General features: G+C 40.7%; 2 protein-coding genes across 2 annotated transcripts; one reads left to right on the top strand and one right to left on the bottom strand.

The window, feature by feature from the left end:
• Window positions 1-38,255: 38,255 nt before the first annotated feature.
• LOI1 (Pentatricopeptide repeat (PPR) superfamily protein) lies at window positions 38,256-44,422 on the bottom strand. The gene is made up of 2 exons (XM_077391156.1): window positions 42,798-44,422; window positions 38,256-38,756 (listed from the first exon to the last, which is right to left on the bottom strand). The coding sequence occupies exons 1-2, from the start codon at window positions 44,387-44,389 to the stop codon at window positions 38,291-38,293; spliced, it is 2,058 nt and encodes a 685-aa protein (XP_077247271.1). The 5' UTR covers window positions 44,390-44,422; the 3' UTR covers window positions 38,256-38,290.
• Window positions 44,423-45,384: 962 nt separating this feature from the next.
• LOC143887577 (uncharacterized) lies at window positions 45,385-67,174 on the top strand. The gene is made up of 3 exons (XM_077391659.1): window positions 45,385-45,757; window positions 55,404-55,479; window positions 66,919-67,174. The coding sequence occupies exons 1-3, from the start codon at window positions 45,443-45,445 to the stop codon at window positions 66,960-66,962; spliced, it is 435 nt and encodes a 144-aa protein (XP_077247774.1). The 5' UTR covers window positions 45,385-45,442; the 3' UTR covers window positions 66,963-67,174.
• Window positions 67,175-72,089: the final 4,915 nt, after the last annotated feature.

Raw genomic sequence — 72,089 nt, 5'->3', positions numbered from 1 at the left:
TAGGTGTAATATTGTTTATAAAATTTCTTTCAGCATGGGGCAATAGAAAAGGTTTTGTATTGGGTTTGAATGCTTTGCTTATTGCGAGTGTGTAAAATTTAGAAATGATACGCCTGTTAGGGGAAACTATGAGAAAATGAAAAACATTTTAATTCTACTGATGCATTGAAAGAGAAAGGAGTAAACTTTATATTCATTTGAATTGTTTTGTAATGTTGGAAAATATGATGAGACTATTAAAATAAGTTGGTTTTCATGTCAGTGTCCTTGTTCAGGCTTTGGGGTATAAGAATTTTCAGGCTTTAAATAGATGCAATTGTTCCCTTTTTTTATGAGCAATGTTTGTGGTGATATTATTCAAAAAGTGGATGGGAGGGCTGCTATAAGACTTGACATTTATGATGCTAATATCATTGATATCAGCTATAGAATTCGTTGGGCCTTGAGGTGTAAAACTAACTTGTTTGTCTTGGACAATGAAAAGTTATTAACAGTGCAAAATTAGCTTTGTAGAAAGGGACAGTGTAGATGGTTATACTTCAAAATTTTGGAATCATTTTTTTTTAGCTTGACTCAAATACTGATAGCAGTTAAGTTCTCTTTGATTTTTTTATGACTTTATTTCCATTTGGAAAAGGTTGAGGTGATTCAATGTCCAGTTTTGGAAAACTAAGAAGTGTTGATATGGATCCTATGGATAGTACATCATTGTTATATTAAGTTCCTTTCTCTTGAAGACTTAACAAGAAGAATTTTTTTAGTCAATTAGCTTAAAAGGAATCCTTTTTTCAATGTCATATCATCATAATTAGAAAAGGAAGAAGGAGAAGCACGGTATCACCCTAGGGAAATTGCAGTCTATTCTTCACAATATCCCGTTGGAGGAGATTCATATGCTCTTAATCCCATTATGTCAAGACTTCCATTGGGTTCTCCTAGCGGTGGACATGGTGAAGAAATCATTCGTATAATGCGACTCATCCAAGGGAGACGAGTTTAAGGAAAGGGCATTACCCACTGTAAGTAGATTACCAACTTCAACGACATTAGAATCATCAACTTCAAAGACTTTAGATAACCCTATTTGTAATTGCCAGGTAGCATGCATCAAAGAGTATTTCAAAGGATGGGGTGCCAACATTGATGATTACCCAAATGAACAGATGGATGACTACCCGCAGCAGAACAATTGGTGGGTACAACCTATGATGTTTGAAACTAGTTTTATATGTTAGTTCATTAATAGTTTAAACTCATTCAAATCACTGCATTTTATTTAACAGCTTTGATTGCGGCACATTTATCATAATGGGTATTGAGCATTTATACAGTGGATCTCCATTGAATTTCGGCGGCCCAACAGACATTCCCAAATTTAGGCTTGAACTTTTTGGGAGATGTGATCTTGAATAGGGTTGTACAATGATTGGGTTGTGAAATGAATTTTAGTAACAGGTTCATATTTGACAAAACTTTATGTTTATTTTTTAATGCTGTGGAGAATTTAACAGGTTTATGTTACAGGTTAAGTAATTGGATGTAAGAGGTTGATGTAATTGGCTGGTTGGGGATGCTTATTGGATGCTTTATTAACAGGTTCGTGGTTGGAAAATTGGTTTATGGTTTGAGTAACAGGTTTATGTAACTTGATGCTTATGTAACCCAATTTGTTGGATCCTAAGGGACGATTATTGGATGCTTTATTAACAGGTCATGGTTTGAGTAACATGTTTATGTAACTGGATGCTTATGTAACCCAATTTGTTGGATGTTTTATTAATAAGTTATGGTTTGAGTAACATGTTATGTAACTGGATGCTTATGGGGATGGTTTGAGTAACCATGTTACTGGATGCTTTATTAATAGGTCATGTTTATGTTATAGGTCATGGTTTGAGTAACCATGTTACTGGATGAGTAACATGGTTTGAGTAACATGTGTATGGTTTGGATGTACCAGGTTTATGGTAGGCCCCCCAAATTTTAGAAAAGGACGATGACAAATTCACGTCCCCTGTAGGATAATTTGCACCTCTTTAACATGAAAAAAAAAACATTCAAGTCTGCCACATAATTCATGTCAAAGTGGTGCGAAGTATCCACTTTACTACATGGTAACATATTGTCCCCTCATTTGTGTTCATAGACTTCTGAACACCATTTCATGTCAAACCAAGATTTTGTTTGTTGTTTGTAGAGGCCTCAATGCAACTAGATTGTAGTTATGTAATCTACTGAATTCAGCTTTGCGGTGGATAGACGGCTTTCCTGCATTAAAAGAGAACCAGGTTTCAGCAATTTGAACTAGTTTTGAAGTGAAGGATGACTGCCTTGTGTGGCTATTTGCAGGGTGCAGAAGTTCAGTAGTTTGCTGAATTAGTTGGTGGTGTTTTTCTAGTTTTGCAGTTTGCTGAATTAGTTTGCTGAATCAGTCGGCTTCTCATCGATGTCATCCACACTCTCTTGTAATGGTAGTGTTTTTATAGTTTTGTGCAAGTAGAAGAGATTTGCTGCTGCCCTCCATAACACTCAAATATCTCCATTTCCAGAAGTGACTCTTCTTCATCAACATGTTCAAGAGGAGGAGGAGCTTTTGGGGTTGGTCTGTAGCTCAATAGTTGAGGCTTGTATCTCAACCTTCCAGGTCTGTAGCTCATGGAGAAACTGAATCCAGAGCATATGGATATAGGATGCTGTGAAAGATAATGAGATACTACCCATAAAAAAAAGAAAGATAATGAGATATATCAATCTGGTGTAAGGGGTTTGTACTTATGCCTACCTGATCCATTTGTTGTATCACCATTTGAAATTTCTCTTCAATACAGTCAACCAGTGTTCGGGAGTATCCTTCCTGAGAGACGTCAGGTTAATGATTTTCACAAGAAAACTTGCTATGATATCAATCTGTGTAAGGAGTTGGTAGTTATGCTACATACATAAGCTCATAATTAATCCCGTGATTAATTAAGTTAATTTGCTAGAAATTTTAGACTTTAATTTATGTCAGATCAAGATTTGTCCCTAAAAGTCTATAAATATCAGTTTCGGTAATTTAAGATTTCCAATAGATTCTGATTCAACAATTTCAGTACGCAATCTATTGATATAGGTGTAGAATGAAGAGTTTCCTCTAAAAACATAGTCTACAAAAATAAATCACAGATCTTTGATATTTTAGAACAGGCAAAACTATTATCGAAAAGGCAGAGGCTAAAGGGATGAAAACTGGGTAAAGAGGGAGTTCTAAGGGAAAGAAAATTTTCCAGGTGTGATAACCCTAGTTTCATCTCTTGGTACCCCATTTTCATATGTGATACCCCCATTTTCCTTGACCTGGTAACCCCTTCCAGGCCCAACAGACATGAACGAAAATTTTTCAGGTGTCATAACCCCACTTCATCTCTTGGTCACCCCATTTTCATATGTGATACTCACATTTTCCTTGACCTGGTAACCCCTTCCAGGCCTAACAGACATGAACCAAAATTTTCCAGGTGTGATAACCCCATTTCATATCTTGGTCACCCCATTTTCATATGTGATACCCCCCCCATTTTTCTTGAGCTGGTAACCCCTTCCAGGCCCAACAAATAAGAACCGAAATTTTCTTAGGTGTGATAACCCCAGTTTCATATGTGAGAACCCCATTTTCATATGTGATACCTCCGTTTTCCTTGACCTGGTAACCCCTTCCAGGCCCAACAGATGAAATGTGCTTGGAAGGGATTACCAGGTCAAGGAAAATGGGGGTATCACATATGAAAATTGAGTGACCAAGAGATGAAATGGGGTTATCACACCTAGAAAATTTTTGGTTCATGTCTGTTGGGTCTGGAAGGGGTTACCAGGTTAAGGAAAATGGGGGTATCACATATGAAAATGGGGTTCTCACATATGAAACTGGGGTTATCACACCTGAAAAAATTTCGGTTCTTATCTGTTGGGCTTGGAAGGGGTTACCAGCTCAAGGAAAATGAGGGTATCACATATGAAAATTGGGTGACCATGAGATGAAATGGGGTTATCACACCTGGAAATTTTTTGGTTCATGTCTGTTGGGCCTGGAAGGGATTACCAGTCAAGGAAAATGGGGGTATCACATATGAAAATAGGGTTCTCACATATGAAACTGGGGTTATCACAGCTAGAAAATTTTCACTTCTTATCTGTTGGGCCTGGAAGGGTTTACCAGCTCAAGGAAAATGGGGGTATCACATATGAAAATTGGGTGACCAAGAGATGAAACGGGGTTATCACACCTGAAAATTTTTCGGTTCATGTCTGTTGGGCCTGGAAGGGGTTACCAGGTCAAGGAAAATGGGGGTATCACATATGAAAATGGGGTTATCACACCTGAAAAAATTTCGGTTCTTATCTGTTGGGCCTTGAAGGGTTACCAGCTCAAGGAAAATGGGGGTATCACATATGAAAATTGGGTGACCAAGAGATGAAATGGGGTTATCACACCTGGAAAATTTTCTATGGGATTATCAAAGCAAAAAAATAAGGAATTATTTTTTGGATAATCCCTTAGACAAGCCTAATCACAGTAGTTATGAAATACCTAGCAAGGGTTCAACTCAATGGTAGGACCATCAAACATCAATAACACTTATGAAGCCTTATAAACCCTTAAACAACCCTAATCACGGCAGTTATGAAATACATAGCAAGGGTTCAACTCAATGGTAGGGCCATCAAACATTAATAACACTTATGAACCCTTATGAACACTTATGTACCCTTAATACACCCTTATACACCATCATAAAAAGACAGAATTATCAAACACATTAAATGAGATATTAGGCGTTACAAGTACAAACGGCTCCGTTTGGTTGCCGAAATTTTTTTGATTCTTGGGACTTTTGTGGGATTTCCTTAGGAAACCCACGTTTGGTTGGTGGGCCCAAAATAATCCCAGGAACCAAAATAACCCCGCACGAAACCCTAAGAAGGAGAAAAAATACTCCCAGGAACCAAAAATAAGCTTCAGAAGAATTTTTTTTTCTTCCTAACAGTTCAAGCAACCAAACAAAGCATTTTTGCCACCATAGTCCGGGCAACCAAACATGGGATTTTTATTTTACCGGGATACTTCTAGGACTCTTTTTTTCCACCAATCTCCTTGGATTTTTTTCTCCCACATAAATGGAACAAAGCAAAGCAAAACTCACCTTTTTCTCCTTTTTTTTTTGTTCCGGGCATTAATGGGATTGGGAAAGGTGAAGGGTTGGTAGAAAAAGAATGGAACACTTTTTTATCCCTTTTTTATGGCTTAATGTGTTTTTTGAGGGTGAAGGGTATTTTAGTCAAAACCTTGTCCGGAAAAGCAAAATGGAACCCTTTGACAAGTTTGAAATTCAAGGAATCCATCTCACTATTTCGAATATTTTGAGGTACCGTTTGACCAAATTTCCAAAAAAAAATCCCATAGAAAAATTGCAGTACAAATTTTTCATGGAAAAAATTTTCCAAATTTTTTTTATGAAAAGAAAATGAATGACAAAGGAAAGAAACACATTTAATATAGGGAAATGATACCAACGCTCGGATGTTTTGATATGAGGCTCTACTAGATTTTATACGGTGTAAGCCCTTATGGTCCCTTATTTTTTTAAAAGTGCTGTACGGACCACACTATAGACTGATCCAAACCGTCCATTTAATGGGCCATAAAGTAAACAGGTTGTACCCAAAAAAATCATTTCCATAGGATGATCCTAGCCTTCCGATCTAAAGAGGTTTCCATAATATGAAGTTCATCTAAAGATCGGAGGGCTAGGATCATCCTATGGAAATGATTTTTTGGGCACAACATGTTTGAGTTATGGCTCATCAAATGGACGGTTTGGATCATCCTCTAGTGTCGTCCTTACATCACTTTTTGAAAAATAAGGGACCATAAGGGCTTACACCGTGTAAAATCTCATCTTTTACTACTTAAAAGGCTGTCAAACAGGTTATTACAGTTCCCAAAAAACTCTCACAAGCCCATTAAATACTAAAAGACAAGCAAGGAGAGTGTGGATATCAAAACATTCAAGTGCTCATATCATTTCTCTTAGTAGTGCTCATATCATTTCTCTTAGTATATTTATATACTAGTAGAAAACCCCGTGTGAACGGGAACCCCTATTTAAGTGTACATAAAAATGGATGTGAGAAGATCAAGGTTAATTAAAAAAAGTGGAAAGTGCAAACGTACCCATGATTTGGAACCATAAAACTGCCTAGATTGCATAAAATGAGTTATAACATACTCAAGAAATCATCAAAAGGTCCAAGGCCTTAAAAATAGGCATGATAACTATTTTAATTACATGTTCCCATCCCCCTTGTGCTAAAAAATTCATTACCCTTTTGCATTTTCATATTCTTCTAGGTATGTTGAATGAGCAAGCACAAAATTTTCACAGAAGAATGGAATCCTCATGATAGCATACTTGGGAGCTTCAACGAAGGAGTATAGAAGGTGACGCTGTCTACGGTGGTGATTGGTGGTTCGACGGAAGCATTTGCGGTGTTTATCAACATGCTCTGAAATCCAAGGAAGAAATGACAGAAGTAAAATACTCGAGTAGAACACAGGTAAAAGAATTACATGTTCATGATATCGAGTGGCAAGTAACACGAAAAGAAAGCAAACAGTACCCGATGCACTGGATGCAAAAGAATTATGATATAAAAAAATGCATTCATATAAAGATGGAAATTGAAAATGTAGCTTCTGCCTGAATACATGGAAAAGAAGACAGTTCAACAGAGTTGTAGTGTGTAACAACACTACCTATACCCTGAATATAAGAATTTTAATATGGAAATCATTTCAAAACCAAATCATCCTAATTCAATCCTAATCAAATTTTACTTATGATAATATCCCTTTAAATTAACCAAAAGCACACTATTCCTCTATATAAATCATGGGAAGAAGTAATTCCATAGAGGAAACCTTTGACCTTTAGATAGTATACAATTCAAATTAACCAACACACTGCAAAATTCACCTAACATGTCTAAACTCTAAAGACAAAATATCTAATTTGGATTTGTTCATTAAATATTGAGGTTGTACTACTTTGTGTGATATTAGCTTGCAAGACTATAATTTTGAGGAATCTTGTAAGATCACTACAGTTCTCAACCCATCACTACCCAATCTGATAAGCTCAAACATAGAACAAGAGTAAAAGCATGGCGCAGAGTACATCAGTACCTTGATCAGACCCTAGCATTTCTTATATCTTAAAAAATATGTATTCCCATCTGGATAATTTATTATCATAGAAACAGATCCCTGTTATGATTTTCTAATAAACAAAGCATCCCTTTTATCACATGATGAGTTAAGAATAAGTAGCGATAAGTCATGAGTTATGAGGGATATTTTTCCTGTAATTATTATACATTTATTGGCAATGGACTTAGATAAAGTGTTAGAGTCTATCCTTCTAGACTTTCCTAGTCAAAATAAAGGTACATCATAAATAGTATGAAGGCCATCATTACGCACACCACTTCAATAGCCAATAAAAATATGTGATGTGAATAAATGAGTCAATTAAAGTTTTATCTTCTCTTGAACTGATGACATTAATTAAAAATCCTTTTCAAATAAAGTATTTGCATATAACAACTCAATAGTAAGTCTAAAATCAGTTCTAAAGAGGGAGCTTTATGAGCACTTATCAGACCATCATTTTCTAGATAAGATGAAACTGAGAATCTGGATCAGAATTTTCAAGAATATAACACGAAAAACATATCTCTAGAAAACTCGCTGAATTCAACCATAAACATTTTGCTTAATGCTTTAGATGCCTATAAAATATAAATAACAGAGTTGATGCAATTACCCTTCATCAAGATGCTCTCTGACATCCCGTCAAATGTGCGGCGGAGTTGTAAAAATGGTATCTCTAGAAAACCCGCTGAATTCAACCATAAACATTTTGCTTAATGCTTGAGATGCCTATAAAATATAAATAATAGAGTTGATTCAATTACCCTTCATCAAGATGCTCTCTGACTATCCCGCCAAATGTGCGGCGGAGTTGTAAAAATGGTATGCATTTTAGCTCAGGATGAAGATAAGCAGCATTAGTTATAAAAATCCAATCCAAATGCTCCCTCATTTCCCGAATAATTGAATTTGAGAAATATGAAACCCAAAGATGTTCCAACCAATAAGATTTTCCTTCAAAGAACCTTCAAAAAATATGCCAGAAAAAAAGGGAAAGTAATTAGATAGGAAAATAAAATAACCTCAAACAGGGCAAAGAGAAAGTTTCAATGAATGAAATTGCTAGGTGATTCAAGATAGTAGATGATACAGTGATTTTTTTTATAAAAAAAAGTAGATGATAGTGATTATATTGAATTGAAGAAGCCGAAGATAGCATGCCCGTCTGCTTGGAAGCAAAGCCCGAAGAACAAGCTGTAAACGACATAATTGGTGTAGGAAATACATTTATGATGGAGAAAACCAAAGTTTCTTGCACAAAAGGGGGCCAAACTCTTTGGTCTGACAGTGTCTGGAGATGTAATTGTCTTGGCAAAAAATGACATTGGAAATCAGATGACTACGGCAATCATCATCTTTAACTGGAAGCATCCAAATAAACACCCTTTCAACAATCTCCCAACCCATGAATGAAAAATAAAAAAGATGAAGCCAGCGAATGTGTAGGGCACCTTTTAATGGGGCAATACAATTATACAGGCATCTTTGCAGAACAGGTTTTAGAAAATATTGTTATAAGACTTGGGGAGGTATATAGTTTGTGCATTTAATTTGAGTCCAATATGGTTGGTGTTTGATCTTAAAAGACAATCAAATAATAGTACCACTGATGTAAATGGAGTATCTCTATCATCGTGTAGAAGGCTTTTTGGGTGTTAATGCGAAAAAAATTGATTGGAGCCTGGTATGGAAGTGGAATGAATAGAGAAGGAACTGAAAGAAACCATCAAGAAACTGGAATGAGCGACAAAATGGTTTTGTTAGAACAACGGTGAGTAGAGGTCATTAATTTCCTGAAAAGGGGAAATTTATAATGCAAAGCTACGTTGAAATTGAGTAAAAGAAGTTGATACCGGTACTCATCGAACAACCAAAAAATGCATTTAATCAAAGAAGTAAAAAAAAAGGGAAATGATTTTGTCAGTTAACATGACTGCATTACTGCAAATAAGAACTATTCAATTGCCTAATATATGAAATATATACTGCCAATGTGGCCAAATACCCAAAATGTACCCACATTAGAGAAAAAGCGAGGATACTGATTATGGAAATATAATAAAAGCATTACAATATTAGAGAGAGAGAGAGGACAAAGAAGAAGCGGCTAGGAACATGGATTTACAAAGAAATTCATTAAAATTACATGCAAGATGGACACATGCTATTCTTTTAAAAAAACCCGTGCAATGCACAGGGCAATGAAGGTGCCGCTCTATCGTGCAACACCCGGTCCTTTTGTGATGTTCCTTAGCAAATCCCATTTAAAATGGATAGTCCCAAAAAGTTATGTAGGAAGAATCGGAATTAAGTAGAAGAGAAGGCGTACATAACAGATGTGATGATCATTTTCTATTATATTAAATTATTTTTCCAAGCATAAGAATTTTTATTTTTTGATAGGTTGTGTGCATAAGATTTATGAGTAAGTTTCTCAAAAGATCTCGTCAATCATCAAGGAAATGAATTAGAAAATTGCAAAAATCCGCATCGCTCCAACTTTGCTCAGTTGAGAATTTTTGTACCTGATGGCCCATTATTTGCCCATCATTTCTTGGCTATAGTATTTGACAAATATCTTTATAGGTTCCTCCTTAGCAGGGCATTCGGATACTGGCAACAAACTTGCTATAGTGCTAGAATGCATTTTAGTAATTTGAATCCACTAAGCCACTCACCTACAATAAATTCAGTGGTGAATTATATGAGTAATTTTCTGGAGCCCGGCTATCATGAATTTGATGTTAAAAAAAAGAACAGCAAGCTATGACTGTTGAAAATGCTAAGCATTGGCACATTCATTCTGTAATGTTTGGAAGAAGTTGCATGCAAAGCTAAATTCAAAGATGCCCGCGTCAATTCTTTGAAGGAGAACGTAAAATGGTTCTTCAATCTTTCCTAGTACAGGTGAACATAGTGAGTGAAATATAAGTCATGGATAACCCATATCCAAAGAGCAATGCAGACCCCAACTAATGAATAGAAAATCATGACACAACCACTTTCTATATGAAATTAATGGAAGTACACAAAGAAAATAGAAAGATTTGATTTTCCTTACAAATTCAGGAAATGCTTAGCTTGTCTAACGTTGAGACCAAATGAAGAATCCAAAATTCAAAAACAAAAGAAGAGGACAACAAAACTAAGAAGATGCTCATAAAAAATGAGTATACAACAACAACAATTGTGAGGAGTTAATCGTGATGAAATAAAAGCAGAAATGTCCGGACTCTTCTTTTCTTTCCCAGTTCTCTTATTTATGAGCCTCGTGCCCGCCCTGCATTCCAATCAAACTTCCTCAGGGATTATTTACTTTCATCTCTAACTTTCTAGCAATCTGTACTGGTTTGGCTGAACATGCTTGTTGCTACAATCACACTGTTCCACCAGATATCCAACGCGTCCCAAGTTTCAATAGATTTAGTCAAAATCTTCTCTGAAAAGAAAAAAATAGTAGGAGAACAAACATTTTCCGTAAAACCCCTCTGTACCAATCTTTTAGACGTGCAAAATAATGGAAACCCCTTATCCCAAACACGAAAATAAGATCATTCTTAAATTTTAAATCAATGTACCTAAAAGAAAAAAAGAAATTATTACCTTCCTAAGGATTTTGTCCTCATGAAACCTGTTGGGGTTTTTACACTTCGAAAGAAATTTAATGGCAGAACCTTGATGCCTGAAAATTATTAATTCTGAAAATGAAAAATAAACATTTTCTTCAGTGTAATGTGTAATATGTTCAAAAAGTTCATGTGATGGAAAAGAGGCTGATAGAATCGACAATGAACTGCATTTAATATTCATTGTAATATGTTAAAAATGTTGATCAAAAAGTTCATGTGATGGAAAAGAGGCTGATAGAATCGACAATGAACTGCATTTAATATTCATTGTAATATGTTAAAAATGTTGATGGGAAGGGAAAGTGGTTCATAGAAATGACAAATTTGAAGTATGACTTGCATTAAATCTTATCTTCATGGGCAATGACAGAACCATCCGGGAAAAAGAAGAAGAAGAAGAAAACATGATGGCTTGCCAAAAAAAAAGAAAAGAAAGAAAAGTCCAAAGATGCCCAAATTTGCGACGCATTAAAAATAGTCTGTAACGGATTATTGGACTCAAGATTAAACTTAAATTTCAGTCCAATTGCCAGTCTCGGATTTACAATCAGTTCTCAAAATTCTAAAAAACATTGTAAATGTAATTTTGAGTCTAAAAGTAATGAGTTTCCGATCGGCTGACAAAATTGAAAAAACAACAGGGTAAATGAAATTTTGAATCCCATAATCAGTTTGGAAGTGACAATCTGTTCTGAATTAAAACACAATAGGGCCTTAGTAGGAGTAACCCCTCTTACCCATGTTTGGAAAACGGAAAACCCATATCAACTACAAAATTTCAACATAGGGCTTTCAAGTTTCACAACCATTCCAATATCCAAAAATCTAAATAACAAAAGGAAAGAAAGACTGAATGCAGAAAAATGAAAGATAAATCATATACATTTATCAAAACAAAACTGACAGAGAGAACCACGACCACAAAGATAAATAGAGAGCATTGCAGCTAGTGTAAAATGAAGTTTTGATGATTTGAAGCAACCATATCTAGGAAATAAAGGTTCTTTTCGTGGAGAATTAAAAGGTAATTCATGGGTAATGGCAGAACCATCTGAAAAAAGAGAAAGAAGAAAACGATGGGTTGCGAAAACAAGAAAGAAAAGAAGAATCAGACATCCAAAAACCCTTGGCTCATAAGTGCATTTCGCTTTGATTCCTCCTTCACAGGTGCTTTAGCGGGCGGGCTTTGATTTAAGAATCATATCAAAGAGTCCATCCTCAGTCAAAAAGAATGTACTATAAGAAAGACAACGAAGATGCTAAGTAAAACCAGAAAACAATCTAAGCAGGAAAAAAAATAAATCATAGGTAATGATGGGGTGTAAAAACACTAGCCTCTAGCAGGCCGCCACCTGTCCCGCCACTTGTCCTGGGAGTAGGTGAGCTCCAGCCTCTAGCAGGCCGCCACCTGTCCCGCCACCTGTCCTGGGAGTAGGTGAGCTCCAGCCTCTAGCAGGCCGCCACCTGTCCCGCCACCTGTCCTGGGAGTAGGTGAGCTCCAGCCTCTAGTAGGCCACCACCTGTCCTCGCGCAGGTCATCCCATGTCACCACGTTTCCCTCTATAAAAGGGAGTCCAAAGCTCAAACCAAGGGTAATGAAAAACCTTTTCTCCACCCAAAACTCTTAAAACTAGCTCTGCACTCTTGCTCATATACTGACTTGAGTGTCGAAGGGCCTGTCCGGAGTAACACCCGGATTGGTCTTCTGACCTCGTTTGCTACTATGCAGAACACAGTTCCATCACTTCACTCTAGCTGAACTCAGCTCCCTCACTTCGATTCCTCAGGACTTCGCTCCTCGGGTCATCCAACTCAGCTCTTACGTCACTGTCGTACCTGTTACCGATTTTCGGTCTAATAGATTAGCGCCATCCGTGGGACCCCGGAACTAAAAGCTGTTCAAATCTCTTACAAAAATGGCAAGGCGCAAGAGTGCGCGAGTACCAATTGCACGGACGACTCAAGGCGCGCTACCTCGCAGGACCCGGAGTGAGCGAATTGCCTCGCTGGTGGTGGTAGCCTCTGCTACAGCTGAACAGAGCCCGGCTCGTTCGGAACATCTCAATCCTATGCCTACTCCGGATCAAATTCAAGCTCTTTTCCAGTAGATGACGGCTCTGGTTGGTCAATATCAGCAACTGCTTCAGGCGCCTCCCCAACCTCCTCCGGAAGCTCCACGACCTGTACGGGAAAGGTCGAATGTCCACGGGGGAGAGTCAGCACGCCAAGGAGAAGACCGGACTCACGACTCAAGGCAAGTCCATCCCCCCAGAGCTAGGCATGCTCATACAGAGCCTCTCCGCCGCCAGAGGCCGCGGTCCCGCTCTGCACAAAGGCACCGAGCTCGTGAAAATCGCACACAGCAAGAGAAGTCCCGGCCCGGTCGAAGGAGTCCGGAAAGTCAATCCGGCTTTGCGGCGAGCCCACTAGTGGAGAGAAACAGGCCACTGGACCAACCGGACCGCGCAGGTGATCCAATGCTTCAAAGGATGGATGAAATGGATCACCGCATAGAAGAGCTGGCCAGAGATCAGAGCCGTCCTCCTGTGCGGGCGTTCTCGAGCAGAACGCCATTTACCGACGATGTCATGGGTGCCCCAGCACCCAGAGGATTTAAAATGCCTACCGTCCCGCAATATGATGGAACCACTGATCCTGTGGATCACTTGGAGACGTTCAGGACAATGATGCTCCTCCACGGAGCATCCGATGGCTTCCTCTGCAGAGCATTCCCGACAACACTGATCGGTGCAGCCCGGGACTGGTACTCCAGGATTAAACCGAACTCCGTCGGCAACTTTGAAGATTTCGGGGACGATCTGGTCCGCCATTTCATGAGTAGCAACAGGCCAAGGAAAACAACAGCATCCTTGATGGCCTTGCGCCAGGAGGACAATGAGCCTCTGAAAATGTTCGTCCGCCGCTTCAACAGGGAGGCACTCCAAGTGCCAAACCTAGATCCCTCAGCTGCCATGAATGTGCTCCTCGCGGGTGCCAGATCTAACGACTTCCGCCGGTCAATAGCACGCCAACATCCACACTCATTGGCAGATCTGATGACCGGTGCTGAGGAATACATAACGGTGGAAGAGACACTGGCGGCCCTCGACTCAAATCGGAGGAGAACCTCTGAAGACAAGAACCCTACCAAGCAGCGTAGGGATGATAAGGTCCCCGCCCCCAGAAGAGAGAAGAGAACTTCACGCCTCTCAACACCTCCCGGAAGCACATACTGGCTGCGATCAGCGATGAAGAATTCGTGAGGTGGCCAGCTAGAATGATCTCCAAGGGAAATAAAAGAGACCAATCAAAATACTGTCGGTTCCACAGGGAGCACGGTCACGACACAGATGAATGTTGACAGCTCAAGGAAGAAATCGAGCAGCTGATAGGCCGGGGTTACTTGAAAAAATATGTCCGGAATGACGGCCGCCGACCAGATAGAAGAGAGAAGAGTCCTCCGGGCCGCAGCCCTCGACGGTCGCAGCCGCCCCCTGCCCAAAACAAGTCTCCTCTGCCATCCAGTTCACAGCCAGAGGCGCAGCGATCTCAGCCAAGGGGAGTCATTGGCACAATTATGGGCGGACCGGCCGCAGGGGGCACATCAACTGCTGCTCGTAAAGCATATGCCCACCGGGTAAACGCCGTGCACACATGCAGCAAGAAGACGAAGACGGAGAACGAAATCTCCTTTTCAGACGCAGACTTGGACAACCTGATACTGCTTCACGATAATGCCCTGGTTTTGACCATGCTCGTCGCGAACTGGGAGGTAAAGAAAATTCCTGTAGATAATGGGAGTTTGGCGGATATCCTGTACTATCATGCCTTCCAAAAAATGATGATAGGCGACGACCGTTTGAAGTCGGCGAACTCGGATCTGTTCGGCTTCTCAAGAGAGGTCGTGAAAGTAGAGGGGCAGATTGAACTCCTAGTCCTCGTCGGAGAACCGCCCTGTCAAGCGTTCACCATGGTCAATTTTCTGGTAGTGAGGGCCACTTCGGTCTATAACGCTATCCTAGGATGACCTGGTCAGAACCTGATTCGTACGGTGGCTTCAGCATATCACCAGAAGATGAAATTCATAACACCAAACGGCGTGGGTGAAGTTCGGGAGACCAACCCCAGTCCAGGGAGTGCTATGCAATGGCACTCAAAGGCAAAAATGCAGTGGAATCGCTGCCCATTGAGCTACTCGACTTGAGGGACGAACTCCGGGGGACTCAACCCGCCGAAGACCTCATCTCCATCCCGCTGTGCCCAGACGATGATGAAAAAGTCGCTCTGATCGGCCCCTCTCTAAGCAGCAGCATCCCGTGCCACCTTACCGAGTTTCTTCAAGACAATGCTGATGTCTTTGGTGGGCTCCCACTGACATGGCTGGCATTGACCCAGAGATCAGCACACACAGACTTGGTGTTGACTCAACCTGCAAGCCAGTGAAACAGAAAAGAAGGCATTTCGCCTTCGAAAGACGGCTGACGATAAAAGAAGAAGTGGAGAGGCTTTTAAAGGCTGACTTCATTCGGGAGATTCAATATCCGGACTGGTTGGCAAACGTAGTCCTGGTCAAGAAGACAAATGGAAAATGGAGGACCTGCGTTGATTTCACTGATCTGAATAAGGCCTGTCCTAAGGACAGCTACCCGCTCCAAAAAATTGATCAGCTCATCGACGCCACCGCAGGTCATGAATTGCTGAGCTTCATGGATGCTTTCTCCGGATACAACCAGATCAGGATGTATGAATCATATATACCAAAGACCTCCTTCGTGACAATTCAAGGGACCTACTGCTACCGTGTCATGCCCTTCGGCCTCAAGAACGCAGGGGCCACTTATCAGAGGCTCGTGAATAGACTGTTCCAGAACCAGATCGGCCGTAACATGGAAGTCTACGTTGACGATATGCTGGTCAAAAGCCGAAGTGCACAGGATCACGTATCAGATTTGAGAGAAACATTTCAGGTCCTGAAAAAACACGGCATGAAGCTGAACCCCACAAAATGCACCTTCGGCGTCAGCTCAGGAAAGTTCTTGGGGTTTATGGTAAGCTAACGAGGGATAGAGGCCAATCCAGAGAAGATCAAGGTTGTGGTGGAGCTCACTCCACCCAAAACTATCAGAGAAGTACAGTGGCTCACAGGAATGATAGCCGCACTGGGGCGCTTCATCTCGAAATCCGCAGAGAGGTGCCTACCCTTCTTCAACGCGGTCAAAGGACTCAAGACTGCGCCCCGGACAGAGGAATGCCAGACCGCGTTCGAAGAGTTGAAGCAATACTTGTCCTCCCCGTCACTATTGACAAAGCCGGAACCAGGTGAGGAGCTACTCCTGTACCTCTCCGTGAGCCCCACGGCTCTGGCAGCTGTCCTAGTTCGAGAAGAGCAACGCCAATAAAAACCTATCTACTATGTCAGCAAAGTCCTCCATGATGCTGAAATCAGATACCAGCGGGTCGAGAAATTGGCTTACGCGCTGGTAATGGCAGCCAGGAAGTTAAGGCCATATTTTCAAGCCCATACTATAAAAGTCCTGACCGATCAGCCGCTCAGGCAAGTTCTCCATCGACCAGACATCTCGGGGCGACTCGTTAAATGGGCAGTGGAGCTGAGCGAATTCGACATCCGGTACGTGCCCAGGCCAGCGATCAAAGCTCAAGTGCTGGCAGACTTTGTAGCTGAGTGCACCATCCCCCAGCAGATCAATGAACCTGAAATGGTTCAAACCCAGTTGTGGAGAAGGCACTTGCAACGGAGGAGCAATCGGGAGATGGGACTGAAGCGGCAATCATCCCCGCATCCACAGAACAGAATCCATCAATCGCCGAACCAAGCTGGGAAGTGTACGTTGACGGATCTTCGAACAAGGACGGCTGTGGAGCCGGTCTCATTCTCACCGGGCCTGATAACTTCACTGCAGATTACGCCCTGAGGTTTGGATTCTGCGCGTCTAACAATGAGGCAGAATATGAAGCCCTCCTCGCCGGGATGAACCTCGCAATTCAGACCAGCGCCCAGAGGCTCAAAGCCTACTGCGACTCCCAGCTGGTTGCAAACCAGATTCAAGGAGTCTATGAGGCCCGCAACGAGCGTATGATCAAATACCTCTCTAAGGTCCGCCAGCTAGCCAACAAGTTCAAAAGTTTTGAGGTCATAAGAATCCCCAGAACAGAGAATGCCAATGCAGACGTACTATCCAAGCTGGCCGCCTCCGGATACACAACTCTTGGGAGTATATGTATGGAGTTCTGTAAGAACTCCAGTATCGAAAGTAAGGCCGCTGAAGTAATGCAGGTGGAGGACGAGCAGTGCTGGATGGACAAAATTATTGATTATCTGCGCAGTGGTAAACTCCCCAAAGCCAAGAAGGAGGCCCGCAAAGTGTTACAGAGAGCCGCCCGGTTTTCCCTCAGTGGTGAGAGTTTGTACAAAAGATCCTACACCCTCCCATACCTGAAGTGTCTCCGGCCAGGCGACGCCGCTTACACCCTGCAAGAGACACACGAAGGGATCTGCGGAGAACATCTGGGGGGCAAGGCCCTGGCGATCAAAGTGCTACTCAGAGGTCTGTATTGGCCCACCTTAAGACAAGACGCACTGAGTCTGGTTAGAAGATGTGAGAAATGCCAGAAATTCTCTCCCACCATCCACCAGCCCGCTGTGGCGATGGCCCCGATCATTAGCCCACTCCCCTTCGCAGTATGGGGGATGGACATCTTGGGCCCATTTCCGCCGGCCTCCGGAAGACGCACGTTCGTTGTAGTGGCAATTGACTATTTCACCAAATGGGTGGAGACTGAACCCCTAGCCCAGATCACAGAGCAAAACGTGCAGAATTTCTTCTGGAAATCGGTAGTTTGCAGATTTGGGATTCCCCGTGTTTTGATAACAGACAACGGTAAACAGTTCGACTGCCGGAACTTCCGGAAGTTCTGCTCCGCATTAAAAATCGAACAGAGGTTTACTTCAGTAGCTCATCCACAGACCAATGGGTAGACGGAAGTGACGAACCGAATCCTACTGCAGGGGATAAAAAAGAGGCTGGATGACAAGGCTGGCCGATGGGCCGATGAGCTTTATCATGTCCTGTGGGCGTATCGTACCACTCCGCGCACACCAACGGGTGAGTCACCATTCAACTTGTCCTTCGGAACAGAGGCGGTGATACCGGTCGATGTAGGCACCCCGTCTCCCAGAGTCACTAACTTCAATGAACAGATCAATGGTGACGGGCTCCGCGCAAATCTTGACCTATTGGAGGAGGCGAGGGAAGAATTCCGAATCAGAGTCGCCGCCTACATGCAGAAAGTATCTAACTATCATAATTCGAAGATACGCCCCCGAGAATTCCGGATAGGAGATTTAGTCCTGAGGAAAGCTGCCGTCTCCCAACCAACGAAAGTCGGAAAACTCTCCCCGACATGGGAGGGGCCGTATCGAGTGAAAGAAGTTATTCGCCCAGGAAGCTATAAGTTAGAGACACTGGATGAGCACCTATTATCCCATGCATGGAACTCCAAGAATCTCAGAAAATACTATCAGTAGCTAAAACGACAGGCGTGAAAGGTAATTTTGTAAATGTAAATACTTGTTAAATATGAATCATGTGGAAACTCTTTTGCAGATCTCTACGCCTCTTGGAAACCTAGTTCACTAAAACTTGGGTACTCATATCTGGAAACCCAGTTCTCAAAAACTCGGGTACTTGTTATTCGGAAACCCAGTTCACTAAAACTTGGGTACTTATTATTCGGAAACCCAGTTCACTAAAATTTGGGTACTTATTATTTGGAAACCCAGTTCACTAAAACTAGGGTACTCGCTGCTTGGTTCGCCACGGCTCGTCTCCGCAAAGGCCGGGAGCTCACTCCTGGTCCGGAACCAGCTCGGAGAGCAGAAACCAAAGCCGCTTAGAAACCCAGTTCACTAAAACTTGGGTACTTATATCTGAAAACCCAGTTCGCAAAAATTGGGTACTTATTATCTATTTGGAACTTAGCTCTCTAAACCTGGGTATCTGACGCTTGGAGACCTAGTTTACCAAAACTTGGAAACTCGCAAGTTACTTTAATTCAAATGTCTGCCCACAACAAGAAATGAAACAATGTTACTATTCAGAGGCAGACGAATGGAGAGCGAGTAAACATCAAAGTATGATTTCTATTCATAAAAGAGTATGGCCTCAAAGAGCCATTACAAAAGATGAGAGCCTCAAAAAGCTGCTACAAAAGTTGGGTCTCTAAGGACCATTACAAAAAGAATCAAATGAGATGGTTCAGAAAGAAAAAAGAAGAGAGCTCAAGAGACCCCGTGGCTACCGCTCCAAGGTAAGTCCTCCTCCGGGACCACTGCGGCGGCAGTAGCTGACGGCTCCTCGTCAACAAGCGACGGTGCTTCAGGAAGATTCAGGCCGGCCAAGGTCGCGGTTGGGTTGGACGCTTTGACCAGCTCGAGACAGTCGAAGTATCCAATCTTGTAGGCCTCACTGGATAAATTGAAAAGTTCGTCCTCCCGCTTTTGTACGGCCTCCTTAACGGCCGCTATCTGTCTCTCCTTGGCCCTCTCCCTCTGAGCGTTAAGGGCTTCGACTGCTTTTTGCTTCTGAAGGGTCAGCTCCTCCCTAAGCAGCTTCTTCTCCGCCTCCACCCGTCTGATACTTGTTTGAAGCTCCTTAGCCTCTATCGCCAGCTTCCCATTTTCTGTTTCTGACTTCGTGATTGCATCGGAGAACTTCTTACTCTTCTCCTGAAGATCATTGAAGTACACTCCAATCTACAGATAAAAATAATCAAGTGTGAATACAGGAAAGTGAAGTAAAAGGCGGATAGAAAGATGAGCGTACTCGTTGACCATCTTACCTGATAAAGTGAAGAAAATACGGCCTCTTCGGCCGTAGCTGGTGGCTCGTGGAGAACCTGCTGCTTGTCTTTGCTGAGAATACATTTGCTCTGAATCTCAACAGCTACTCGGCTTTCGCCTAGGCCAGTATCATTTTTCTGAAGGCCCAGTTGGGCCGAAAAACGTTGTCCCCTACCCTCGCCGGGGGGGGGGGGGGGGGGGGGGACGGACTCCGGCTCCAGCAGACGTCCCCCCCAACTTCGAGGATCCCGCTCCTTTGCCAAAAGCACCAACCAGTTTCACCGTGGTTTTGCCTTTGGGAGGCGGTAGAGGCGCACTGTCTTGGGTATAAGCCGGACTCGCCATCTCGACTGCATTCCTTTTTTGGCTCTGCTGGGCCACTTGCTGAGCCCCCAGCTGAGCCCTGGGAAGAGCCCCTTGTCGTATTCTCTCAACTGTTGATTGTTGCTTCATCTCTGCAAGTGAACATAAACAGAGCAGTCAGAAGCAAAAAGCAAAAAAACAAATGGAGTTCAGAACAAGGCTAGCCACATACGTGCAGAAGTCGCAGTACTAAGACCAAGCCCGACCAGAACTTCTTCCCCTGAAAAGTCCGCGCAGTGAATAAGGCCTCCCCGTTCCACCTCCTCTCGTATTAGGGTGAACGTTCTCAAATCTTTGCCCTCGAGAAACGGTTTGCGACTCAGTGCAATTGTATCAGGGACATTCCAGATTAGAGGAACCGGCCAGGGCTCGCTGGATTCCCTATCTTCGACATAGAAGAACCTATTCTTCCACGTGTGTATTGAAGAGGGAATGCCAGTGATTATTTTCAACTCGGAGCGCTGGCTAATATAAATCCAGCCCCCCCTCCTTATGCCTCTTCAGGTGAGCATAAGCACGGAATAGCGGCACAGACACGCTTCTTTCCAGCCGACCATGAACAAGGTACACAAACCCAGTCAGTAACCTCAATGAGTTCGGGGCAACCTGGGCTGCCAGTCCGTAATATCGAAGCACCGCGGTGAAGAACGGGTGCAAAGGGAACCTGAGTCCGGCCCTCAACGACTCATCATAGATACAGACATCCGAACTTTCATTACAAGCTCTATCTCCCTCTATCGCCGCCCTCAGCCTAAACCTGGGGGGCACACAGTACTTGTCTCTAATATCCTTCATCAGACACATCAAGGTAGTTCTCCTCGACAAGAGCCCGCATATTGTACTTAGGGTTGGCTTCCATCCGGGCCCTATCTACGACTTCAACGGCCCGGCCAGGAAGAAATGTTGTGGACGCCTCAGCGACGTCACTACTTCCACTCCCCTCTGCTCGGAGACTACCCGTTGGGAGTGGAGTGACGTTCAGATCCAATATCACCTCGTCCTGATTCTTTCTGTCGTCGCTATCTACAATCTCTACTCTAACATTTGGACTTTCCATTACTAGACTCCGAATCGGACTAGACTCTGAGCTACTGGAGGAAGACTCCGAGCCGGTCTCGGAACTAGAACTACTATGAGACGTGAAGTAGAAAAGAGAAAAGGCTGAGAAGAATACCGGGTCGAGTAGAAAGCTCCTAGTCCGTGCAAGACTCCAACCACGCACCTCGCAAACCGAACTGGCAGAGCAGAGAAGGAGGAGAAGTAAAAAGAGAAAAGTGAAAAATAAGAAGGTAAAAACCTCTTTTTATAGCCTTTTACCCAAGGCGGTGTGCATTTAATGAAGGGCACATACTTCGAGGGTGCTTGAATGATGCCACGTGTATGACGGACACACACTTTGAGGCGAAGGTATGGGTTAATACGCGCGTATCTCCAAAAAGCTAAGGGCCTTTGGACAGAAGATGATGGTCGCGTCCATCACAAAAGTCAGGCCGGCCCAAGCAGGACTGGATATGACGCGTTCCGCAAAACGACAAAAGTCAGTCCGGCCCAAGGCGGACTGGATATGATGCGTTTCACAAAACGACAAAAGTCAGTCTGGCCAAAGTCGGACTGGATATGACGCGTTCCGCAAAACGACAAAAGTCAGTTCGGCCCAAGCCGGACTGGATATGACGCGTTTCACAAAACGACAAAAGTCAGTCCGGCCCAAGCCGGACTGGATATGACGCATTCTACAAAACGACAAAAGTCAGTCCGGCCCAAGCTGGACTGTATATGACGCGTTCCGCAAAACGACAAAAGTCAGTCCGGCCCAATCAGATTGGATATGACGCGTTCCGCTAAACGACAAAAGTCAGTCCGGCCCAAGCCGGACTGGATATGACGCGTTCTAGAAAACGACAAAAGTCAGTCTGGCCCAAGCCGGACTTGATATGACACGTTCTGCTAAACGACAAAAGTCAGTCCGGCCCAAGCCGGACTGGATATGACGCGTTCTACTAAACGACAAAAGTCAGTCCGGCCCAAGCCGGACTAGATATGACGCGTTCCGCTAAACGACAAAAGTCAGTCCGGCCCAAGCCGGACTGGATATGACGCTTCGTTAAACGCCAGTCCGGCCCAAGCCGGACTCATTTCCAGTCGGACTGACGAAATTCCGGACTGAACTTCCGGAATCATTTCCAGCAAATCTCCAGACTCATTTCCAGACTCATTTCCAGCCGGACTGACGAAATTCCGGACTGAATTTCCGGACTCATTTCCAGCCGGACTGACGAAAATCCGGACTGAATTTCCGGACTCATTTCCATCCGGACTGACGAAATTCCGGACTGAATTTACGAACTCATTTCCAGAACAGATTTCGCCCATTCAGGAATGTAACTCACCACACTTCCCCAAGTCACCACGATAACTTGGAGAACTGGGGGGCAACTGATGGGGTGTAAAAACACCAGCCTCTAGCAGGCCGCCACCTGTCCTAGGAGTAGGTGAGCTCCAGCCTCTAGCAGGCCGCCACCTGTCCTGGGAGTAGGTGAGCTCCAGCCTCTAGTAGGCCACCACCTGTCCTCGCGCAGGTCATCCCACGTCACCACGTTTCCCTCTATAAAAGGGAGTCCAAAGCTCAAACCAAGGGTAATGAAAAATCTTCTCTCCACCCAAAACTCTTAAAACTAACTCTGCACTCATGCTCATATACTGACTTGAGTGTCGAAGGGCCTGTCTGGAGTAACACCCGGGTTGGTCTTCCGACCTCATTTGCTACTATGCAGAACACAGTTCCATCACTTCACTCTAGCTGAACTCAGCTCCCTCACTTCGATTCCTCAGGACTCCGCTCCTCGGGTCATCCAGCTCAGCTCTTACGTCACTGTCGTACCTGTTACCGATTTTCGGTCTAACATGTAACAAACCTTAGCTCTTTGGCCTTTTCAGATTTCCGTCCTCCAATATCTTCATCAGCCAGAAGAAAATTCTGCAATCAGATTATTACAATCACCAACGGATACTGATTTATTTTTGTTGTCTAAAAATATCTCTTACCTTCGTGAGAGAGAGAGAGAGAGGGAAAAGGAAGACACCTATTAGAAAGATTGATAAAATGACGATTTTACCCTTATATATAGACCAACATAGATAGAGCAGTTGAGGGCTAAATGGTCCCAAAAAAAATCAACAGAGATGCGTGTCAACAGATTTTCCAAAAAATATCTAAATGTCCATCACGTGGAAATCTAGTAGAAAAAATTAAAAACAAACATATAACTTTCTCATCTGCTATGAAAGTTCATTACAAACCTTATGAATATAAATTTTTCAGGGGCTTAAGGGTAAAATCCTATGAGAGAGAATGCAGGAGATAAATCGAGAGATAAAAAATAAATTCCCTTTTCGGGTTCCTATATTGTAGTAGATATCTACTACTATCGGTAGAGAAAAAAGGAATTTCTTTTCTTTTTCTATGAGATTTACACATTAGCATTACTCTTTTACCATTAACCCCTTTGCTGATATCTAACATCTATCTCTATGAGAAATTATTTAAGGGTAAAATCATAATCTACGTACAAAAAGTACCGACCCAGGGTAGCTGTCTATGACAATTACGAAAAAAAACTATCAAGAAGAGCTAAAGACATATGATAATGACGAAAGAACTACTTTATATTACTCATGCATGACACTTGCAAAATATTGACGGATTCCGAGCACCTGAAGAGGAACAACAATTATGGAAACCTCTATCGATTGGAGGGCTAGGATCAACCTATATTGATTAGAGGACTAGGATCAACCTATGGAAATGATTTTGCGGGCACAACCGATTGATGTTGTATTCCATCACATGGACGATTTGGATCAACCTATAACTCGTTATAGATCGGAGGGTTCGGACCAACCTATGAAAATTACTTTTGGGGCACAACCTATGCAGGCAGTGGCCCATCTAATGGATGGTTTGGATCTATGGTACGGGCCATACCGTACATTTTAATAAAGTGAGGAGTACGATCATCAAAATACGGTGAGTAGTGCCATTATAAAATATGGTAGTGAGGACATTAGCACTATATATAATTTGAAACCACCGTTGTTACTTGGATGTTCCTACGCGGGTTGAGTTCAACCTGAGTTTGGGTTGGGTTGGGTTAGGTTAAGCTTTTTCGCAAATCGGGTTGGGTTGGGAAAAATCAACCCGAATTGGAAATCGGATCGGGTTGGGTTGGTCTGTCGGGCAACCCAACCCGACCCGAAACCCGAATTTGAGTTCCATCTGAAGAAGTTCTGTATATGTGTTTTTATTTTTCAACATTGAAATAGTCTGTCTCCATAGTCCACAATGGACGGTTTGGATAATCCTATGGTGCGGGCCATACGGTACTTTAATAAAGTGAGGAGTGTGATCATCAAAATATAGTAGTGCGGATAAAATTTCCCTTTGTTAATTGTTAGTCCCTGTTTGGTTTGGATTTTGAGAACCGATTGTGAGTTAAAAACTGATTATTGGTGACTCACTATTGGTTCTCAAAATCCAAAACAACCCAGCTTGAGTTGAGGTGGTCAACAATTGGTACCATATCAAATCTGGTCAACCCGACCCAACCCAACCCGAATTGGAAATCAGGTTGGGTCGGGTTGAGGAAATTGCAAATCGGGTTGGGTCGGGTTGGAAATCGGGAACTACTTTTCCTTTTTCACTATGTGCGGGTCAAATTACGGAAAGTTTGATATTACGAATGCAGGACACTTGTAAAAATATTGACGAATTCTGGGCTCCTTAAGAGGAATAACAATTATCGAAACCTCTATAGATTGGAGGCCTAGGATCAGCCTATGGAAATTATTTTAGGATACAACCTATTTATGTTGTGTTCCATCACATGGACGTTTTAGATCAACCTATGATGTGGTCTGTACAATTCTTTGTCCATCGCACGAGTTTTTTGCTAGTATGTTATTATAGAGAGGAGATTTGCTAGGCAATTTTGTGGTGGCTGACTTTTGCACGAGAGGAGCCACATAGAGGAATTAATAAATGAATAAGACCAAAATCTGCCTGACAAGTGAGCATGTGTGGCTGTTCTCTCACGCAAAAGGCAGCTGTGAAATGCCTTTTCCAAGTAATTCCCTAGAAAATCCCTTTTGTAAAATTGTCAATTAGATCATTTTCTTTGGGAGATGATATTTTCACCCCGCTGCAGTATGCATACTTAGGAAATTGATTTTATTAGGATTTGAGAGGGTCATTGTTCTATAACAACATTTCCACTATGTTTATAGTCTATAGATGCTTTAACCAAAGGTACATGAGCACTATCAACACTAATCAAATAAAAAAGATGTGTAACCATGTGTATTACCAAAATAAAATCCACAAGAAGAGGATCAACCAATGTATATATACCCAAAAAGAATAAAGAAAGAATCTACCAAATCATCAAGAAAATTAATAAAAGAATAAACATGTCTGTAATCTTAGGGAAGGGGAATATTCTTGAGAGTCCCCTCCATCATAGGCTATCAGTGCAGCAAGAGAATAGGTCTGTGGAGGTGCAGATGGAGTAGCAGCAACCGGTGGATCATCAACAGAGGATGGTTGCACACTCTCTAGAGGGACTGCATCAGATGATGAAGAAATCTAGGTGTGACCATCGAAGGGTGGAGTCATCTAGACCGTCAAGGACAGCAAAAGCTTGGTTTGCAGCCAAGAAGTTGTCTAGAGTCATGGGGCCCTCAATAATCATCGGAGCAATACCATTTGTAGAGGAGACAATGGTCGGAGCCGGCTCCTCAGTGGTAGAAGTAGGCATGATCTCGCTTGGAAGCTCGACCTCTGTAGTGCCCAAAGTCTCGCTGACTCTCAATCCCTAGGAAGGGTCGATCCCTAGATCCTCAACAGTCAGAATCTTCCTCTTCTTCCTTGGAGGAATGCCAACAATCTTGTACCCACTGATATCAAGATTTGTATCCTCGTCTGTCGGCACTGGAGTAATAGCATGATTGCCACTCCGATCATCATCAGACCGTGCCATCTCGTCAGTCATTATCTGCTCATCAGCCAGGACCTGATCATCATCGTGCACTTGCTCATCAGTAGGAACCTGATCCTCGGCCCGAATCTGATCACCAATCGGGACATGGTCATCAACATGTGTCTGCTCATTAGCTTGGAACTGGTCATTATCGTGGAGCTGCTCATCTGCGTCAGCTGGGACGTCTCTGTGAGATTGGGTGTCACCATAACCAAGATCAGGAACCTCTAGCTCAAGCCTGTCATGTCTTGCTGATATTGTGGCCTCACTATCGGACTCCTCTCCGCCCACATTGTAGTCTTCATCGCGAAGCTGCAGTCGCTGAAAAGGAGAGGAATCAAATAAAACAAAGGACAATATCTACAAAGAAGAATGCACGAAAGTAGAGAAAGCGTACCAGCTCTCGAATGCGAAGCTCTTGAAGTGTGATCGTCTCATCCCTCTCGGACACTGCCTCCCTCAGGTCGCGATCCTCATTCTCTACCGCCTTGGCTCTCACCTCGACCTCTACAAGACGAGCCACTGCTATGTCTCTATCTGCCTTAGCTCTCTCTCCCTGTAGAAGAAAGGAGTTATGAACATGAAGCAAGCAATTTGTATGCATAGAAGAAGAAATGCAAACATTATATCATACCTCCAAAAGGAGCTCGCATATCTTGGCCTTCAGGCCTTCAACCATCAAGAGAAGCTCATTCCCCTGCATAAGGGGGAGCTGCATGTGCAAGAGGATGATATCATAACGATAAATTCCTATATCTAATGCAAAAGAAACGGCTCGAGAGTGAAGAAGCTTACCCCTGGTGAAGACTTTGAGATCGGATATCCCAGAGCTGAGTCTGGAAGGAGGACCGGCACCTCCATCAAATCTCCCTCTCGGACAAGAGAAACATGGCGGTCTGGCATGGGATGGTGTGGTGGAATGGAAGAAGAAGAGCAGCATTCGGTACCCGAAGAAGGTCGGCGAGTATCATCAGTAGGAGGTCGTTGGCTGTCGCTCGTGGAAGGCATATGGATCGAGCTAGCCCGGTGTGTGGGAGCTATAGTCAGAGGCCTGGTGGAAGATAGAGGAACAGAAGTCCTACGTGGAGCATCCGTGTCGTAGATCCTGAATAGACCCTCATGAAGAGGAGGGAAGCTCTCCATTAGTGCTGGCTCGATGAATGGCCTCTTCCGTCTCTCTCTCGAGGTGGATCTACGTTGCCCTATCCCAGTAGGCGATGCAGATCTCCCTCTCCTGACTCCCTCAGCTCGAGGTTGTTGATGGCCATCATCTGGAACCGGCTCCTCAGCTAGTGGTGCATCTCTATTAACATCGGCAGCTGGAGCCTGTCAAGAAGGAATTATAATTAAAAGGGCAGAAGCAATCAAGTGGAACTGAATGGACAAAGAAAAAGGTTAGAACATACCTGCCGAAGGGTGAGTCCGGGCATCAGCTCCCGCCGTGCCCATGCAGTGTGGTCTCCCTCGGCAAGGAACCTCTCTGCCAGGAAGGCCCTGTTATTTTTTTGAATTTTGAGCCCCAAACTGATTAGTGGACTCAATAAGATTCTTAAGATGAGAAAGCTATGTTAATCATAAATTTTATTAAATATGAAAATTATAAAAAAAAATTGTCAAAAATCATCATCTAGAAGCAAATAATACTTATGTCCATGAGCTCCAAATTTCCAAACATTGTAAATCCAATGGTGAAGGAAAGGGGAGAGCTAGTAATGTTTGCCTGCTAGACAATTGGGGCACACGTTTTCTTTAGAGGAAAAACTACTAACAAATATTTTTATTTGTGGCCACCTATTGGAGAGAATGGTGTTAGCCCAATGTCTCCATTGGATAACAAAGGAAACACAATTCAACCCTTCAAGGGTCCAGCCGGAATTTGCAACTATAACGAGAAGGCGGCCAAATGTCTATTGTGTGGACTAAAATGGTTCATTCCATCTAGATCCCAACCTTTAATCATTAATCATTTTCGGAGACTCTAGAAATGCATTGACATGGGCTGTGTAGACCATGGACCTTAGAGATTCAAGATTTACGTCGGGATTGACCCCTGTTGTGTTTCTTAGCAGCGAGGGTATACATTTCGTGGAAAGTCTTGCCCAACCCAACCCCCTCTCCACCCCCCCCCCCCCCCCCCCCCCCCCCCCAAGTGTATCCATTTATACTTGCTTTAATAAAATCAGTCACTTGAATGCAATGTGTTTGCTTGGAAAGTATCTAAAGATAGGAGATTTTATATGGTGAATGCGCTTGAAGATTGGTGTAGGCAGTACCACCATTGATATTTGATCCAACTGCATCGCACTTTTCAAGGTGCGCATTGACCATATAATTTCTCGTAAAGATATATCCAAACAGGGGGTACCTATACATGGAAAGAGTTGGGTGTCAATCCAAACTCTGAAAATGAAAGTGTGACCTAACTCTAACTTGGAAACCACAATTACCTTCTAACAGGAGAAATAAAAGGCAACTTTTGGGTCCCATCCCAAACGAACATCCTATGGTGCACAATAGACATTTGGCCGCCTTCTCGGTTGTGCCCCATTAGATGGCCAGTTCAAATAATAATAAAAATAATAAACCCAACAGTGCACCATAGAGAAGAAAAGTTTGAAATTATTCTGTTTTATGGGAAATTCATATGCAATCCAAGGCTTTCAGTTCCCATTCTACCTTGTATATGGAACGTACCTTAGAGAGTTGGTTTGCTGGGATTTTTTCATAACAATGGCATGAAGGATGCCATCAACATAGAAGTCTACTTTGAAAAGCGTAGGATCTACTGGTCCCGGTAGGTTGAAAGAAACTTTGAATGGGCCAGACTCGCAGAGATGCTGTGTTTTCATCTCAAACACTTGGGTCTCTCCAGAAACATCTCTACGAAGGATCCTTTCACCCGTTGGTGTCCACCCCCGAAGTTTGACCTTCCCATCACTTCGGACCTCACAACTAAACTGGCCTGCTTAGATGAAGAGTGATGCAATTTATTGGTTAGGGGGGCAGATGAAAATCAACAGAAATTTGGAATATTAGAAAGAAGGGACTGCTAAGCAATTTTGCAAAAAGCCCACTTCACGGCTTACTTTTTCAGGAGAGAACAGACACCTAGTGGCAAATTTTGTCTTATTTAATTAATCAAAGGAGGCCGTTCGCCAGAAAAAGTGAGCCACAAAATGGCTTTCTGCGAAACTTCCTAGCAAGTCCATAGAATTAATAGCAAATCTCAACTATGCGGGTATGTTTTCCAAACATATATTTTCTTAAAGTAAGGCGGATTAAATGTATTGAATTGAAAATATAATGTACATATAAACTTACATGCATATTAGCACAAACAAAGATGAGCATAAAAAGAAATGAAAACCAACTTACTGTGATCTTTGGTGACGCCAGGTAAAGCAACCTGAAAAATATAGGCATTTTTACTGATTCCTATGTTCACCAATCCGACTGGGGGTCCAGGTCTCCCCATTTTTGCTGCCCCAGTTAATACGATGGGGGGCATAGGGTCCCAATGCTCCAATTGGACGGTAGAAGAAAGCACTGTGGCGGGTCCAAGTGGGGGTGGCATTGCTGCAAGTGGCATTACCGCAAGTAGGGATGGCACTGGCGTCTCTTCGAGGCGCTTTCTTTTAGAGGAATTTCTGCACCGAGTGGATGTAGGAGCATTTCGACTACGAACATAGTTGGTTGATGGTTCAATGTATGAATAGAATCTATCGACAAGTCGAACCTAAGTATACGTTAGAGACTTGCAAAAAATGCAACAACTGAAATCCAAAATGGATCAAGAGGAGAGGCAATTGCTAGCATTTCAATGTATGAATAGAATCTATCGATAGGTCGAACCTAAGTATATGTTAGAGAATACCATCAATGGTGTATGGCAATAATCATTAAAACAAATCAACTGTAATCCGACTCGAACCGACGCAATCATAACCAAAAGGATGCTTTCTTTCTAAAATTAGAAAACTCACAACTTCTCTTTAATACATGAAAGGTTATTAAAACAGAAAAAAAGACAATGAAGACTACAACTCAACGGGAATAAACAATTCTACTACTCAGCGGGAATAAATAATTTCTCATCTGTCTATCAAATATCCCTTCTATGAATAAACTAGCAAGACCTTCAAAACATAATACTATAATAAGCCCTTCAGACACGAACAAGAATCCAAACAAAAAAGAACACATGTCAATCACCTTTATAAAAAACATCACTTCAGACCATTATCCCATCCATGCACAACTCATGCAACTTTTCTCAAGACACTCCGTTTTATCAAATAATGAACATCACTTAAGACCATTATCTACAAGAACACATGTCAATCACCTTTATAAGCTAAGCCTATTTCTATGAATTCCTATTTTTTATCGTTAAGGTATGAAGAATAATGAGATTTTCCGAAACGACTATGATCCACTTCGGAAGATTCTCATTATCTCATTTTTGTCCACTTCATAAAAGAATCTCAAAAATATTTATGGACCATACCCTTAGAATTCAGAGAATAATATCCTGACAATATGAAAAACTAAGGAAAAACAATAAGACCGACACATTTATAAGTTTCGGTGGGGGAAGGTGCATTATGGGGATCTAGGTCTATTTTCAATAAATCAACTTAAGGATATACTTGTAGTTGGCACAAGGCAGATAATAGTGGATCGGAATTATTATAATATCATGCAAACGAGAGAGCAAACGGGCTCAAACTTGAGGAACAATTAGCTGTATGATTGGAATTCATAGACAAGTCGAGCCTAAATACGTTAGAGAATACCATCAATGGTTTATAGACATAATCATTAGAACAAATCAACTCTAACCTCAATAGAACCGCCACAATCACACTCGAAAGGATGCTTTCTTTCTAAAATTAGAAAACTCTCAGCTTAATGAATGAAAGATTATTAAAATGGAAATAAAGACAAAATGGATATTACATAAAAAAGTCCTCATATGTCTATCAAATACATCATCTATGATTGACATAAACCAGCAAGAACGTAAAAACATAGTGCTATAGTAAGTCATGCAGACACGAACAAGAATACAAACACGAACAAAAAAAAAATTTGGAAAAAAAAAAAAAAACACACACACACAAGACATTTATTCAGAGGAAAGAAAGAAAAACATCAGATCATTCTTTCAAACCCAATCACTTGTCAAAAAAAGTAATCAAATAGAGTAAGAGATAGTATTTGAGTACAATTCTTGACAAGTGATTTGGTTAGAAAGAATGATTGAGGCTTTGTGTCTCAACCTTGAGGTCATAGGTTCCATCCCGACTTACCAAAAAAAGAATAGTACTCAAATAACCGATGCAATCACATACTCAAATAAACCATTCAATCACAAACAACCATCCAAAGTCCAAACAAAATAAAGAAATGATAAATAAAATAATAAAAAATGAAGATTTTGAAATGATTGATCCTTATTTCTAACCCATTCAAACACGCTATGCAAACTCAAACCAACATAAAAAAAACAACAATTACCAAAAAAAAATAAAAAATCCTACTAAACATGCGAAGGCTAAAAACCCTAGATTTTGAAATCAAACTAATCAAAACTTCAAAAAACAATATGATATGATAGTAAGAAACTGATCTCGAGATTTTCTCCCTGCAAACTCGAACCAACATAAACAAAACAAAGAAAACAAATACTATTAAACATGCAACATGTACAAACCTTATATTTTTAAACAAAACTAATCAAGACTTCCAAAAAACATGACATAGTAATAAGAAACTGGTCTAGCGATTTTCTCCATAAAAACGAAACAAAGATTTTTCAGCTCTCATAACATAAAACTCAAAGCATCATTCTCATCGCAAGAATATTCGAAACCAAAACCTAATAGAGAGAGAGAGAGAGCATAAAACTACATAAAAATGAGACATGCGGAACAGCAAAAAGAGCTAAAAAGACAAAAAACGGCAAGTATACCTGCCAGAAAATTACCGATTTCCTGCCGGAATCTGATGACCGGAGGGGAACTATGAAATTTCAGAGGAAAAAGGTCAAATACTCTCTAAAAGAAATAGGAACAAGTATCTCACTCTCCCTCTCTCTCTCGAACAAAGCTCTCTTTGAAGGTTTTCTGTGTCTAAATATGTTTTTTGGTTCGCTATTTATAGGCCCAAAGAGTCGCGTTTTTCTCTTTTGCAAATCTTTTCGGATTTGCTGTATTGTGAAAAAGTACCAAAATGCACCTGACGTATGTTAAGCTGGCACATTCTGATTACCAAAATGCCCTTCCTATGTTATTTATCGGGAAGTACTACTATTCTTGACCTTTTTTTCTCAATATCTAGGAAGGAAAATGATATCCACAATCCCTTACTTTGATAATGGCATTTCTAAAATTTTCAGTTGGCTTGTCATACCTTGGCTTACGATAGTTTTTTTGGGAATTATATCAACCTTTAATCATTATTTAACCATCACAAAATCCGTCGCTAGATTAATTTAGCAACGCCAACTATTGTGATAGTTGTTATGTCGCTAAAAAAATATAGCCACAAATTTTGTGACTTTGGGAACAAATTTTGTCCGTCACCAATGAGTGTATTTCTTGTAGTGATTCAAATATTAGAAAAGGCATGCAACAATGCGAGAGAGAGAGAGAGAGAGAGAGAGAGAGAGAGAGAGAGAGAGAGAGAGAGAGAGAGGTTTTAGTATTTTGTTAGGTTAAAATATTTTGAAATAAATTAAATAAGACTTAGACATACTTGTTGGTTGACAAGGGAAAGAGAAAGGAGATATGAGAGTTGGGATGTAGGGAAATTATAGATGTGGAAAAACTTCTTCGTATCAAAAGTTATTTCAACCAACTACAAGGTAAAAATTATTCCACTTTTTAGCTAGGGTTAAGTCCTAATTGAGTGCCCTACGTTTTGTAGTGGCAAAAATGTAGTAAACAAGACCGGGAGCTCCAATTTTGGAGCAGGAAAGTATGGCAATTCGTCTCATTTAGGTATGGTGTCAGACGACTTTGCCCCTAAACATATACATTGCATTATATGCATCATGTGTGCCAACCATTAAATTGGGTCAGATTTCATTTCAGATTTGAAATCTACATTTACTATTTTGGAAAGAACTATGGCTGGCATAGGATAGACCCGAATCCTTAGCCCAGTATTGACGTGTATATCAAAAGGGAAATGGTATTGGCACCTCTTCTTTTAATTTGGCATTTTCATTAGAGAAATGTTATCAGCACAACCTTATTTTGAATTGGCACAATTTCCAAAAGGGAAAAGAAAAACAACAGAAAGTCACTTTTACAATCAATGGTAAAAGGCAATTTGTGGATTCCATAGGCAGGCATAGTAGGATATATGTGTACAAGCAAGATTGTTGATCTTGTAGAACATCATGAGGCAACACAAATGATCTTGGTTGCATTCCGACTGGACATCCTATGCATCAGCTATAGAACTACAAAAATAAATTGTTAATGTTCGCTTGGCAAAACCCTAAATGAGGCTTTTTTTAATCAAGGGTGTACGATCATTTGATCAAGGCATTCTCAGTAGTATCATGTGAGACTTATGATTGCCTTTGGATAAATGTATCCAATAAGGTGGGTTTAGTCGTGCAGGGTTATAAATCTCTAATGAACTTTACCGGATTGTCCATGACACTTTCGGGACTTGGACTTTTAATGTGCAGATATTTGGGATTCTCGGTACTAAGAAGGACTTAAGCAACTATATGACTTTGAATTCCTATAGGTTTAACATTCGATTTTTGATATTACTATGTGGGTTATTTGGCCTTACTAATGGATCTAAGTAATAGTGTGCATTTGTGAGCCCTACAAATGCCTCCAAATAAAGGAGGATTTTAGGCCTAAAAAGACAGATTTCACTTTAAAAGTTATTTTTGCTTTAAAAGAATATACACTTCAAAAATGTTATATGGCTTAAGAATGTATACATACTAAATCTCATAACTATTAACTCCAAAATACATCAAGGACATAGACAAATGTAGTTCAATCCCCTATAGACCAACCACACGCATAGCCCACAATGACGCTTGGGCTGCCTCAGAAGGATCCTCAAACCGAGCCCACTAGGCCCACCATCCTAGGCCCCAAACTTAAAAGGTCCAAAAACAGAGTTGCAGTCCAAAATTTTGGGGTATCTTGCGTGTCAAAACTGAATTTACTCAAAGTTTTAAAAATAGCGAACCATACATGGTTGGAAATTTCTATGAGTCTACTTTCCAACACTGCAAACAGTTCGCAAATCAGAGTTCTATGGAGGGAGTTATGGCCATTTTTCTAAGAAGTGTTAAAGGTGCCTACACCATACGAATTTCAACATATTTGGGTTTCTTTTTGCTTATTGTCCAGGCCATTCCACTAAACATTTTTTTTGCTATGATTTATGTTAATTTTGAATTTATATGTATGCCCTATCCAGTCCCAAAGACTTCCATTAAGTTTAGTTAAATAGCCTTAAAAGCTAGTCAAAGTAATGTTAGTTTTCCTCTCCGTTTTCTCTTGGAACTTGTGTTGTCAAGCTAGAAAATATTGTTCAAACCTTTGGAAATGGATTCCTTTAGGTGGCAAGCTATTTCTGTCAGAGTATATGCCCTGAAAAGCCAGTAGAATGACATTTATTAATCAATAAAGATTTATTCCATGACATGAATGGGTAATTATATTAATGAATGTGAGTGATTGGCTTGTTTATTTACACATGTTCGTCCTTAGGCAGCATAGTAGAAATGCCATGGTCAAAGGATTCGCAGATCCAAAGGAGCAAGGAGATATGTCATCTCGGTTCTATGCAAGCCTTAATAGTTCCTAGTTGGGAAAAAGACTGGACATCTCTTTTTGTATACAACTAGCACCAATCTTGCCTACATGTACGTGTCGTGAGGTGACTTATCTCAGTTATCTGGGTAGTGGACCTAAGCAAGAAGAGTGGGTGCGACGATTGGATCGCGGAACCGAACCAGATCAAATAAAGAACAACTTGTGGACAAACAAGAGAGTATAAAGTTGTTCTTCTAGATATGACCCATCACATGTCCTTAGACCTGAGGGATCCTATCGTTCTGTCAGCTCGTTCTAGGGTCTTAGTCTATCTCAAAGTGATTCTAGTTTAGAGTCACATTCGGATAGAGCTATATCCTAGACAAACACTTGAGACCAATAGTAATACTCAACAAGGGATTCTTCACCCTAAAATTTAGGGATTAACATCTACAATTTTGTCAGAGCGGTTGGCCTATTAAATAACATGGCCAGGCGGATTTGATAAAAGGTTTATCAGAATGTTTTATGAAACATTGAAAATGTTTTCAAAGGATTTTACAAATGCATTTGGAGGCTGAACACTGCTTGACTAAAATGTTATACCAAGAGTGGGCCAAGGGGGTAAAAGATGTCCACCCCACGTATGACTTAACTCAATATATGTAGTCAAGAAGAAAAGACTTGCACATACAAGAAGGGTAAGATGATTTGACGGTCATCTTCAGAGTTACGTCTCGATGGAGGCCATTGACCTAATGCGAGTGTAGGTTGATTTCAGCAAAGCGCATTTATGATGGTGCGGTTTTGCCATGAATGCGATTTGCTGAAACCAACCAATAGGAGCATCTTGTAGCTGATTTTGCAAGGGCACCCTTCATTCTATCACTCCTCAAAGAAAACAAGTAGTTATCACAAACGGGAAGTATTTTAGTTTTGTTATTTTCAATTTATCAGAATTGTACTGAAATTTATATTATCATTAAAATAACAATCTTTCTCTTAGGCCTGTTTCGATTGCAAACAAAATAATTCTAATGGAAATTTTTCTTTCCACAATTTAGAGGGAAATATTGTAATCCTGGTTAATTTAGAGGGATGCCATCATAAATTGAAGGTCCCTCTCAGTAAAAATTGAATAGGATTTGTTCAACTTATCTTTATTGGTGTAAAGAAAGTAAGAAAGTAAGAAATTTTAGGATTTTCTCCCTTTCAAAACTATTACAAAAAATTCCAGCAATCCAAACAGGGCCTTAGTATGAAATTTTGGTTTATATACTAGGATCATTGAAGTAATGGCGGGACTAGCTAAAATGAACTAGACTTGCAGCTGCCCACCAATTCAAGAGATTCAATTTTGCAAATGTTACGTGCATGGGTTCTATAGCCACCTTTCTTTCTTTCTTCTCTTCTTTTTAATTTTTTGGATTTGTAAATAACCAAAATCCTTGGATTTGGGTCATAGCAAGGTACTTTGTTCTTCATTTGTCTTTTTTTTTTTTTTTTAATGTAACTGTTTTTTTTTTTCTTTTGAAGAGATATTGTTGTCATATCTAAAATTGTTAAATATGCTTAAACCACAAAATAGGATTATCTAAGCAATTTCACAAAAGCAATTTTGCAGCCCCTTTTTTTCAAGAGAGAAGTGCCACCACGTATGAATGAAATGAGTAAGATTGAACTATGAGGTGGCTCTTCCTCATTGAAAAAGAGGGGCCGCGAAGTGACTTCTGAGAGATTGCCTAGACATTACCCGCTATAATATATCATATGAGGAGAGTCTTAAGCACCTTTGCACTTTCCATCTTGCATGTGGAAAGTTAAAGGTAAGGATGTTCATTATTCAGTTATAACAGAAATAACCGACTGAATTCGATTCGGTTGGTTATTTCTGCTCGGTTATGCAGTGTATCAGTTCGGTTTCGGTTATGCAATTTACATTTTTCGGTTTTTCGGTTTCGGTTTCTGTAAAAAAAATTCAGTTTAACCAAACAACCGAAGTAAAGATGTGGGTGCGAATTATCCTATACACGGATTGCGAATGATCATCAGGTTCTAATGCACTATTAGCATATTAAGTTTGGTTATAGATGCATGAACAGTAGAGAAGACTAGAGAGAGCTGGTTTCTATGGAACAATAGACAATCTAGCTAGTCACCCGGGTTTTTTTTGTTCCTGCGAGTTATGTGGGAGAGTAAGTTAAATTTTGGTCCCATCCCATGTTTGGTTGCCTTTTAGCACTAGGTTTTTTTTAATCCCACTCTTGTAATGATTACTTGTGGGGTGAATTTTTTAATCCCACTTTTGTAATGATTGCCTTTTCATCCCATCCCAAGATAACCCCAGGAACAAAAATAAACTTAGGAACCAAAAATAAGCTTGAGAAGAATTTTTTTCTACCCAACAGTTCAAGCAACCAAACAAAAGTTTTTGTTTTTCCCACCATATCTCCCAGGGTATTTTTTTCTCCCACATAACCAAACATGGGATTTTTATTTTACCAGGATACTTCTAGGACTTTTTTTTCCCACCTATCTCCCAGGGTATTTTTTTCTCCCACATAACTCCCAGGAACAAAAAAAACCCGGCAACCATACAGAGCATAAAGGGTCTGTTCACTGTGAGGATAGAAAGCTGGGCTTCATTTTATCCTTGGATAGATATCTTTCAGGTAAGTTTAGGTAGTACCTTAGCTTTTCTCTCTCTAATTCCTAGCGGAGATGTTTGTATTGATAAACCTGAAAATTTATATTGTGAGGAGAGGTTGGATTACTAAAATACCCATATTTGTAGAAGAATCACAACTGGGGGTGTTCACTATTCGGTTTTAACCGGACAACCGAAAGGTTCATTCGGTTTCGGTTCATTCAGGTTTTAGAAAAATTGATTTCAGTTTCGGTTTCTTAATCTAGGTAACCGAAATTGGATCAGTTATTGGGGTTCGGTTTGATTATAACCGAATGAACTTAAACATGCCAAACTAATGGCAAAGAAACAATTCCTTAGAATACATTGCTTACTTCAGATATAATGGAAGAAAAAAATTGTAATTTCATTCCACATGCTTTTCACCGAAACCAAATTGCTGCACCAAGTAATTAAGGAAAAGATGCATTTGATGTACACACACATTCAAGTCGTATACTTTCCATCATAATCCTTTTCCTTACATCTGTAACTTGCAATCTAATTCTACATTTATATTCTCAACTCAACTCAACTAAGCCTTTGTCTCAAACTAGTTGGGGTCGGCTAATGAATCCTTCAGAAAATTTTCATCATAATCCTATTTATAATCTAAGTGACCAAAATCCAAATGGGTTAATTTGATGGAGGATTAAAATTCAAATAATCACCAATAATCTCTACAAGAACATTGATTATCCCTGAAATGGTGAAACCTATTATTATCTCTCACAATAATTTCCCTACCAACAATACCTGAGATGAACTTGATTGCACTATGGCAATCTCCACAGACCCTAAGGTTCTTTGTGATCCTTATAGGAATCCCTGGAGGAATACAAATGAGCCCCAAGGCAAGTGCCAACTTCTCGCTATGGAACAATACCTCGGTCTCTTTCTCTTCCTCCTCGAGATCGTATAATGCAAAATTTGTGTTAGGGACATATCCGGCCGCCTTCATCTCTCTCCTTAGTTTCGCTAGCATTGCCTGTATCTCGATGTTCATCTCGTGTGAAGTATCCTTTGCCTGGAAAACATGGACCGCGTTCTTCACAGTGATCCAACTGCATCCTGGACCTTTTTTGATTCCCACATCCTTCATCTCCTTCCTTACCTCTGTGGCTTCTTCCCACCTGGATTGATTTTTCAAAATGATATTGAATTAAGTAAAGTGGGAAAGGGTAGCGATCATACCAGCACAAATTCATTCTTCAAAAAACAAAAACAAAAATAAATAAAGTGGGAATGAAAACTGGAAGATGAACCTATATGAGATGATCAGAAATGCACCATATTTTGCTAGTGTGCAATAAAAGGTAAAACATATTATTGTGAATCCATCCAAGTGAAAACGCTGTGTCGAATAGCCTGACTGTATTATTGCCATACCCTTGGCCTCATAATCACCCTTATCAAACAATTCTAATCATAAGATTGAAGGACCAAAATATGAGCTGTTTGGCTTCTTGGGTTCGCATCATGTGAGATACCCATGAATGGTTCATGTAAGAAACCCATGAATGGTAAGAAACCTCAATCATATCTTTCTTGAATGGTAACAGTTACCATTTTCCAAAATTTTATAGTAAACTAAAGAAAAAGTAAGTAATTACAGCAGAAATCAGAACTAGACGACAAGCAGTCCCAAATTTGGTCTCTAATACCTAATAAACCCTCACATATCCCAACTTGTAGCACTTCAGTCCATCAAATTCCATGCCACAGACACCAAAACATTTGGTGGGACCCTTCTATAATGGTAATAAATCACAGTTGAGTAACCCTTCCCTCTGTGCACCTTCCTTTGCTAGTTTGTTCACCATCTCATTAGCTGATCTAAGTTTATGCTGTAATAGGGAGTCTATCTTGATGCAACGATCAAGAATTTCTGCAATGGTATCTCTCTACCCTGTTCGATTTTCTACTCGACCATGCGATCACACTTGCTGAACCTTCTTCAATGAAAAGGTGACAACTTATAAGTTGAGACAGAGATCTTTAGTCCACAAAGTAGTGTCCTTCCATCCACTTCGTTTGAATGACAAACTCCGACTGACACTGAATACACCATTAGTACATTTTCATCTGAATAACAGAAAATTCCCACACCGGCGTGGCCTGGTTTTTTATTTTTCATCTCCTTCCAAATTTGCCAAACCATGATGAATGGAATATCCCCAAAAGAGATTCCGGACACTTCCAAAAAAACTCCCACACCGACTGAGGATAATCTCCTTAATTGAAAATAGAAATACCGATGAATCTCCAAAGCTATGTAGAATGGCGAACCAAAGGATACCATGAGAATGAGTAATGTACCATTAGATGATATACTGATTATTCTGCTTTTGCTTCTTTACAAAGAATGCAACAACTGGCAAGTCGGAATTGCCTTCTTCTGAGTTTTTCACAAATGTTGATCGTTTTTGCTGCAACTGTCCATGAGAAAGCTACCACTCACGGTCTCACAAGTGGAGATTTTCACCCTTTGATTCCAACAAGTTACTGTAAAAGATAGACCAAAAAAAAATCCTTGTGTGTCCAACATCCACATCCTTGAATCAGATTCATGGCTAGAAATGTGATGCTTGCTAGGCAACCCTAAAGAGAAGAAATTATTAATTTTGCTATCATCAAGTCCTTCCCAAGTCTAATATCCCAAGTCATTTTCCCCACCCCCTTTCTCTCTATATAGTTACAAACTCTCACCCCTCAATCCATCTCTAAAAGATATAGGACATTCCCAAGTCTAATATCCCAAGTCATTTTCCGAAAAATCGCAGCCATATCGTTCGGGCACCTGTGTTTAGAGGTGACATTCCAAGGAGACATGAATTCTAGTTTTCTCCTAGAGCACAACCTCCCATTATACAATTCTTCATAGGTTCGTCCTCAAATTGACTCAAAATGAAATTTCACGCTTAATTAGTTTTCAGGGTTTTGCTATCAAGGGAATCTTCCATTTCCACGCAACCCCTCTCTGAAGCTCTTCTACATTCCTAAAAGCATCCCTAACCCTCCCAATTAGGCATGGGTTTTAGGATTTCTGTCCTATCTTCAACATCAGAAGCCGACACAACCTTTGACTGGCATCATCCCCCCATCCAGTATATAAACATTTCCCTATTTTGGCCATGACATGTTTTGACCGTCCTTTTTCTCCAGCTAACAAATTTGTCCCTTTGATCTATCATCATCTTCTTTATGCACCGTCGACATTCCATTCTCCTTTTGAAATTGTGGGAATCACAGGACATGCATCTCCGATCTCCAGTAAGAATAGAATCTATTGGGAGGTGGATGGATTTTCCTTCTTTTCCTGGACCTTATTCACTTTCCATTCCTACTTATCCATCTCTCAGAAGACGAAATATCTGAGTAGACAATCACTCTTTGGATTCGATCCCAATGATCAACATTGGATCCGCATGGGGACATATGAGTATAATCGAGACCATTGATCTTATTGACCATCATGAGTCGACCCATCCATTAGATCAAGGCTACAAAAAATCAAGACTTTAAGCTTAAAAAATACAGGGTTAGAATCATCTAATCAAGGTCAGGCCTACAACCAGATCTGTGTTCCCTAGCAGAATTAACACACTCGTTCACATTTAGGTGGCATACATAGGTCTCAAGGGTGTTTGTTAGAAAAAATGCTAAACACGATTGCCTTTCTAGATGGAAGTGACCTTCAAGAACTAAAGGGGCATTCTGGTCCAATATCCCATTGCTAATTTCAAACCATTATAGATCTTAAGGAAAGAGATTGACTAGCAAGACAATCTTGTCTTGATGAACGAAAAAAACCATCACTCAGTTAACACATGATGTATGCTTGGTGATTGGGAGCATTGACCTGATGGACAATCATTAGGCGAGCAGTGGGCTCAGGTTTCAAACAAAGATCTCAATAGCAAGATTGAGGTGTGTAAAAAACAATGGTTTAAAAAGATCATAAAGAACATCTTCATCAAGCTTGATTAGCAGTCTAGAAGCATTTGATGAGTGTGGGACCAAAGGCAATATGCTCGACTTGTGATGGGCCTGATTTTTTTTTTGAGAAATGGTAACAATATTTTATTCGTAAGAACTGATACAGTGAGGAATGGAGCAAGATGTCCCCCTTCCAGTGCAGACAATTTCCCTTTCTACCATTGTCAAACCATAAGACGCATCTATTTGAGAGCCATATCCACTCATCTACTCTCCCCCCTGGCAAACATCATATACTGCTTCCGGCGTTGCACCAATTGTCATTTACCCTCTCAAGGTATAAGCATCTGGTGGATTTTTTTCCGCTCCTTTGCTAGGCGAACTGCCTCTTCATTTGCGGATCGGCGCATGTGACATAAATCCGGGTTTAATTTCCGGCATAGGTCCTTGATTTCTGAGATTGTGCTCACTAATTTCCAAGGCCCCTGTGCCTTGTTGGTAGCCCATGCCAAGAAATTAGTCGAATATCCTTCAGTGATTAATGGTAAGCCTTGCTCTTTCACATACCACTGTAATCCCTTTAGAAGGGCCTTCGGCCTTCGCCTCTTCCTCATTGGAGTTGCATATCCCTACTGGATAAAGAAAGAGAATAGAGTAACTCCATGCTCATCACAAAAGATTCCTCCTATGCCTGCGCTCCCTGGGTTTCCTTGTGATGGGCCTGATGGCCAACAATATTTATCGATCCAATCACTATACATGTTGCAATGGGCTCATGTCGTATGGTGATTGTTTTCGCTAATGAAAAAAAAATGATCTTTCAAAATTTTCTCCTACAAAAAAATTTCTAAATAAACATGATCATGCACTGCACTGACCCATTAACACATATATAATAATTGGGTCCATAAATCCTGTCAGCCATCACAAGCCTGATCCATTTCTTAGGTCCCACAATTCTCAGATGATCCTGGCCCCTTGATCAAGAGTGATGAAAAAAAGACATCCTATAAAGGTTTTTCCAAGCCATTGAATTTTTATATGCCTTGATTTTGTGAATGGGATCTCTACTCGGCATGGCACCAAAACTATGAGGTCGTCTAACGACATGCAATGTTGCATCATGACGATTACCATTAATTTTTTTTTTTTTTTTTTTGAAAGAAAGTTTACCATTAATCAAGACCCCAACATTTTGCTACTTGATCTAGATGTAATTTGGCTTATATCTTTACCTGCCGGCAGCGGATAACATGTTTGACAGCAGGACATGGTTGCCGGAGTCATGCCGGTCGAGCTCGAACAAATTAGCAGCTGCAATCTGCCCTAACTGGGGCTTCCCATGCACCCTACAAGCACCCAAAAGTGCCCCCCACACTGACACAGTGGGCCGTATAGGCATTTCCTTGATAAACTCATAGGCACGCTCAACCATCCCAGCTCGCCCTAGCAAGTCCACCATACACGCATAATGCTCGGCCCCTGGCTCAATCCCATACTGCACTTTCATCCCTCCAAACACTCTCATCCCCTCCTCCACCGCCCCAGCTCGACTACACGCCGACAGCACACAAACCAATGTCACATAACTCGGCAATACTGCACAGTTACCCCCGCAAGTCATCTCTTGGAACGAAGCCAGCGCCAAGTCAGCATGCCCGTGGTGAGCATACCCACCTATCATCGCATTCCAAGTAATCAAATTTCTCTCGGGCATTTCATCAAACACTTGCTCCGAGTCTCTAATGCTTCCACATTTGCCATACATATCCACAAGTGCACTCCCCACATAGATGTTCTCCTCAACACATGACTTCACAGCGAGCCCGTGCACACCCCTGCCAAGCTCGAGCCCCGCAATCCCCGCACAAGCACTTAGAACACTAGAAACTATGAAATCAGTCGGCTCAAGCCCTTCCTTCCTGGCATTCAAGAAAGTCACCAATGCCTTCTCTTCCTCATCATTCTGCACATAAGCCGCAATCATCGAACACCAAGATACACTATTGGGTTTGACAATCCCATCAAACACCATCGCTGCCGAGTCAACTCGGTGGCACTTACCATAAAAATCAATCAACCCATTACCCACCGAGACATCCGGTTCAGACCCAGACCGGATTATAAACCCATGAAGCTGACACCCAAGCCGGAGATCCGTCGAGTCAGCACAAGCATTGAGAAAAGCGCAAAACGTGATCGAATTCGGCTCCCCACCAGCGCGCCGGAAGCTTATAAAAGCACGAACAGCATCAAAACTCCGGCCAGCAAGGACAGAATTGGAAATTAAAGCATTCCAAGTAGCAATATTTCGTTGAGGCATTTCATCAAACATTTTGAGTGCATCTTCTCGGAGGCCAGTTTTAGAGTACATGTCAAAGGCGGAACACGCAACAAACACATCAGAGGAGAATGAGAGCTTGACAGCGAGGGCGTGGAGTTGTTTTCCGGTGACCGGAATCCTGAGAGCGGCGGAGGCTTTGAAGAGACAAGGGAAGGTGAAATCGTTGGGTTGAACTGAGTTGACTCGTCGCATGGTGGAGAAATGGAGAAAGGCAGAGGGGAAATGACCGTTTTGGACTGAGCCAGCTATTAGGGCGGTGAAGGTAACAACGTTAGGGTTAGGGTTTTGGGAGAGGAGGGTTAGGGCAGGAGTAGGGAGGTCGAGTTTGGAGTACATGTTGATTAGGTGGTTTGAGAGGAATGGGGGGAGGGAGAGGAGGGTTTTGATGATTTGAGCGTGGGTGGCTCGGCCGAGTCGAGGGGAGTGAGTTGACACGGCTGATTCGACTAGGGTTGCGAGCGCGTTGGGTTGGAGGAAGGGCATTGTGGTTGGGGATGGTCATGGCTGGGGATTGTGTTGGGGCATGGAGAGAAGAAATGAAAGAAGCTGAGACTGTTTAGGGAAGTAAGAAGACCGAGGTGAAGGGTATTTTCGTCATACAGCATCGAGGACAAGATTCAAGGGATGATATCCTCACTCTACTTTGTTGATATCAACACTCCTCTTTTTTATTTGGGAAAATTACAATTACACCCCTCAACTTTTTGACACATTCAACGATAACCCTATAGGCTATAGTTTCAAACTCATCAACTACACCCCTGAATTTTCAATGTGCATAAGGTAGACCCCCTCCGTTGACAGTTGTCAGTTGAACCTGACGGAATGACTGAAAGTATAAGGTAGACCCCCTCTAATTCTGAATTGATTCATATGCAACTGGGTTGAACTAGAGATCTTAATTAGCATTGATAGTGTTTCGGCTGAGGGGTCTACCTTATACATGAAAAGCCAGATGGTGAACTTGATGAGTTTGTAACTATAGGGTTATCGTTGAATGTGTTAGAAAGTTGAGGGGTGTAACTGTAATTTTCTCCTTTTTATTTTGTCCAGTTTTTATTCTATGGCTGTGTAGTTGTAACCCAAAAACCATTTCTACAAGTTATCCTAACCCTCCGATCTATAAGGTTTCTATAATAGGCAATTTTTTATTTATTTTATAGATTGGAAGGCTAGGATCAACCTATGGGAATGACCCTCTGGCATTAAATGGACGGTTTTGAAAAATGTTAGACCATGCGGACTTACACAGTATAAAATCCCTTATTTTGCCTTTGATCCAAACCGTTAATTTATTAAGCCACAACATAAAATTGGCTATACCGCGTAGATTATTCATAGAGAGAGGTTAGGATCATCTTATGGAGTTGATCTACTGTGTTTGTGGCCCTATAAATAAGCGGTTTGGATCATTCTTTGAAGTGGGCCAAACCATGTATGCATCCCGTGTCGTGTATATATCTCCACTCAACAAAAACATATAAATCACCAAATCCACGGTAGTAATCATATAGAGAGAGGGAGAGAGAGAGAGCAATGGGGGGAGCAAAAGCAGTTCTTCTACATCACATAGCGAGGGAAACCTCGGATGTGAAGCGATTGGCCAATTTCTACGAGGAGATTTTAGGGTTCGAGAGGATCGAAGCCCCTAAATTTGGAGAATTTGAGGTGATCTGGCTCACCTTACCTTCTGTAATTTCCCTACATCTGATCGAGAGAAACCCTCATTCAAAGCTTCCAGAAGGCCCTTGGAGCTCTGCTTCTCCGATCGCAGATCCGAAGAATCTCCCAAGAGGTCATCATCTCTCTTTCGCAGTCTCAAACTACGATTCCTTCGTTCAAACCCTAAAGGCAAGAACATTTCTTTTCATTTCCCTCCTGTTCTCTTTCCATAGGCTTGATTTTCGTTATGGATTTAGCTAACATGAACCTCGAGTTGAGGATAATAACCGGAATCTACTCGATCGAGTTGAGTCAATTCGGCCGAGTTGAGTCAATTCGGCCGAGTCACCCAGAATATATGTTTTTTTTTTTTTAATTTATTAAGGCCATGTTTGGATTGCAGGAAAAATACTTCTGACGGAATTGATTTTCTCAAGAAAATTTTTCTTTTCACAATTTAGAGGAAAATAAAGGCCTGTTTGGGTACCAGATGCATTTACATCACTCATCTTCATGATCATGTTTTAAGAGAGAGAGAAAGAGAGAGAGAGGGAGGGAGGGAGGGGTTGTCTCGCTGCTGCCGGAGCAACGTCGAGGAGCAGCGACGGTGAAGGAAGTTGCCACAAATATTGATTTCCAAATAATGTCTCGCAGAACAGATTTGAAAATCGGAATTTTTTTGCACTGTTGTTGCTGATTTGGAAATCTAAGGATATGATCGAGTTCAAAATATCAACTAAATCCAAATCTAAATCTTATGGGTATCCAAATGTGGCCTAATAGTATTTGGTTAATTTGGAAAGATATCATCATAGGATGAAGATCCCACTAAAGAGACTTGGTTCAACTTATCCTTTTTCAGTGTAAATAGAGAATGAAATTTTGGAAATATTTTTCCATCCCAAACTTTTCCAGAAAATTCTTGCAATCCAAACAGGGCCTAATAATGTGTATTAAAACTTTCGTCTTCAACTACTATTTCTTGTATGTGTTACATTAAAATAGCACACACTATGCACAAACACGATTTATGCAAAAAATATGTTTTTTATGACTACATTTTTATGAGTTAAAAATTGTTATGTATTAGTTTAATTTGCACCTGGAGTTTCATGTTAATAATCTACGCACAATGAGGAATATTTATTTTGATTTTGAATGGTTTATTATGTTGAATGCTAGCCGCCAAAAAATTGATCTTTTGATCACATCTTAAAAACCCACTCTGCTCGACAGGCGATTGAGTTGAGCCAATTCCACCATAATGTATGTTTTTATTAATAATGTGTCGGCTACCTTGCGCCTTCAGCTAGCGTTTCTCGTACATGTATACAAGAAAATAGCAAGCTTTCATGTAAACATTAGGTGCTTTTATGACTAAATTTTTATGAGCTAAAAATATAGTCATTTCTGAGAATGTTATGACCATTATCTGCTACTAATCATATATAACTTCAGAATCAAGTAGCAAAGATCTTTAATATTAGAAGCCTCTTCCTTTAAAAACCCTAGAGAAGAAAACACCAAAGATGTACGCTAAGAAAACTCCCAAAAACTATCTTCCTCATTCATGTCAAAAAATTTCCCCAGCGTGGTTTACATTGGTATTTATATTCCCTTTACATTGTTGCGCGCTTTAAAACCTAATAATAATTCAAATAAACACTTTAAACTCTAAGAAAAACCCTTGGAATAGTGATATAAATAGTTCCTGAACAGTGAAATGGGCCCACATTTATCCAAGAGTCACTTGAACTCTCTCCTTATGACTCATAACGTAAAGAAAAAAAAAGACATGACATGGGCCCTATCACCTTAACTTATAACTAAATGAAAGACATACATGAAAGTGGCTTTCTTTCACTTAACTAACTCAACTCAACTCAACTCAACTAAACCTTTGTCCCAAACTAGTTGGGGTCGGCTAATGAATCATTTAGAAAATTTTTATGAAGACAAACTCAACTCAACTCAACTAAGCCTTTGTCTCAAACTAGTTGGGGTCAGCTAATGAATCCTTTAGAAATTTTTTATGAAGAAGGTGAAAGAATCTACCCGGCTCAAAGTGACCAAGTCTAATCCTGTCACTAGTTGGGTTTGTCTACATGGATCATTTTCTTCCACTCTCTCCTATCCAAGGTCATGTTCTCTGTTATGTTCCTAGACATCAAGTCTTTCCTCACTGTTTCTACCCAAGTTGTTTTCGGTCTGCCCCTACCTCTTCTTACTCTATCACCTTTCACTTAACTAGCGACTTAAATAAACTACGAACCCATTTTTTATGATTTGACTGCGATTATGTCAAAGAGTAATATGACATATTCGATGATCCAAATGCACATGCACTTTTTTTTAGAATATGATGGAACCCACTTCATTTGATGATCCAAACCATTCGTTTATTGTGTCCCAACCCTCTGATTGTGAGAGGTTTCTATGATAGGCTGTCCCTCTACAGATCAGAGGGTTAGGAATTATGATCATTCTATGAAGACGTTTTCGGGGCACACCTATTTACATTGGGCCTAAAAAATGAATGGTGCAATACTTAGGATCATTCTTGAGTACCAAAGGATGTGGTTTTGCTTTTCCTGTGACATGATGAGGAAGCTACTCAAAGGTAGTCTACAGGGGTTATTCTTCAAGGCTTGGTTTTAAGCAAGAAAGAGCGACTCAAGCTGGCCTGAAGAGAGCTCGATTTGTTTATATAGAGATATAAAGGTAAAATTAGGTGGCGAATCTTAGAAAATCGGCATGGGAATCTTAGAAAATCGGCAACCATCTCTTCATCTTCCTCATCTCTCTCTATAAAACCGTTTTCTCACTATCAATACTACTAAACTTACGGGATATATCTGTCAGAAAATCAGCATGGGAATCTTAGAAAATCGGCAACCATCTCTTTATATTTTTCATCTCTCCCTATCAAACCGTTTTTGTACTATTAATACTACTAAACTTATTGATAAAGGCTTTTAGATAGAAGTCTATCCTTCCAGATTGTTGTAACTACACGATAGTGCTTATCTCTTTCCTCTCTCCCTTTCTACCAATCTCCAAAGTGCTCCCGTGAGTCTCGAGTAGCTTCAAGCAGAAAGAGATAGGCACTATCGATAATTAGAAAGGAACATGGTCTTAGAGGTATCCCATATATCGGAATGCACTAACTCAAAAGGAGTGGAGGCTCGACTAAGAACTCGATATGGAAAAGACACATGACGGTGCTTCCCAAGTTCACATGACTCAGACTGGAAAGAAAAAACAGGACTAGGAATAAAGGATAATTGACGGAACTTTTGGAATGAGGGATGACCGAGACGGTAGTGCTACTAATAAGGATCTACTGATGCACAATAGCCCACTACCCATCATCTCCGACGACCTTTACCTTGGATCACCACCGTGCTCCAGCGAATCCCATTGAATCTGGCAATGTATCTGTTCCATAGGTCCGGCAACCTCCGGTATCCTCAGTCCCCACGACCTCCCCATCGATTCTGATACTAAAAAAGGCAGCCCGCTACCACCCATGGCCTCCCCGTCCAATAATTTTGGCAACCCTCGGCATCCTCGATCTCCACAAACTACCCCATCGATCCATTGATAAATCCGGCAACCCACTGCCTCCCACGGCCTCCACGGCCTATATTCCATCAACCCCAGACTTCATGGCCTGTTTACCATCAACCTCGGCCTTCTTGGCCGCCATTTCCTTCCTTGGATCCAAGTCCGACACATAGTTACCAGATTCACCATCCGCCCTCCGATCCGCGATCCGGGGTCGCACGATCCGAAACGTGGTTCACTAAAGACCCGGATCGCTAAAAATGACAAACCGCGGCGACCCGCGGGAGAGAAAGAGAGAGAGATGCATATAGACTAGAAGAGAGATGGAGAGAGCTACAAATTTTATATATTTTGGGTTGAATTGGAGCTAGAGCTTTATTTTGAAAAAAAAATATGTAGGGCATATATGAGGTTTTTTTATTTTTTTATTAAATGGATGTAGTATAGACTATGGAAGGATATTCATATATTCCAACGAGAACTTTCTTTTTGAAAAAATATGTATGAAATACACGAGGTTTTTATATTTTGTGTATTAAATGTGTGTAGTGTGTACTATGGAATGACATTCTTGTAAAAATATATGAAATTATATATAGGGGAAATGATATATCCGCCCCTTTTGATCACTAGGAACACCCCCTGTCAGTGCATTAGTGACTAAAGAGGGGCTGTTGTACTTATGTCGGAAGAATTCAATGCCCCTGATTGCCACAAACACTGACAGGGGGTGTTCCTAGTGATCAAAAGGGGCGGATATATCACTTCCCTATATATATATATATATATATATATATATATATATATATATATATACATATGAGGAAACTGTTGGTGAGCTTAAGTTCACCAAACTTATGGTGAGCTAGCTTGCCCAATCACATGGGGGCCCACTTTGTTAGGATGATCCAAACCATTCATTTGAAAGTCCCTTACATAGATGGGGGGTGTACCAAAAATCAGCTCCATAGGATCATCCTAACCCCTCCATTTGTGGAGGACAAAAATGAACAGACACAAATCTGCCCCATTTTTGGCCTCCACAAATGGAGGGGTTAGGATGATCCTATGGAGCTGATTTTTGGTACAACCCCTATCTATGATAAGGCCTTGCAAATGAATGGTTTGGATCACTCCCCAAAATGTGGGACCCATGTGATTGGGCAAGCTAGCTCACCATAAGTTTGGTGAGCTTAAGCTCACCAACAGTTTCCTCTCTCTCTCTCTCTCTCTCTATATATATATATATATATATATATATATATATATATATATATATATATACCCTCATCGTACTGCGTACCAGACTACCATCGTACCCCGTACCCGTTCCACGGATCATCCTCAATCATCACAGCCAGCCTCCACCACCTCAAATACGGCCGCTGTGGAAACCATCCAGTGCCAGAGAGAGAGAGAGACCTCTATCATCCTCTTTTTCCATCACCATTACTTCCACATCCAACATCCTCCTTTTTCCCCAAATTTGACCACTCTTTTTTCATACTCTGCCATGTCCACCACTTCCAACGACTCAGCAGCCCAGTCTCTACCCTACCTATTTCCGACCCTTATCCCAATAGATCCGGCCATTTCGCACTTTCAGCCACCCTGACTGCATCTCCTGCGAACACTACCCATCTCCAGGCATCATCCTGCCACCGGCACCTCCCTTGCCCATCAAGAGAGAGAGAGGGGGAAAGATCAGAAATTAGGAAAGATGGAACAAAGGAGAAGAGAGACCGAATAGAGAGAAAGAGGGGGAGCAGAAAAAGTAGAAAGAGAGAGATCAAGGAGAGATCAGAATAATGTAAGAAAATGAGATGGGAGAAGAGAGAGAGAGAGAGATCAGGAAAAGAGAGGGAGAGAAATCGATTAGAGAAAGAGAGAAAAAGAGGCTAGTAAGAAAAAAGGGGGAAAAATAAAAACAAAGAAAAAGAAGAATGGGGCAAGAAAGAGGCAAGGGAGAGAGAGAGAGAGAGAGAGAGAGAGAGAGAGAGATGAAATCGTCTCCCTCCCTAGGGTTTTCATCACCTAAGGAGAGAGAGGGAGAGAAAAGGGAGAGAGAGACGAGAGAAAAGAGGTAGAGACGAAACAGAAAAAGAGAAATGAGAGAAGGGAAGAGAGACAGAGGTGAGGGAGAAAGAGAGAAAGGAAGAGACCAGAGAGATGAAAGAGGGAGAAGAGGGAGACGAGAGAGAGGAAGAAAGAGAGAACGAGAGGGAAAGAACTCCATCCGCCTGCCTCCTTAGGGTTTCCGACGACCTAGGGAGGGAGTTTTGCTATCGCCTAAAAAATCGCCCTTTCGGATTCAGCTAAGAAATAGTATTGTAGACACCCAATCTCCAAAGTCCTCCCGTGAGCTGATAAACTACACGATAATGCTTAACTCTTTCCGCTTGAAGCTACTCGGGACTCACGGGAGCACTTTGGAGATTGGTAGAGAGGGAGAGAGGAAAGAGATAAGCAGTATCGTGTAGTTACAACAATCTGGAAGGATAGACTTCTATCCAAAAGCCTTTATCAATAAGCTTAGTTGTATTAATAGTGGGAAAACGGTTTTATAGGGAGAGATGAAAAAGATGAAGAGATGGTTGCTGATTTTCTAAGATTCCCATGCGGATTTTCTGACAGCTATATCCCGTAAGTTTAGTAGTATTAATAGTGGGAAAACGGTTTTATAGGGAGAGATGAAAAAATGAAGGGATGGTTGCTGATTTTCTAAGATTCCCATGCTGATTTTCAAAGATTTTCATGCCGATTTTCTAAGATTCGCCACCTAATTTTACCTTTATATCTCTATATAAACAAACATCGAGCTCTCTTCAGGCCAGCTTGAGTCGCTCTTTCTTGTTTAAAATCAAGTCTTGAAGAGTAACCCCTGTAGACTACCTTTGAGTAGCTTCCTCATCATGTCACAGGAAAAGCAAAATCACATCCTTTGGACTCAATAATGATCCTAAGTATTGCACCGTTCTTTTTTTTAGGCCCAATGTAAACAGGTATGCCCTGAAAAACGTCTTCGTAGAATGATCCTAATTCCTAACCCTCTGATCTGTAGAGGGACAACACATCATAGAAACCTCTCATAGAAAATCGGGTTCGTAGTTTAGGCATGTACTCTTTGACATAATCGCAGTCAAATCATAGAAAATAGGTTCGTGGTTTATTTAAATAACTTGTTAAGTGAAAGGTGATGGAGTAACAAGAGGTAGGGGCAGACCGAAAACAACTTGGGTAGAAACAGTGAGGAAAGACTTGATGGCTAGGAACATAATAGAGAACATGACCTTGGATAGGAGAGAATGGAAGAAAATGATCCATGTAGACGTACCCAACTATTGACATGATTAGACATTTTTCGGGGCACACCTATGTCACAGAATGGAGATTTTTACAAAGAGTTTTTATATGGTGTAAGCCCTTATAGTCCCTTATTTTTCAAAAAGTATTGCACGGACCACATCATGGGACTATCCAAACCGTCCATAAGATGGAACACAACGTAAATAGGCTGTTCCCAAAAAATTATTTCCATAGGATGATCCCAACCCTCCGATCTATAGAGGAACTGCATTTTATGGAAATCTCTATGATCGGAGGGCTAGGATTATCCTATGGAAATGATTTTTGGGGAAAAGCCTATTTACGTTGTGTTCCATCTTATGGACGGTTTGGATCATCCAATGATGTGGCCCGTACAACACTCTTTGAAAAATAAGGGACTATCAAAGATTGAAACTGAAAAAAAGGGAATGAAATGGAACACTAACTATATGCCATGTATTATTCATCGCGTGTCGTGTAACCATGGAGACTTTTCGTTTTATATCTCCACCCAACAAAAACATATAAATCCCCAAATCCACCCTAGAAATGAGAGAGAGAGAGAGAGAGAGAGAGAGAGAGAGAGAGAGAGAGAGAGAGAGCGCCATGGGGGGCCAAAAGCGGTTCTTCTACATCACATAGTGAGGGAAACCTCGGATGTGAAGCGATTGGCCGATTTCTACGAGGAGATTTTAGGGTCCGAGAGGATCGAAGCCCCCAAATGCGGAGAATTTGAGGTGATATGGCTCAATCTACCTTGTGTAATTTCCCTCCATCTGATCGAGAGAAACTCCCATTCGAAGCTTCCTGAAGGCCCTTGGAGCTTTTGGCTGCGATCGCCAATCCGAAGAATCTCCCAAGAGGTCATCATCTCTCTTTCGTAGTCTCCAACTACGATTCCTTCGTTGAAACCCTAAAGGCAAGAAGCTTTCTTTTCATTTCCCTCTTTCTCGTCTTCTACAGGGTTGATTTTTGTTATAGATTTGTCTAATTTGCACTTGGAGGTTCATGATAATAATCTCTGCTCACATTGACGATTATTGATGTTGATTTTGAATGTTTTCTTATGTTTAAAAATTCGTAACCCACTCGGTTCAAATGTGGATTGAGTTGAGTCAATTCGGCCGAGTCACGCAGAAAACTTCACGCTTTCATGCAAACATTATGTGCTTTTATTATTAAATTTCTATGAGCTAAAGATAGTCATTTCGAGAATGTTATAACCATTATTTGCAAATAATTGTAATTTACTTCAGAATCAAGTAGCAAAGATCTTTCGTATTAAACCTCTTCCTTCAAAAACCCCAACAAAACACCAAAGATGCACACTAAGAAAACTCCCAAAACCTATCTTCCTTATGTTAAAAAATTGCCCCAGTGAGGGTTACATTTGGCCCTATAATCCCTTTACATTGGTTCCCACTTTAAACCCTAATACTAATAAAAATAAAACAAAAACCCCTTGGAATAGTGATATGATCATATGAAGTATGAACCACGCGTGAACAGTGAAGTGGGCCATCATTTATTCAAGTCACTTAAACTCTCTCCTTATGACTCATAACATAAAGGAAAAAAAGACGGTGACGTGGGCCTCCATTTATTCAAGTCACTTAAAGTCTCTCCTTATGACTCGTAACTTATGGGTCTATTCAGTTGCGCCACTTTGGACAGATTCCAGGTAGAAAAGGAAAGTCTTTTCTATCAAAACGCAATTTCCGTGAGTTTTATTGCACAGATTTTATGAGTTAGAAAATGATGTGGAATCCACTAATGGCTTAAGCCGCTGTTCCCTTTTCCTTGCTGAAAGGAAGAAAGATAGTGAAGTGGGCCCCCGCACTTAGTTGTCAACCCGTGACTCGACTCGACTCGTGACTCGTAAGAACAGAAATTTAGTTGAAAAATATAATTATATATCAAAAGATGAAGCAAGTAAAAAAAAACGCAATAGCACTTGGATAAAGCACTAAGCCAAAAATATAAATAACTATATGCTTGTAACTTGCATGCAAAAAAATAACTAAGTTCTAAGTTCCAACTGCCAAGTTTTCAACCATCAAAACAAGAAAACTCAGGCCTAGCAACTCTACTCGACTTTCAGAGTCTTATTTTTTTTTTGAGTTGACTCGTTCGTGTCACTAGATGAATCGGACGAGTCTTCAACATAGGTGACTCACCTATGTTGACTCGCCTCAAAAGCCCTGCGACCCGACTCGGTTTTTGACTCGTATGACTCGTAAGAGTTTGACAATGTGAGTCACGCATGCGACTCGACTCGACTCGGGAGTTGACTCGTACCACTTCTAAGAGTTCGACAACTATGCTTATGACTCATAACTTAAAGGAAAAAAAAACATGGCTTAATTTATAACTGAATGAAAGACATAAATGAAAGTAGCAATTTTCACTTAACTAGAGACTTAAATAAACTACGAACCCATTTTCTATGATTTATATCAGAGTAATTTATATCAGAGTAATATGACTTATTCGATGATCCAAACGTACATGTAAATATTTTTTTTAAATATAATGGAACCCACTCCATTCGATGATCCAAACCATTCGTTTATTGTGTCCCCAACATAAATTGGTTGTTCCCCGAATGTCATCTCCACAGGATGCTCCTAGCCCTCCTATTATGAGAGGTTTCTATGAGGTGCCGTCCCTCTATAGATCGGACGTTTAGGATCATTCTACAAAGACGTTTTTCGAGGCACACCTATTTACACTGGGCCCAACAAATGAAAGGTTTGGATTATCCTATGGGGTGAGTTCCACTGTAATTTTTAAAAAATATGTGCATGGACATGCGGACACCATCTAAAAACTTGATAATCAAGATCTCACTTTTTTGCAGGAGGTAGCACTCATCCCCTAAGTTTAACTTTCATTTTGTTTTTATTTTGATAAATTTGGCTGAATTAGAAGTTATTTGCAGGAAAAAGGAATTGAGACTTTTGAGAAGACCCAACCTGATGGAAAGACCAAGCAAATATTCTTCTTTGACCCAGATGGTTAGCTTTCATGACTTCGCAATTTTTGTGCATTTTGTAATTATAACTCTGAGATATATATGATTTCTATTGCATTATCCGTTAGCCTGTTATGCACCCAAGTAGTTCTCTCTCTCTCTCTCTCTCTCTCTCTCTCTCTCTCTCTCTCTCTAAGAGGCATCCAAGTACTCTTTTATTCACGATTTCCATTGTTTGAAGAAAAACTACTGTTAAGAAGGGTGATTAATGTACATAAAATTTCATACATATGCATCAACTCTTCTTCCGGATTGGGTGAGTGAAGACATTTTTTATTGACCTACAAAGCTTTTCAAGTTTGATTGGAAGGGTAAGGGACAAGAGTTGGTCAATCATGATTGACCAGGCGGGTTAACTTTGAGATACAATTAAGTTAGCAAAGTAACGGAATTATAAAGTTTTCAGTTTTCACAGATCATAATAAGCAAATGGACGAGGAATAGTTATGAGAACATGCATTAATTAGACTGATCGTGCAAGTTTAAAGAGGTGATCATTAGTTGAAAAATCCAAGGCAATCTCGTTGATGTTAACAGGCACATAAGAACAATTAGACATGCAAAGTTGATGAAATTGTACTTGAACTCCTTTGGAACTCTTTCTTTGACAGTCCACGTTCTTTTGGACAAAGCCACGCCCATTGTTGCTTGGAGATCTCTATTCCCGGGCAGGGTTACTCTATTTTTAAATATTTTTATCTTGTATGATTAGCCCTTGATTTTTATTCATGCAATATGCTTAACTCCACTAGGCATATTATGCATCTTTGGTTTCCAAATGCATGCTCCTTGTTTTTTTTTTTTTTGAGAAGACACTGAATTTATCATAAAAAAACGAACAAAATTGCATAGGGAGCAAAGGTTTCTCCTCATAACTTATCTCTCTATTCACTCTTGATTTAGCCATTCTATTTGCCAAATCAACTGCAGTCTTAGGAACCGAAGAAAAGGAGATTGGAGTATCTGTGCATAAATTTGCAACTTCATCAATGTAGTTGGCAAACCTCCACGGTTTGCCCAATTATCTTGTATGCCCAATTATCTCGTTTGATAGTTCACCCTCAATAGGCAGGTTACCAGCCATATTCCTCTTAAATATCTTCAAACCCGTGAGAAGAGCTCTAATCTGTGCTTCCTTTGAATCGGATCTATCTACCAATCAGATCTGCAAACAACCAAAGCACATTGCCATCAACATCACTAAAAACTCCACTGATACCAGTGTTTAAGATTTCGGACTTGTGCATCAACTCATCCACTATCCTAGGTGAGTGGTTGACACAGGAAGCCCTTTGAGTTTGAGTGGCAGGGTAATGACCAAAACAAATCACTTGTTCAATATAATCTTATGAATTACAATCCCATATTACATGTTCACCTTCAACAATTAGATTGAACATGTAAAAAATTGCAATTTGTTTTGGCAGGTATGCTCGGGTTAGGCAAGCTCCCAACCAGATTTATCAAATAGAAATCAGAGATTACCATCTTTGGTATTCGAAGCTATTACAATCATTAGAAATTATGAAAAATCATGAGGTAGAATAGAGATGGTTAGAGGAGCTATCAATATGATAGAATTGTTCAACTCTATCAGAGATTACCATACTCCAGTGTTCAATTCAAATCTGAATTTATTCACAAGTCACGAGTCACGACATTACACTGCTATCGTATCAATGAAGAATAGATGTGCAAATTTTGCAGTCTATGCTTGGTATGAACAATCCCATCTCATCTCCTTCCAATCTGTATGGTTAAACTTGGTTTAAACCCATTAATAATCATGAAGGGCGAAGAAGGTAACCGACATGAAGGAAAGTGAGAGTTTCGGCATATCAGAAAATAACAAACCAGGTTGAAAACAAGGACAGATCCCTTCCTGGAGATTGGAAGTGCCCTCAATGTCGATATTGCAATTTTAAAAGATGAACCGGATGCCACCATTGTGCTTTTAGAGATGGCAGTGGAATGGGGATTGGACATGAAAAGTTCGTGAGAGAAGAGCCTCCCCTGACTAGATCTCGCTAGGGAACAAAGCTTTTAAACAAATGGCTGGAGGTGAGTTTAGCAGAAGTGGTGGTAGAAGGAGATTATTATCTGTTGGTCATTGTTATCGGGGACAAGGTTGAAGACTCAAAATTCTGAAATCCGGCCTGGTAGGGGAGAGTCTCGGAGGGTTGGTGTCAAGCCAGAAATGGGCGAAATGAAATTGGAAAATTTTCCTGCCTGTTGCACCAAAGAGAGGATCAGTAGCAACTAAGTACTCTTCAGAATGAACAGATCAGGGTGCTATGCTCTTGGATATATGTTGGACTGACTGGCCCCACGGAACCCAACTTTGAACACAGTTGCAAGGACAAGTTGGGTCTGATTCTATGGAATACTCTCCGCGAGTGGGCAAGATCTGCGATGGAGGCGTTGGGGAAGTTATTTGGACGAGTAATGGAAGTGGAAATGGAGGGCAAAGAAGGGAATAATTTCGAGTATTCCAGAGCTCGAAATATGTCATCGATTTGGAATTTCCTCAAGGTATCAGTTAGATTGAAGGTGGAGGATAGATGGTAACCTATTGAACTCTGGGAAGTTCAGGGATGACCTTCGAATTTTTGCTGAAAATCCCAGGTATAAGAAAACTTGCCTTCCTTTTGAGCTCAACCTACCAATAGACTTGCTGCTTTCCTTAAATTGCCTGCACAATACATTTCAAGTCCCTTTTAATGAATTTGTCAGCAATGCTATGCTATTAGGTGCCCTAGGTCTCTCTAGTAGCCCAGTAATCGACTGATGACCAATGGGAACTGAAATAGCTGCCTATTGCCTGCTCTGAGAATTTATAAGAGCGCTGCCCACTCTAGTCCGATAGCTATCAGTGAGCAAAGCCAGCTTACACCAATGTTTAAGGAAGCTTCCATATAACCTACATCGTAAATTTTTTTTTTTTTTTTTTGAAATATAACAGAATTTATTGCATAAGAAATATACAACCTAATTCAGAAAACTCAATTCTAAAGGGGCAAGGTGTCTCTAAGTAGAACAAAGCAATTACAAGGAAACCATCCCTATCTAGAGATCCTTCGTCGAGCCTTTAATTGGAATGGAGTTGCCAATCACTAATTCTTCCCTTTCCTCCCCTTCTTTAGCCAGTTTGTCCACTAGTCTTAGTTGTGAATTTCGTTTCATTCGTCGTTTCGTTTTGGCCACTGGAACGGAATGCTTCGGTGTTTCGATCGTTTCATTTGGCGTTTTAGTGCGCTACAAAGACCAATTTTTTAATAGTTAAAAATATGAAAAAATCCAAAAATATCAGAAATTATTAAAGAATATAAGAAATAATTAAATGAACCAAATATGTAAAATAAAAACTCTTCATTAGTCAAAAAATTAGGCCACGTTTGGATACCAAAAAGATTTAGATTTGGATTTAGTTGATATTTTGACCTGGATCAGATCCTTAGATTTCCAAATCAGCTACAACAGTGCAAAAAATTCCGATTTTCAAATCTGTTCTGCGAGACATATTTGGAAATCAATATTTGTGGCAACTTCCTTCACCATCGCTGCTCCTCTACGTTGCTCCGGCAACAGTGAGACATCCCTCTCTCTCTCTCTCTCTCTCTCTCTCTCTCTTAAAACATGATCATGAAGATGATTGATGTGTTTTGTATCCAAAACTCAAATCCAAATCAAAATACAAATGCATGAGGTATCCAAACGGGCCCTTAAGGAATTTAGATCAGTTTAGCGGCCTCAATGGAACCTAATGCTTCAGAAATTCGATCTTTTAGATGCAGAAGGGTGGAACTAGTTGATTGCTCTGTTTGGAAAAACACGTTAAATGAAGTACAAACTCTTAGGTATAATGGGACCAAAGCATCCATCGAAGATCCTAATCCAAGTAAATTGAAATACGAAGACCGCGTGCGTCGAATTGGTTGGGAGGCGGACCGAATACTCTGCATCTGTAGGCTTGAGGAACTGATTGCTATTCTGGAGGATCCGATGGAAGAAGTCCCCACACCGGATTTCGCGGTTGTCTTCTTCTACAAGGAAAAGTTGCTGCAGGATAGTGTTGAATTCATTCTCAGTAAATTAAGGAAGTGTTCCTAGCTTTGGTCTGTTGGGGTAAATCTGTAGTTAGGTTTTGGGGAATTTTCGTTTTGGATTCTCAAAATATGTCAATTTAAAAAAAATAAAATATAAATACATTTACTGCAATACATAAAAATATAAAAAATAAAAAATTACTAAAAATTAGAACAATAGGGTCCTCTTCTATAACCCAATCCATCATAACATCAAGGTTGTAAAGATCCAACATTTACTTATAGGAAAATTACATCATATGAAATGCAACCAGCCTGACAAGATGAAAAAAAAATTTAGAGACCAAATTATGAGATTTTTTTACCGGATTTATTGTATTAAATAATGTCTTGATATGATAGAATTTATGAATTTTTTAAATTTGAAAAATATCCCATCATTTGAAAGCTAAGCTTTTGACCTAGCCTGATTTTTTTTCGAATTTTGTAATAGAACGGGAAAGTTGACTTTTTATCCTTTTAGAATTGGGTCATAGAAACTTTTTTTAATAAATCCAAATGGGTGTGTATTCCCTTATTCACATGTAAATCTAAGTTACTTAAATGACTTTACATGAACATACTAAGAAGAGGAAAGAAGATGAGAAGAGAACTTATAAGAGACAAGAAGAAGAGAAGAAAAGACAACTAAAATGGGGTGTTTTGGACGAAATGGACCCATACAGACTAAAATTCTGAACGAAACAGAATTTGGACTTGTTTCGTTCTGGTTTTCCTGCCGAAATGAAATGAAGTTTATAATGGAGCCACTAGATTTGTAGACCTCAACTTATGCAGTAATTCTGTATTTAATTTAAAACCGCGATCAAGAATTTCTACAATAAATCCACCTAATTTCCTAGTCCCTGCTGATATTTTAATCCCTTAGGCAATAACTGACGTAGTATGGGAAGGAGAAATAAAAGAAGAGGAAGAAAGAAGAAGAAGAAGAAGAAGAAGAAGAAGAAGAAGAAGAAGAAGAGAAGATAAAGAGTAGAAAAGAAGAAATTAGGGAGAAGTAGAAGAACTCAAGTAGGGGAAAGAAATCTCACTCAATTAATCAATAATTCATCAAAGGTTTACAATAAAGCTGTAAAGAGGCCTATAAATAGGCAATTAACAACTTAAAAGATAGAAACCTACTACAATAAGAATTCCTAAAAGACTAAACTTCCTAATTCTAAATAACATGGAAAATAATAGCCTAAAAACTAAATAACATGAAAAATAAATGCCTAGAAATCCTAATGGGCAAATATGCCACTTATTGGCCTATTATCTGCATCATTCTCCCCTGCTTGAAAAGAACTCGGCCTCGAGTTCTAGTCCTCCTGGATCAAATATGTGTACTATCCAATCAAGCAGTAGGAGTCGTAATCCTTCGTACTCTGGAATGCTGTACAACGCTCGTGTTGACAGTGAAAATGGTATGGAATGCGACCGTAGTAATACATAAGAAATCATCCATGCAGAATCATAAAGACGCGAACCTTTCCTGAGAATTAATGAAGCTGGAAAAATGGCAACATACTCCTCCTGGATCGGTGGGATCGGCATAACAACTATGGGGAGTACCAATCTATGACCATCCTCAATAAAGATATAACCTGCTGGAATCAAATCCGGCTCAAAGGAATCAGCAAGAAAACCATCTACTAGAACTGTATCAGGCTCAGTGATGTTAGGTTGACAATCCTTCTGATGATCAGCATGCACAGTGAAATCCTTGGTCTCAATCTCCACAATCATCTCGATCGGGATATCTACTGGAGAAGCAATGATGTCACTTTCCTATGTAATGATATGGAATCAGTATCCTCAATGAACTGCTCGTGCTCTGCATGATCTGGCAATGCCTCAATAGTCAAGTCACTCGTCTCTGACTCTTGACGGTGCTCAATCGATTCTGTCAATGGATCAGCCTCACATGGCTCGGTCACAATATCTGCTTCTTCTGTGGAAGTGTCAAGATCTCTATTTAGATGCTTGGCAATCGGCCCTCTGGAAATCTCAGAATCGTCATGCTCATTGTCGTCGGCCTCATCAGTCACTTTACTCTGTGGCTCTATATCTGACATAATCAGAGGCTCAACAACTATAATGGTCTCATCCACAATGCCAGCTGGATCATCATGCGGCTCTGCAGTAGTGGTAGCAAATTCCTTCTCATGCATGTAATGCTCCAATTATCTGTTTTCTGCTTCAATTTCGGCCTCTTGTGCACGATGGGCTACGACTTCTCGTTCACGACGAACTGGGACTTCACGTTCACGACGAGCTGCCTCCTCGCGTATCAACCTCACCTCGTATAGATAAAGAGGCCCTGATGCATAAGCTCTCAGAAAATTATGACGGACATCCTCTCATCGACTGTATGGAGGTTCGCCTAAGATACGGCCCTTTGTCACCATATGTGTCTAAAGTGACTGAGCTTGTCCTCTTATAGTTTTTCGGAGTCGGTAGATGGGTGCGCGTTCATCGTAATCGTAGTACACCTAATATGCGTCCAAAGCATAGATCCACCGTAGATATGCATCCTCATAATAACTATAGTGAGTGTGGCCTTGCCAATAGCTTTTGTCGTGCCCATAAACAAATGGAACAAATGGTGGAGCCATAAAAATCGGTATCAAAAAATGAAATCAGCTGTCTGATCTGTCTGTCATGTCGAAAGGAAGACACTGCTTTTTGCGGATCTCAGATCGGAGTCCCTGATGGCTCGGATCTGCGATATAGGACCAAAACAGACGGACGCCCAAAGTTGGTTGTTGTAGAGCTTGCACTGATTGTTGACTGCTTAAAGTAGACTTGATATACGCGAAAAGTTGTCACGAACAACTTTCGTGTTGAAGGCGAACCCCAATTTTGAGCGGAAAAGGCCCGAGTGAAGAGAGAGAAAGTGAGATGGGGTAGAGAGAAAGTAGAGAATGAGGGAGAAATAGAGAATTTCTCTTACTTTTTCTTTGTAATTTTTTATGATTCGGCTGAAACAAGGGGCTGTTTTTTGAGGGGTTTTTTCAAATTGGAAACAAGGCCAACAAAGGTGATGGGTTTAGGTTGCAGATGGGGTTTTATGGCTGGTTTTAAGTGGTTTATGACAACAGATTTTGTGGGTATTTCTGGATAGATTTCGGGGAAGCTTTCCGAGCTTGGTTCTCAGACTTTGGTACTGCGCTCGGATCTTGATCACGGTTGTTGATCGTCTTGAGGCCTATAAATAGGCAATTAACAACCTCAAAGATAAAAACCTACTAAAATAAGAATTCCTAAAAGACTAAACTTCCTAATTCTAAATAACATGGAAAATAAAAGCCTAAAAACTAAATAACATGAAAAACAAATGCCTAGAAATCCTAATGGGCAAATATGCCACTTATTGGCCTATTATCTGCATCAATAACATTTGAGTAGTCACCTTCAATGATTAAGAGGCCACTAAGACAAGACCTAAACAATCTCAATCCACAAAAAAGAGCTTTTGCTTCCGCCTCGCTGGAGTCACACTCGTGTGTTGGGCCGAAAAAGTTAATAATAAAAAGGCCCATTTGAGTCAGTGAGATATAACGCCAACATCCGCGCATGATCTAACTTGCCTATAGAACTCCCATCAAGTTAAAATTATCCATCCAATAAGGGAGGTAGCCATTTCAGAAGAAGTGTTCTACTTTTCCAACTTTTTCCGTATCTTCCTAAAGGACCTTGATCCCAATGTAGAATAATGTTCTTGATTGATCATTGAAATACCCATGAAAGACCGAAGCAACTAATAATGGAGCCCCAAAGCTGATGAAAGAAAGAGCAATGTACCATAGGATGATCTAAAGAATCCTCGCCAAGGATGCATCAACTAGCAAGACTTTCTCCTTTTTCTGAGCTAGTTACATGTGCGAATCTTTTTTGTGGCCACCATCCAAGCAAAGGCCATCACCCGTGAAGGAGTGATTGTTTTCTACACTAGAGCCTTGTGAAACATGCTCCTCTGATTTTCTCATGGATCATACTGTGAAAAAATAGCGAACAGAGAAAGGGCCTTGAGTGTTCGGTATCTACACTCTTTTATCGAATGGATTCATGGGGGGAAGATAAGATAAGATGAGTCAAGGAGACCAAGTAAATATGCAAGGTTGCCTATTTTGCTGTCCTTTAGGCTGTTATGTCTAAGCCTAATGACCCACTCTAGTATCCCACCCTCTCCTCTCAATTTAATCACATTCTATCTCCCCTTTATCCTGAGCTTAAAGATATAGATCTGGAAATGCATGGAATAATGAGGACTTACCTATCCAAAGATCTACCTAGAATCTGGTACCCTCTCCTATTCCCATCCTAAACCTAACAAAAGACTCATAAAGAGACCTAGGACCACAAATGTACCTCCATGCACCCAAACCTTTAGCTACAGGTTGCTTCCGACTCTCCCAACCTCCATAATCATTTGCCAAGTAAGTTTTGCTTTGAATTCTTAGCCTACCGATTCCATTGCCTTCATGTACATTGTAGATCGTTGGAATCCGCAAAGATTCATTGATGCCAAAGGTTCCAAAAGATTAGTCTCCCTGTCTGGGTGAAATCTTTTTCTGGTATTTTTCTAACCGTATTTACCTATATACTTGAAAATTATAGACTTTGTCACCTCTCAGAATTCCTTGTGATTAGAAAAAGGCATAGGTGTTCTGAGCATTCCAAATGCCAGACTTTAAGGGAAGCTTAGCATATGCCACAGTGCCCGTAGAGTGTAGACAACCTTTGTCCACATGCGTTTAGTGAAGAAATCAGGGAATCAGTCAGTAGGTACTAGTCCATTCCACAAACTATCTAGTGACCCCATTGAAAACTTCTCTTGCCTGTCCACATTAAACTCGTGTATTATTCATTGATTTATCTTTCTCGAGTCTAAAGGACAGGAATAACTGAATAAAAGTAGTCTTACCATTTAAAAAAAAAAAAAACTGAATACATGTAGTGATATAGTCACAAAGGGAGCTCAATTATAAGTAATAACTGGAGGAAGAATTGAATCTTGGTGGCACACTGAAGCCCACTTGCTGATTTGATTTCCCAACATGAATGAAATCCATCGTCCTGAATTCCTGATACTGGTGCTGAGGGAGAAGTTGGTAAAGTGCTTTTGCTAGTGAAGTCTCCACACTTATCTGGGGTGCATCAAAGTGCATTTAGCTTTGCACATTCTATTGTGAATTTAAGCATTTGTGATGATTTGCAGCTTCAGTTCATCCCATTGTGGATGCCTTCCTGTTATGTGCTCCTCTACACGAGTATCCTTAGGGTGCGTTCTTTAACCATTCTTGTGTTTCTCATTCTGGAATTTAGAATCAATTCTTATTCTTTGGAGTGTTTCGGGAATGAGAATTGCGTTTCTTAACTCATTACTGAGAATCACTTTTTCTATTTTTTTTAATAGAACTGTGTTTCTCTATAATAAAGAAAAATGGGTTCGTGGGATATATAATAGAGCCCAAATTTCTTTCCAATTTTCCTTACGCACAAGATTACCCATTTTCAAAACTTGTAGGGTAACATCTGACTACTAGATTCAGTCCAGTTTCTTTGTATTTCTTGAGACAGAAGAATCTCAATTTTTCCAAGAGTCTTATGTATCTGATCAGAAATTATAAATTGTATTTTTGTGTTATTGGCATAAATCTTATGATCTGCAGCGCTTTCTTTCACCTCACCAACATGATACCTTAGTACAATTGGTTATTGACAAATTAGGTAAAAATGAAAACTCGTGTTTTCTTTTTTCATAAGATTTTATGGACTGGTATTTATAATAACATAAACTTTCAAAGTCCACATCTCTATCTGTGACAATAGAAGGCATGCCTTGGGACAACCATCAGAGCTAGTGAACAATTCAATTCTCACTGATGTCCTGGTATCCTGCTAATTCATGTCTTTTCTTTATAGGCTTGGCTGAAATATCTTCAATTCTTTTAGATGGCCTCACTTCAAACCTCTGAAAAGCAGGACTATTTGCAATGCCATTAACGGCCAATCTAATACCCTATTCATGAACCTTCCCTCTCCCGCTATAACCCTTTTGTTCATTGCAGAATCTTTGGGCTTTCTCAGATCATACAACAAGTTACAAAGAATCGAATAAGAGGAAAAACGAGAGAAGCCTTGAACACCTTAAAAAGCTAAAAAGCGCTAGAAAGAGAAAACCCTTGGCGCTTCCTCCCTCTTTCCCTGAATCTTCTTTTTGGCTCTTCCTCCCTCTTCTTCCCCTGCATCTTCTTTGGAGTTTGGATTCTTCTATCCGTCCTTTCGAGCTTCTTCTTCTCCAGTTTTGCTGAAATTAGGGAAATTTGACAGCCTTTGGAAGATGTGCTTCGTTCCCGAATCTTTGAAACAGCAAAAGCGATTGATAGGCAAATTTCTTCTCCTCCATTCCTTCCCAGTTTTTCCCCTCATATGTTGATTGAAACAGCAAAAGGATATTTTCTTCCTTGTTTCTAGAAAGCCTAGAAGACAGACAAGAAGGAATCAGATGGCATTATTTTGGGTCCAAAGAGGACCAAATCAGAACACACAGAAGAAGTAATTAGATGACAAAGCGTGAGAGATGGGGCTGGTTTTGTTGAGAGCTCGATAGATCGCTTTTTTCACTACTTCTGCCCTTCTTGATGAAGATCGGGGTTTGAGATTTGGATCTGTGAGCCGAGGAGAGATTGGTAGAGAAGGGAGATGAAGACGATTGAGTTGAATACCTAAAGCCTCGTTCATTGCCGTGGAGAGAGGGGAGACTGTGAAGAGCTTGGGGAGAAGAGAAAACGTGAAGAACTGAGAGAGAGAGAGAGAGAGAGAGAGAGAGAGAGAGAGAGAGAGAGAGAGGAGAAAACGTGAAGTAGTTGGGGGGACGTGAGAGCTATCCCGAGGAATCGTTTCCAATCTCGTGGAGCGATAAATTGTCGCTCCAAAGGATAAAGCCAAAAAATTAGGACGGTTTCTTCAGAATGGTTGCATAAAGTAGAAAAGAACGAGATTCTTGACAAAGATTATTCCCATGGAGCGAAAAAGGCGAGAATTCCTTCCGAAAAAACGTTAAAGAACACGCCCTTAATTGTTCATTTGTTCCCGGCCCTGTAAATTATGGTTTACATGTGGCATAGTCTCTGGGGCCCACCCGAAACTTGATCTGCTGACTACTAACCACTCGCAGAGCTCGACTGATTATCATTTCATGCTGTGTAAACACTCTTTTATGCTTAGGGAAGATAATGTTTATGTAGGTGAATTTGATAAGAGGTTTACTGGTTATGGCATTTCCTCTTTTATGATGGAGAACATTGAAACCCTGATATTGTGTGCAGGTAATGGCTTGGAAGTGGGGAGCTGGGATGGCCCAAAACAATGAAAGGAACTTTGAATGTATGCAAATGGAAGTAATCTGTATGTGAAGTAGACTGGCGTTTGTTGGACTTGTTAAGTACCCTATCAGGTTTGGTATATTGATGTAAATTTTGGTGTTTCCTTCTTGCATATGGGGAATTAGAAATTAGATATGTATATATAAGGAAATGACATCTGCACTTTTATTTTAAGAACGGGTGTGAGAGTTCATTTTGAGAGTTTCTAATTAGTTGTTAAAGGCTCTGATAAAATTCCTAAAAACTATCAACATCAAACTAAACAAATGCTTAGTAAAAGGGTGAGGCGTGTGACTATCGAAAGGGATTGTGGATATCAACAATGTTTTTCCTAAACTTATGAATGAAGATATTGCGTCAGGAGAGTTCACCTACTTAATTGGGAGCAAATGTGTCAATCAAGAGAGCAATTGTGTCAATCTGGTGGTCTTGGAATAGGACAATATCATATCTCTTAAGCAAGAAAGTAACCCTCGGACAATGTTAACAACCACAGTAAGGGCGGGCCTTGCGGGAGTCCTTTTACATTGGGCAATCTTTCCTTGTTATCTTATCTCTCTTAATCTTTGCTCGCTGAATTTCACTTTTAATCTTCTCTCTTTTAATACAGTTATCTTTTGCTTAATAACGGGAGCACGTGTAATGTAGGGGGTGAAAATATCATCGCCCAAATGAATAACACATTCAGTGAGGAGAAAATCAAAACCTTCCAACTCCTCGCTAGAGACACCTCCCCTAATTAACTAGTCCGTCAGCCTCGCTATTGGCTGATCTTCTCACATGATGAAATGAGAGTGACAATCCCTCAACCCAATCCGAGTTATCGTCAATCTATCTTGCAAACTCCAACGATGTGATGTTCTTCCCTTCAGCCATCTAGAAACATCAAATAATGAATAAAATCTCTAGAAATTAATATCGTGTCTCTAGTTAGAAAGAAAATCCAGGTGACACAGCTCATATTCTTTGTACATAAAGCAGCTGGAGGGGTAGAAATCTTAGAGCATGTAGGGCTACTCAATCCCCCCTTTTAGTCCCATTCCAATCCAAGAAGAAATAAGATGGTGAATCTTCCTTCCACGGTTCTTTTTCTCAAGAAATTACTAATCAACCTTGAGGACAAGGTTGGATTTAAGGGTGTGAGGATGTTATGAATATATTTTTCTTTTTTTGATGATTTTTATATTGCAGGAGGTTTCTATTTTCTCCTTTTCCTACTTTGTTGATCTTTGTTTCCTATTCTGCTCTCCTTATTTTTTATAAGATGTAGATGCCGTATGGCTTTGGTGCAAGTAATAATTAAATTTAATGCATTTATCACATTAGAGGTCGAGTTTCATCGAATTAACTCATTGAAGGCCTGAGTTTCCTCGAATTAACTCTCCGTTGCTCTCGACCTTCTTTTCTATTTTCTGTTTTGTTGGAACAATGTTCTATCAGTCTACCCTTTTGGTCGGAATGTTGATCGTCCCGCCGGGAGGACTAGTTGCCGATTGCCGAAGCTCCGTCGGCAGCTATGTTAAATGCTCGAATGCCTCATGATGAGGACAAGACCAAGATGGCCGATGTTCTCTGCCTATATATGCTTCTTCCCACTTCTCGTTCCTCTTTAAGTTGACCAGACTGAGTGGAGTTGAAAACACCCGAGTCCAGTCAAACGTACGACACTGAGTCGATAAAGATTTCCTTAGGGCCACATTTGCATATCTCATGTTTTTGTATTTTTATTTGGATTTGAGTTTTGGATACAAAATACATCAATCACCTCATGCTGATGTTGAGAGAGAGAGAGATGTCTGGCTGCTGCACCAGCAAGGTCAAGGAGCAGCGAGGGTGAAGGTAATTGCCACAAATATTGATTTTCAAATAATGTCTTGCAGAACAGATTTGAAAATTCGATTTTTTTTTTCACATTTGTAGCTGATTTGGAAATCTAAGGATCTGATCCAGCGACAAATCTAAAATACAAATGCGAGGAATCCAAATCTAAATCTTGTGGATATCCGAATTTGGCCCTATATCCTGGGGAAGTGGCCCAATCAGAAGTGGAGGCCCAACGAAAATCAATGAAGACAAATCAGTGGAAGTGTCTAAATTTATGGGCTGCGTTATATGTCCCTCAATGGTCAAAGTAATATAAAATTACTCGTATCCCCTATTTTTTTGGGTTGATATTTTTTGTAACATAGCTTTCTTATTAGGGATTTTCCAACATAAATATCTTATTTATTTGCCAGGGACCATCTCAGAAGTCATTTGTGGGCCGGCTGTTGCATTAGAGAGCAGCCATGTAGCCTTACTTTTCAACAGATTTTGTCTTATTCATTTAATTCATCTGAGGTGGCTGCTTTCTTATGCAACAGGTGGCCCGCGAAATGCCTTTTGCATTGATCCCTAGCAAATCCCTTCTTTTATTAATGTTAGTTTTTATCTTTATATCAATATGACCGTAATCTCAAATGCGGCGTATAGTTTGTTTTACCTTATCGATGGTTGTTCCGCCGGCGGAATTAACTGACAGGAGTGGAGTTATATATTATCTCAGTGAGATTCCCGCATATATGTCAAGTGTTCTTGGTTAATACCAACCATCTTGTATTCATAACGATTGTTGGGGTTAGTGATCTTCAACCATCCCTATTACTTAAGTTAAATAAAGTAGCTTATAAAGGCTCTACTGTTCTTTATAGATGTACCCTTTTTTATTATCTTCTATCGTTTGATTGTGATCTTCACTCAATATGTTTTAGATTATCATTACAGGAATGGAGTTATAGATGATCTCATTGGTATTCTTAGAGATGTCATTACAGGAATGGAGTTATAGATGATCTCATCCCTTCCTGTCTTGTGTTCTTAGATATGGTTGCGATTAGTAATTTTTAATTATGCCTATTTTATAAATAAAACAAGGTAGCTTTTAAAGGCTCCGTTGTTCATTATAAGAATATGAGAGAGGAGAGATAGCTCCAACCTACACCCACTAATGAACGTCATAAAACTGCCTGGAGTTTGGACCTCGGGAAGCTCTTTCGACGCCTAAGTTGGAAAGGGCAACATATACAACTTAGTAGTTTGGATTTTTGTGGGAGAATCTATTTACATTGGGGCCAACAAATGAATAGTTTGGATCTTCAAACTGTTCGGTCTAAAAGGCCACTCTGGGCACGGTTAGGCAGGGCAAGCGTGTGTATGTGTATGTGTGGGATCCGATCTCGAGGCGAGGCAGCGGGATGAGACCCCGCGGCCTCTCAATCTCCACATGAGTTGGTAACATCTATGAGCGTATGCTGGGCTTATACATTGTGATAAAGGCTTGAAGGTCCCTCTCGCCAAAGTGATCAAACAACCCTTGCCAGGTAGTCCCCAGCCCGGCGGGAAGTTCAATACATCATCGTTTTAACCCCACTACAAGGGCGGCGTGCAAAGAGGTGGTACTTTCACATCAAACGAGCGCGTGACAAACAACAATCCGGGTGATGAAATTCCAAACGCCACCCATCCGTCCCGAGTGCTAGTCACTCCCGAGAGTAATAGGTATGCAAAAATATGGTGTGTGCATGTGTTTGCACAAAAATAAATAGGTAAGCCTAGGTGCCTCCCGAGGCATTTTCGCACAATTGGCGTCGATTTTGAGCATTGGCTCTTGCAATCCATGCAGAACAAGTATATGGTACTGGAAAGTAAATCTAACACTTATTTTATTCCGCACGTTAGGAGCGTCTGCAACTTGCGAAGTGTTAGCAACTTGCGGATACCCCTAAAGGCTACATCGGGTTAAGGATAACCCTAAGGCGGAAAAAGCCAAGTTATTTGGTTGAATTTTTCGAAAATGCCAAGTCAAATCAATACAGAGCTATAACCTTTTTTTATTTTCAATAAACAAGTCTGCTGAAATAAATTATCAATGAATCCCCAACAGAGTCGCCAGTCTGTGAGAGCCGATTTTTTCCCGCGCGCGTGAGGCGGCAGGGGATCACCACATTGGGTTCTCTGGAATTGTTAGTTGATCTGCGTTTCTTGCGGACTCGGGACCGAGGTCCTGACTTCGCAAGAAAGAGAAACTCAAAGTCGCCACCTAGGTTAGGGCTTAGAACCCTGCGTGTTCTTTCAATGAAAAAGGGGAGTGTTACTCGAGTTTCATTGGAGGAACAATAACCAAAGGGGTTCTTTTGCTCTGGACTTAGAACCTTATAATTTTGCTCTGTTTGTTTAAGGCATGGTCCTTACAGATATCTGGGTAAGGGTTATGGTTACAATCGGGGAAGTTGTTAGGTAACTCTCTTGCCCGGACGAATCCGGTCTCTTGACTTGGTTTGGCATTTTTCGAAGGATTTAAACATGATAACTTATCTTTTTATCCTTTACTTAGATTGCACTTAATTCCAAGATATAAATAAAGTGAATTTACAAAAAATAAGAAATAAGCTGTAGTTATCCTGATTGAGATCGTATGTTGCTATATGAGTCCCGGAAGATCTCGCAACTGATCACAATCTGGTTAACTGAAATCTAAAAGGAAAAGACAGTGTGGAAAGTAAAAGAAAGGTAGAGGGATTTATATCATAAGTTCTGAGAGCAATGTGAGCCGGAGATCTTATGATGTCACCACCTCGTACCTTACTTTGTAAAGGAAATTACATCTTGATGTCCCCCAATGGCAATTTTTCCAAAGATAACAACACAATCATAGTGACCCATGGAAAAGGGTACCTACGTAATCTTACCCAATTTGGAAAGTTCTAGACCAAACCCTTGCCCAATCACAAGGTGACACTTGTACAGGGGCATTAAGGTAATCTCACACTTAACCCCTCTTTAGCCGCCTACTATAAATAGCCTCCTAAGGCTCAAAGGTGAGGGTTCTAATCCAAAAAACTTACAATTCTAGTCTATCTTTTTATTAGTTGTTGCAGTCACTGACTTCAGCATCGGAGGGTCTTCCCGGAGTAAAAAACTCCGGGTTGGCCTTCTAACCGTTTGCTACGTGCGCAGGCGGTTGGAAGCTCTTTCGACGCCATATCAGCAGATCACTTATTTTGGCTGCAATAGATTGGCGTCGACCGTGGGGAAGAACAAAAGGCTGCTAGTTGATCTTAGCATGGCTGCTCGGA

Source organism: Tasmannia lanceolata, unplaced genomic scaffold, assembly GCF_043159265.1.
Source record: "Tasmannia lanceolata isolate RefF3 unplaced genomic scaffold, GAP_Taslan_0.1 ptg000012l, whole genome shotgun sequence".
NCBI lineage: Eukaryota > Viridiplantae > Streptophyta > Magnoliopsida > Canellales > Winteraceae > Tasmannia > Tasmannia lanceolata.
This window is presented reverse-complemented; position numbering and strand designations above follow the sequence as displayed.

Coding starts and splice junctions, on each gene's coding strand:
- LOC143887577 (XM_077391659.1), top strand. CDS start 45,443: ATGGGGGGAGCAAAAGCAGTTCTTCTACATCACATAGCGAGGGAAACC. Junction 45,758..55,403: donor CCTTCGTTCAAACCCTAAAG/GCAAGAACATTT, acceptor AGTTATTTGCAG/GAAAAAGGAATTGAGACTTT. Junction 55,480..66,918: donor ATTCTTCTTTGACCCAGATG/GTTAGCTTTCAT, acceptor TATTGTGTGCAG/GTAATGGCTTGGAAGTGGGG.
- LOI1 (XM_077391156.1), bottom strand. CDS start 44,389: ATGCCCTTCCTCCAACCCAACGCGCTCGCAACCCTAGTCGAATCAGCC. Junction 38,757..42,797: donor ATGTTATCCGCTGCCGGCAG/GTAAAGATATAA, acceptor AAATCAATCCAG/GTGGGAAGAAGCCACAGAGG.